The sequence below is a fragment of the Lolium rigidum genome, chromosome 6 (genome assembly GCF_022539505.1).
Source record: "Lolium rigidum isolate FL_2022 chromosome 6, APGP_CSIRO_Lrig_0.1, whole genome shotgun sequence".
In the NCBI taxonomy this organism is placed as follows: Eukaryota; Viridiplantae; Streptophyta; class Magnoliopsida; order Poales; family Poaceae; genus Lolium; species Lolium rigidum.
In genome coordinates, this window is record NC_061513.1 from 2,284,793 (window position 1) to 2,339,333 (window position 54,541).

At 47.5% G+C, this 54,541-nt stretch overlaps 2 protein-coding genes across 2 annotated transcripts; both read left to right on the plus strand.

Moving 5' to 3' along the window:
- The first annotated feature begins 17,660 nt into the window (after positions 1-17,660).
- LOC124660042 (probable NAD kinase 1) lies at positions 17,661-24,144 on the plus strand. The gene is made up of 11 exons (XM_047197839.1): positions 17,661-17,699; positions 17,936-18,046; positions 18,761-18,935; positions 19,056-19,175; positions 19,851-20,143; positions 20,283-20,377; positions 20,659-20,765; positions 21,285-21,358; positions 22,061-22,139; positions 22,347-22,654; positions 23,404-24,144. The coding sequence occupies exons 1-11, from the start codon at positions 17,661-17,663 to the stop codon at positions 23,707-23,709; spliced, it is 1,707 nt and encodes a 568-aa protein (XP_047053795.1). The 3' UTR covers positions 23,710-24,144.
- Positions 24,145-24,879: 735 nt separating this feature from the next.
- LOC124659296 (probably inactive leucine-rich repeat receptor-like protein kinase At3g28040) lies at positions 24,880-28,429 on the plus strand. The gene is made up of 2 exons (XM_047197216.1): positions 24,880-26,518; positions 26,603-28,429. Exons 1-2 carry the CDS (start codon positions 24,984-24,986, stop codon positions 28,173-28,175), a joined length of 3,108 nt encoding a protein of 1,035 aa, XP_047053172.1. The 5' UTR covers positions 24,880-24,983; the 3' UTR covers positions 28,176-28,429.
- The last annotated feature ends 26,112 nt before the right edge of the window (positions 28,430-54,541 follow it).

A 54,541-nucleotide genomic window follows, 5' to 3' on the forward strand; every position in this document is an offset into this window, starting at 1 on the left:
CGAATCATAAAGTAATGACTTTTCATGAATAGCACTTTCAAGACAGGCATCAATAAGTCTTGCATAAGAGTTAACTCATAAAGCAATAATTCAAAGTAGAGGTATTGAAGCAACACATAGGAAGATTAAGTTTCAGCGGTTGCTTTCAACTTATAACATGTATATCTCATGGATATTGTCAACATAAAGTAATATAACAAGTGCAATATGCAAGTATGTAGGAATCAATGCACAGTTCACACAAGTGTTTGCTTCTTAAGGTGGAGGGAGATAGGTAAACTGGCTCAACAATAAAAGTAAAAGAACCGTCCTTCAAAGAGGAAAGCATCGATTGCTATATTTGTGCTAGAGCTTTTATTTTGAAAACATAAAGAGAGCATAAAAATAAAGTTTTGAGGAGCGTTTGTTGTTGTCAACGAATGGTAGCGGGTACTCTAACCCCCTTGCCAAACAAACCTTCAAAGAGCGGCTCCCATTTTATTTTATTTTTGGGTGGCACTCCTTCCAACCTTTCTTTCACAAACCATGGCTAACCGAATCCTCTGGTGCCCGCCAACAATCTCATACCATGAAGGAGTGCCTTTTTATTTTAGTTTTATTATGATGACACTCCTCCCCACCTTTGCTTTCTCAAGCCATGGCTAACCGAATCCTTCGGGTGCCGGTCCAACAATCACATACCATGGAGGAGTGTCTATTTTTGTTAATTAATTTGGGACTGGGAATCCCATTGCCAGCTCTTTTTGCGAAATTATTGGATAAGCGGATGAAGCCACTAGTCCATTGGTGAAAGTTGCCCAACAAGATTGAAAGATAAACACCACATACTTCCTCATGAGCTATAAAACATTGACACAAATTGAGGTAGCATTTTGAATTGTTTAAAGGTAGCACTCAAGCAATTTACTTTGGAATGGCGGAGAAATACCATGTAGTAGGTAGGTATGGTGGACACAAATGGCATGAATATTGGCTCAAGTATTTGGATGCATGAGAAGTATTCCCTCTCTATACAAGGTTTAGGCTAGCAAGGTTATTTGAAGCAAACTCAAGGATGCACCGGTGCAGCAAAACTCACATAAAAGACATATTGTAAACATTATAAGACTCTACACCGTCTTCCTTGTTGTTCAAAACTCAATACTAGAAATTATCTAGACCTTAGAGAGACCAATTATGCAAACCAAATTTTAGCAAGCTCTATGTATTTCTTCATTAATGGGTGCAAAGTATATGATGCAAGAGCTTAAACATGAGCACGACGATTGCCAAGTATCACATTATCCAAGACATTATAGCAATTACTACATGTAACATTTTCCAATTCCAACCATATAACAATTTAACGAAGAGGAAACTTCGCCATGAATATTATGAGCTAAGAACACATATGTTCATACGAACCAGCGGAGCGTGTCTCTCTCCCACACAAGGATGAACTTATTCAGAGAACTAAGATAACAAAACAAAAACAAAAATAAAAGCACACAGACGCTCCAAGTAAAATACATAGGATGTGATGGAATAAAAATATAGTTTCACTAGAAGAAACCTCGATAAGTTGTCGATGAAGAAGGGGATGCCTTGGGCATCCCCAAGCTTAGATGCTTGAGTCTTCTTAAAATATGCAGGGATGAACCACCGGGGCATCCCCAAGCTTAGAGCTTTCACTCCTCTTGATCATAGTATATCATTCTCCTCTCTTGACCCTTGAAAACTTCCTTCACACCAAACTTCAAGCAAACTCATTAGAGGGTTAGTGCATAATCAAAAATTCACATGTTCAGAGGTGACACAATCATTCTTAACACTTCTGGACATTGCACAAAACTTCTGAAAGTTAATGGAACAAAGAAACCCATTCAACAAAGCAAAAGCGGCAATGCGAAATAAAAGGCAGAATCTGTCAAAAACAGAACAGTCCGTAAAGACGAATTTTAAGATGGCACCAGACTTGCTCAAATGGAAAAACTCAAAACTAATGAAAGTTGCGTACATATCTGAGGATCACGCTCGTAAATTGGCAGATTTTTTCGAATTTTCTACAGAGGACTGTGCCCAGATTCGTGACAGACAGCAATGCTGTTTCTGCGCAGCGATCCCAAATATAACATCAACTTTGACATAGAAACTTTACTTGGCACAAAAACATGATAAGGAGAGGTTGCTACAGTAGTAAACAACTTCCAAGACACAAATATAAAACAAAGTACTGTAGCAAAATAACACATGGGTTATCTCCCAAGAAGTTCTTTCTTTATAGCCGTTAAGATGGGCTCAAGCAGCTTTAATGATGCACTCGCAAGAAATAGAAGTTGAAGCAAAAGAGAGCATCAAGAGGCAAATTCAAAACACATTTAAGTCTAACATGCTTCCTATGCATAGGAATCTTGTAAATAAACAAGTTCATGAAGAGCAAAATAACAAGCATAGGAAGATAAAACAAGTGTAGCTTCAAAAATTTCAGCACATAGAGAGGTGTTTTAGTAACATGAAAATTTCTACAACCATATTTTCCTCTCTCATAATAACTTTCAGTAGCATCATGAGCAAACTCAACAATATAACCATCACATAAATCATTCTTATCATGAGTCTCATGCATAAAATAATTACTACTCCCAACATAAGCATAGTCATTCTTATTAATTGTAGTGGGAGCAAATTCAACAAAGTAGCTATCAAATATAGGAGGTATATTGTAATCATAATCAAATTTATCCTCCATAACAGGTGGTAACAAAAGACTACTATCATTATAATCATCATAAATGGGAGGCAAAGTATCATCAAAGTAAATTTTCTCCTCAATGCTTGGGTGATTAAAAATATCATGCTCATCAAAGCCAGCTTCCCCAAGCTTAGAATTTTCCATAGCATTAGCAACAATGGTGTTCAAAGCATTCATAGTAATAACATTCCCATTAGCATGCATGTAAAGTTCCATGGGTTTCTTAATTCTTTCTTCAAACACATCATGTCCTAATTCAAGATAAAGTTCATAAAGATCTCTCATATTTTTGTTGTTTTCCATTATGCCTAACTAGTGTAAACAAGAAACTAAATGTCGCAATTGCAGAGTCTAAAGGAAATAGCTTTGAGTACTTACAACGGCGCCGGAAAATAGCTTAGTAGCCGAGGTCCGGAGTGTGAGTACCTTTTACCTTTCCTCCCCGGCAACGGCACCAAAAAAGTGCTTGATGTCTACGTTCCCCCTCCTTTCCTGTAGACAGTGTTGGGCCTCCAAGTGCGCAGGTTTGTAGAACAAGCAAGCAAGTTTTCCCTTAAGTGGATCACCCAAGGTTTATCGAACTCAGGGAGGAAGAGGTCAAAGATATCCCTCTCATGCAACCCCGCAACCACAAAGCAAGAAGTCTCTTGTGTCCCCAACACACCTAATAGGTGCACTAGTTCGGCGAAGAGATAGTGAAATACAGGTGGTATGAATATATATGAGCAGTAGCAATGGTGCCAGAAAATAGCTTGCTGGCGTGTAGTTGATGGTGGTAGTATTGCAACAGTAGTAACACAGTAAAACAGTAAACAAGCAGTAGTAACTCAGCAGTATTTAGGAACAAGGCCTAGGGATTACACTTTCACTAGTGGACACTCTCAACATTGATCACATAACAGAATAGATAAATGCATACTCTACACTTTTGTTGGATGATGAACACATTGCGTAGGATTACACGAACCCTCAATGCCGGAGTTAACAAGCTCCACAATAATGCTCATGTTTAAGTAACCTTAAGTGTAAGATAGATCAAAACGACTAAACCAAGTACTAGCATAGCATGCACACTGTCACCTTCATGCATATGTAGGAGGAATAGATCACATCAATATTATCATAGCAATAGTTAACTTCGCAATCTACAAGAGATCATGATCATAGCATAAACCAAGTACTAACACGGTGCACGCATCGTCACCTTTGCACACATGCAGGAGGAATAAAACTACTTTAATAACACATCACTAGAGTAGCACATAGATAAATTGTGATACAAACACATTGCAATCATCAAGAGATATAAATAAGCACTTCACTACGCTCTTCAACAGTGAATAAGTACTTCGTGAAATATAGCCTAAGAGACCCACACGGTGCACACACTGTCACCTTTACACACGTGGGACAAGGAGTCTCCGGAGATCACATAAGTAAAACCCACTTGACTAGCATAATGACATCTAGATTACAAGCATCATCATATGAATCTCAATCATGTAAGGCAGCTCATGAGATTATTGTATTGAAGTACATAGGAGAGAGATGAACCACATAGCTACCGGTACAGCCCCGAGCCTCGATGGAGAACTACTCCCTCCTCATGGGAGCAAGCAGCGGTGATGAAGATGGCGGTGGAGATGGCAGCGGTGTCGATGGAGAAGCCTTCCGGGGGCACTTCCCCGCTCCGGCAGGGTGCCGGAACAGAGACTCCTGTCCCCCAGATCTTGGCTTCGCGATGACGGCGGCTCTGGAAGGTTTCGCGTATCGTGGCTTTTTCCGTAAGGGTTTTCGATGCAGGGGCTTTATATAGGCGAAGAGGCGGCGCAGGAGGGTCAAGGGGGCGACCACACCATAGGGTGGCGCGGGCCCAGCCCTGGCCGCGCCACCATGTCATCTGGGGCCCACAGGGCCCCCCCCGGCGGCTCTCGGGTGTTCCGGATGCTTCCGGGCAAAATAGGAACCCGGGCGTTGATTTCGTCCAATTCCGAGAATATTTCGTTACTAGGATTTCTGAAACCAAAAACAGCAGAAAACAGGAACTGGCACTTCGGCATCTTGTTAATAGGTTAGTTCCAGAAAATGCACAAATACGACATATAATGTGTATAAAACATGTAGATATCATCAATAAAGTGGCATGGAACATAAGAAATTATCGATACGTTGGAGACGTATCATTGCTACATGAGGTGAACAACCATGAAGACGGCGCCATGAACCTTGACGCTACGCCGATGATGATGGAGATCATGCCCGTTGATGATGGAGATCATGTTCGTGCTCTGGAGATGAAGATCGAAGGCGCAAAGACAAAAGGGCCATATCATATCACATATGAACTGCATGTGATGTTAATTCTTTATGCATCTTATTTTGCTTAGATCGCGACGGTAGCATTATAAGATGATCCCTCACATTAATATCAAGATAATAAAGTGTTCTCCCCTAGTATGCACCGTTGTACAGTTCGTCGTTTCGAAGCATCTCGTGATGATCGGATGTGATAGATTCAACGTTCACATACAACGGGTGTAAGCCATGTTGCACACGCAGAATACTTGGGTTTGCTTGACGAGCCTAGCATGTACAGACATGGCCTCGGGACAACGGAAACCGAAAGGTTGAACACGAGTCATATGGATGATATGATCAACATGTTGATGTTCACCATTGAAGCTACATCATCTCACGTGATGATCGGTTTTGGTGTAGTGGATCTGGATCGTGTACCACTTAACAACTATGAGGGATGTTGTATTAAGTGGGAGTTCATTAGTAATTAGATTAAAACATGAACTAATTATCATAAACATAGTCCGAGTAGTATTTTGAATTAATTTTGTAGTATTGGCATCCGTTTTTCTACCATGCGCTAGTCTTATTATTGAGATAGAAATACCGTTAAAATCTGATAAGAAACTTTACGGATTGGTACCGTATTGTTAAAGAATCAAGAATTGATTAAGTCCTATTGCAAACTTTTAGTAAACCTCACATTGTTGATTCAAAGAGCTATGGTTTAAATTAGTACCTACAATTATCTTGTCTCCGTGAAACTTGATGTTCAAATTCGTTTGAAAAGTAAGGAGCTGAAAAGTTTGTTTTCAGAAATAAGCGAGGTATGAGATATATGTGATATCTAAGACCTTACTGCAAGATGATAGAATATAATCTAGTGAGACTACATAAACTCATAAGTTTTATGGGAATGTACGAAGGTTGAAGACGCCCGGCGTCCCAATCCTCCAACTATTGGGGCACTAACGATATTCGCATATCCATGAAGTGATCGTCCTTAGTATGCACCGTTGCTAAGACTCGTCGTTTCGAAGCATCTCGTGATAATCGGGTGTTATCGATTCTACGTGTGCATACAACGGGTGCAAGCCAGATTTGCACATGCGAATACTAAGGTTAAACTTTACGAGCCTAGCATGTACAGACATGGTCTCGGAAAGTCGTCATGATATGGTGGATAAAATTATGAGTGAAATTGTTCATCATATTACAAAGTTACTAATAGTAAAATCTGGAACACTTGTCATATGATGATCAACTTCAAAGTAAGAACCTCAAGGTTATTGGTATTTGACCAACAAACCTAGAAGTCAATGATGTTGAAGTGTTTTTCTGAATAATGAGGAAAGCTAAAAGAGAAACTATAAAAGATATTTTGGCGAAAAGAAAAGAAAAGACTAGAAAGTCTAGCTCGGGTGTATATAAATGATATACATGTTATGGATGTATTCCTCGTTTGGTCACACAATAAAATTCTTGGGTATTAGTACCATATTGGTTGGTATGAAGTGTCATACAAAACAACGCAATACAAGAATACAATGGCCTAAGTGACTGACAAGGAATATGATAGAAATGCACTTCTGGAACAAAAATAAAGTGTTATTATGTTCGTCATTGGCATTCTATCTAGCCCTTAGAATTTATAATAAAGAACTTAATAATTGTTATTTTGCTCTGGTCAAATGAAAACAATGAGTTGTCCAAATTATGACATTACTCCATGTATGATGGATAAGTTATTATAAATCTTAATGGTGAAACACACATACATAACACTGACGCTAAAATGCCATAAGGCAAATGATTTGAATTCCACTTATTTGTGGAACCGCCATTTAGGTCATGTTAGAAAGGAACGCATGAAGGAACTCCATGCAAATGGATTTTTGGAGTCACTTGATTTTTGAATCATTTGACGCTTGCAAATATTTTCTAAAAAGAATGACTGAAATACCGTTCATAGGCCAAAAGTTGAACGGGCAACTAACTTAGTGGAAAAATACATGAGGATGTATGTGGTTCACTGGGCATAGTTGTGTGCGGGAGATTCTTCTACTTCATGAAAACTTTCAACAATGAATTGAGTATATATATGTGGATATATTCAGTAAGGAAGAAGTTTAAAACATTTGAATAGATTCAAATAAATTTCAGCATGAAGTGGAAATCATCGTAATAGAAAAGTCAAATATCTATGATTGGATCATGGTAGAAATATTTGAATTACGAGTTTTAGCGAACATCTAAGAGAGTTATGAAATTGTTCTACAACTCACATTTCTTGGAGTATCATAATGATGATATAGTATCCGAGATATGTATCCAAACCTTGTTGGATTAATGATGAGATAAAATATTATGACGCCATTATATTTTTTGGATTATGCTTTAGTGACTACCGCTTTTACACTCGAATAGAGCATCATCATGATCCGTTGAAATGACACCATACGAGTTATGGTATGGGTATAAACCCTAATAGTCTTTCTTTAAATTTTGGTCTAAGAGTTTACAACCAAAATCGGATGAATGTCTTTGTTGGTTATCCCGGAGATTTAATTGGGAATTCTTCCCACGAGACAAAGACAAAAGTGTTTGTCAATGTTTCTTATTTCCGAGAAATTGTTTCTAGTGAAGTTTTTGAGTGGGAGGACAATATAATTTGATAAGGTTTATGAACCTGAGCATAATGATCAGAGTAGCGCAGCATCGGAATTTGTTTCGGAAGCAGCCACGACGATCATGGCTCCCATGACTACAAATTGTTTTAGCCATGGAGATCGAAGTACATATTGAACCTTGTAGGTATGGTTAACTTTGTGATCAAATAAATGATTTGTGAACAAAGGATTGATTTTGAACAATGATAAACCAACTACAAACAAAGAAGTTATGATGGGCCCTGACTCCGTTAAAATGGCTATGCGCCATAAAATCCAAGATAGATGAATACTTTTTGAAAGTAAAAGGATCTATAAAATTGATGGACTTGGATGTAATATCCTTGAAGAAGCTCGACTTGTCGAAAAATTTTTTACGACAAAGTTCAAAGAGTTGACTACGATAAGATTTGATCTTCCGTAGCAATGCTTATAGTCCATGTGGATTATTCTAGTAATCGCTACATATTTCTTTTATGAGATATGCTAGTAGGATGGCAAAATATATTACTTAACAGAAGTGTGTATTAAAGGTGTATACAAGATATAACCAAGAGTTTTGCCAGTCCGTAGAATACTAGAAAGGAATACGAACTTCAATTGGTAGAAGTGAGTATTGCGGAGTTGGAATCTTCACCGGATGAAATAGTCAAAGAGTTTTTGATTTCATCAGATACGATGAAGATGCTTGTATTTGCAAGAAATTAAGTGGGAGCGCTGAGACATATTTATAATACTTTATGTAGGTGACATATAGTTGGTTATAAATGATGTAATTATATACTTGATTAAAAGGTTTCATTGAGAAATTAATTTCAATGAAAGGATATGGACTCGAAACATATTTAGTGTCAAGATCTATGAAGATAGATTGAAACACATAATAAGTTTAAGTCAAAGTACATAGAATGGATATTGAAATAGTTCAATATATAAATATTAAGAAAATGTTCTTGTCATGTTAAGTTTTAACAAGACTTGAGTGTATATGATACTCAATGAGTTGAAACACATGAGTGATTATAGATCACGTATAATATGTACATAATCAGATGTCCTATGCTCTAAAGTGTTATGAGCATATACCAGAATGATTCATGTGATGATCATTGGACAACAGTAAGAATATCCTTGAGTACTTCAGAAGAATCAAGGATATATAAATATATTTTTGTATGTGGTAATGACAAACAAATCGCTGTAAAATGTTGCACCGATATTAGTTTGGTCACATATAAAAATGAATTTCAAATCTCAATTAGGATAAATGTTGTTTAAAAGGTAGCACAATGCTAGATTTAGAAGAGTTCTAAAATATTGTGACGGATTCTACAAAAGAAGGCAGAATATGTCATTGTTTTGACAATGACAAAGGATGTTAAAGTCAAGAGGTTCTTTGAGAACTTGGTGTAGTTCCGACAGAGTCAGAACTTTGAAGCTATATTGTATGTGACAATATTAGTGACATATTTCAGACAGCGGAATTAAGGTTCCACCAGAAGATCAAACATATTTAATGCCGACTCATTTGGAAATGAGTGATGCGATTGAGACGCAAATGAATTGCAAAATACATACGTTTCTGAGTGTGTCAGAACCGTTGACTAAAACCTCTCCCGTGAGCAAAACATGATAAAGCACCAGAAGGCCAAGGTGTTATATCTTTACATATGTAAACTAGATTATTGACTCTAGTGCAAGTGGGAGACTGTTGGAGATATGCCCAAGAGGCAATAATAAAAGTGGTTATTATATATCTTTATGTTTATGATAAATGTTTATATACCATGCTATAATTGTATTAACCGAAACATTGATACATGTGTGATATGTAAACAACAAAGAGTCCCTAGTAAGCCTCTTAACTAGCTTGTTGGTTAATAGATGATTAGTTTCATAATCATGAACATTGGATGTTATTAATAACAAGATTATATCATTATATGAATGATGTAATGGACACACCCAATTAAGCGTAGCATAAGATCACGTCATTAAGTTATTTGCTATAAGCTTTCATTACATAGTTACCTAGTCCTTATGACCATGAGATCATGTAAATCACTTATACCGGAAAGGTACTTTGATTACATCAAACGCCACTGCGTAAATGGGTGGTTATAAAGGTGGGATTAAGTATCCGGAAAGTATGAGTTGAGGCATATGGATCAACGAGTGGGATTTGTCCATCCCGATGACGGATAGATATACTCCGGGCCCTCTCGGTGGAATGTCGTCTAATGTCTTGCAAGCATATGAATAAGTTCATAAGAGACCACATACCACGGTACGAGTAAAGAGTACTTGTCGGAGACGAGGTTGAACAAGGTATAGTGTGATACCGATGATCAAACCTCGGACAAGTAAAATATCGCGTGACAAAGGGAATTGGTATCGTATGTGAATGGTTCATTCGATCACTAAAGTCATCGTTGAATATGTGGGAGCCATTATGGATCTCCAGATCCCGCTATTGGTTATTGGTCGGAGTGAGTACTCAACCATGTCCGCATAGTTCGCGAACCGTAGGGTGACACACTTAAAGTTGGATGTTGAAATGGTAGAACTTGAATATGGAATGGAGTTCGAATATTTGTTCGGAGTCCCGGATGAGATCCCGGACATCACGAGGAGTTCCGGAATGGTCCGGAGAATAAGATTCATATATAGGATGTCATTTTATGTGAATTAAAATGATTCGGAAGGTTCTATGGAAGGTTCTAGAAGGTTCTAGAAAAGTCCGGAAGAACACACCTAGGAAGGTGGAGTCCACATGGGACTCCACCTCCATGGCCGGCCAACCCTAGTGGGGTGGAGTCCCAAGTGGACTCCCCCATAAGGGGCCGGCCACCCCCCCATATGGTAGGTGGAATTCCCACCTCTAGTGGGAAACCTAGCTTGGGAAGGTTTCCCACCATATGGAAGGTTTTGGGTTCGGGTCTTATTCGGAGACTTGTAGTCCAACACTTGGGGCTTCCACCTATATAATGAGGGGCATAGGGGAGGGGGCCGGACACACCAAAGCTACAAGCTTGGCCGCCCCCTATAGTGGCCGGCCACCCCCTCTCCCCAAACCTTAGCGCCCCGCTCCTCCACCATATCCCGCACGCTTAGCGAAGCTTCGCCGGATTTCTCCACCGTCACCGACACCACGCCGTCGTGCTGTCGGATTCAAGAGGAGCTACTACTTCCGCTGCCCGCTGGAACGGGGAGGTGGACGTCGTCTTCATCAACAACCGAACGTGTGACCGAGTACGGAGGTGCTGCCCGTTCGTGGCGCCGTGATCAAGATCTTCTACGCGCTTTTGCAAGCGGCAAGTGATCGTCTACCGCAGCAACAAGAGCCTCATCTTGTAGGCTTTGGAATCTCTTCAAGGGTGAGACTCGATAATCCCCTCGTTGCTACCGTCTTCTAGATTGCATCTTGGCTTGGATTGCGTGTTCGCCGTAGGAAAATTTTTATTTTCTATGCTACGTTATCCTACATTCTTTGCAAACATCTTCCACTCGATACGTTTAATCCTTTGTTACAGCAAGCCGGTGAGATTGACAACCTCACTGTTTCGTTGGGGCAAAGTACTTGGGTTGTGTTGTGCAGGTTCCGCGTTGGCGCCGGAATCCTCGGTGTTGCGCCGCATCACATTTCGCGACCATCAACCTTCAACGTGCTTCTTGGCTCCTACTGGTTCGATTAAACCTTGGTTTCATACTGAGGGAAAACTTGCCACTGTGCGCATCATACCTTCCTCTTGGGGTTCCCAACGGACGTGTACATCTACGCGCATTAGCAGTCCTCGGGGTCGTCGCTGCTGGCGATGAGCCGCTGCTGCCGCTCGTACTCCGCCAACAGCGCCGCCTGCGACGTTTCCTCCGGCTCCTCCTTCACCTCCGGCTTCGGGATGAGGAGGGCGCCGCCGCGCCTCCCTTGCTGACGCCGGCTGCCGCTGCCGGTGCCGCCACACGTCGTGTTGACGGGTGTCGCCGGCTCCTCCTTGACCTCCCGTTTGGGGACAGTGTAGGGCGCCGACCGGTACGATGAGGACGGCGTCGATTGCGCCGGTCCTGAGGAAGAAGAGTGCGAGGAGGACGAGTACGTCGTCCTCCTCGGCTGCCATTGAGGAGACGGCGGCGGTGACGATGGCATCTCCAACCTTGGAGCGCCATTGCGGATGCCGCGGATGACGTTCTCGAGGGTGCGCCCCAGAACGCCCTGCAGCGGGCGCGGCCGTCCTTGTTCCAGCTCGTTGGGGCCGCCGAGGAGGCCGTCGGTGCCGTACATCTCGACGTCGTACTTCGCCTTGAAGTACGTCGTCCACCGAGCGTCGTTGTCGTCGACCGCCCACGTTGGATCCAACCGCTCCTCGGCGGTGAGTTGAGCCCGCCGGGCCTTGATGGCGTCCCTCCATTGGTCCGAGCCCGGCTCGGCGGCGGCGGGACGCCAATGCCGTTCACGGCCATCTTCCGACCCGCCGCCGCTGGCGGCCGCATGTCCGGCGGGACCGGATACCGGGCCTTGTACGGCGCCCACGCCTGCGCCACGGCGAGGCCGCCGCGGCCGGGCCGTTCGCCGCGGCGATCTTGCGGGAGGAAGAGCTCGACATTTTTTTGGAGCGGCGGATGAGAAGATCTGGGAGGGGGGAGGCGGCGGCGACGAGAAGGTTTGTGAGCAGCGAGAACTGCAGGGCGTCTTAAAACAGCGGCGGCAGCGGGTGGTTGCACGCAATAACGCCGGCGCGGACGGCCACGCGGCTTCCACGACGAGACGCGTCCCTGCGTCGCCTGGGAAAACAGGGACGCCATTAACATCGCTTGACCAAAGGTAGGCGACGGAGTTTTAGCCTTCCGAGCCGCTCACGGGTCGGCCCCCGTCGGTTCGCCTCGCTTTTCGTTGTGTCCGGCGTGCCCGGAGCGTCCCCTGTGGGACGGGGACGGGCTCGGGGCGCCGGACACCGTATCGGAGCGGCCGGACAAAAATGAGCTTTGGAGGACGTGGCTGGAACGCATTTTTTTGTTCGGCACGCCCCAAATCCTTTTAAGGACGGTTTGGGGGACGCGACTGGAGACGCTCTGATTTATTGAGTCGGTCGGTGGCCTCCCACACCTCCCGCACGCCGCGTCCTGCTACTTGACGCCTTTTTGACATTCGGAGCGCGTCTCCACTTTTGTTTCGTTCGGTGCCGCGCCACTGCCAACCTCCGGTCCAGGTCCGGCCGCGCGCCAAAGTCAAGCGCCTGCCCTGGCGTGGATGCACGTTGGCTCCATCCCCCACCCCGTTTCCCACCATCCACGCCTCCCTCCCTCCCTCTCGGCACCAACTCTGCTAGCTCCTCCTCCCGCCCGGCGACTCGCGTTGGACCTGGACGACGACCCACTTCCGCGATGCTCCTCGCAACTGGTAAAAAGCTCGTCATCACGTTTCCACCAGTCCAACGCTCAACCGCTGCTGCTCGCAGCAAAACGCTATTCCTCGATCGACTCCATCAATCTATCTACGGAGTACCTTTCTGTCGGAAAGTATCATTTGCTCCTGAGCACCAGTGCTCTCGTCGTTCAAATAAATTTAAAATTATGGTTTACAAGTTTTAAAAAAAAATCTGAAAATAATTCTGCACATAGCTAGTGTTGTATCCCACAAGCATGTAAAATCGTGACTTGAAATTCTTTGTATTGTGGGCTACACAAAAATGACAAATCTAATAAAATTTGGGGATTTGAAACATACTTCTACAGATCTACATTTTTGTTATTTTTTTACAGCTCAGAATACAAAGTATTTGGAATTGATATTTTACACGTTTGTGGGATAATTCATGAACTACATCCAAATATTTTTTTCAATTTTTTTAAGACTCACAGATATGGTTTTGAATTTTTTGAACTAACCAGGAGCACTGGAGCTCGGGAGCACGAAATCTGCGTCCCCTTTCTGTCCTCTAATTTAGCTGCCAACAACCACTTCCACCATACCGTTGTAATATTCGCAGAAGATTTCGTCAGCGCGCGTCGATCTCGTCTCCATCGTCGCGTGCTAGCTCTGTGCGTGCAGCAGCCCATCGGCGACCACCACCTCCAGGAATCGGGAATCCTTTGAAAACTTCTCCGCGTATCGTACGTACGTCGGGCGTACGTGTACGTACAAACAAATGGTTTCGCCTGCTATCGCACGTAGGTGGTGTGGTACCGGGCAAAAACAGGCCGTGTTTCTTTTTCTGAATTTCTTTGGATCGTTTCACAAAAATAGACTTGAACCGGTCAGTCAAGTCTCGAGAACAAGTAACTGACAAGTGGTTGGATCGTTACTATGAGCACGATGACAACATCAACCAACCCATCAAGGATTGAATTGCAGGTTTGACCTTATAACACTGCGAGACCCCAATCTCAATACCCATCCAAAGCGCTCATATGGTGGAAGTATGTACGTGTTTATAGTGTGTTTCTAAAAATAAGAAGCCTTGTGGTCGAGCAATCAAGCTGTTCCTAGCCTCTTGTGGTTAACTTGTCGCCATCATCCAACGATAACTGTTGGAATAACTAGAATTCTTGCCGGTTGACTTGTCCATTATTTTGTTCCTTCTGCTTTCTTCGTACAACAATATATGTGTCGTCCTTTTTATGATATGGTTAAGTAACAACTTAGCATACACGGCACCAGCTTTGTAGATAAGCAACGTCTTTTGGCAGTTCATGGATATACACACCAACTAAACTAAGCTACATTTATATATTACACATGGATTTTCTTACTATTAGGTGCATATGCTTTTTTATTTAAAATGCATTTTAAATATACTAAAAATGTCAAAATATTGCAAGAAACCTATGTCCACATTGCACGTGATCATGGAGTAGTTTCAAGAAAACCGAATTTTCATGTGGCTTGTGCAAAAGGAAAAGGAAAATTTGGTGCTAAAATAAGGCTTTTCAGTTGTATTTTTCTGTTTCTTAAAAAGGCAATACGAGGTTTTTTTTATGAAACTTTAAGCGAGTAACTATAATGTGGACATATATGGGTCAATTTTTTTAACATTTTGAAATGGGTTTTTTGAAGAAAAAAAATAGGTAAAAGGAACATATTGCACATGGATAAAAGTTTCATTTCCGCTATATATCTGGCTTTGAAATACTTGCCTCAGTAGTACCTTACAAATGCAAGTTCACGGACCACGGTACATGGCTATCGCTACTATCATGTTAGTTAGACCCCTAAACTTGACTTCGTTCACAAGGGATTAATCCTAGTTCCTAGAAGCTAGAAGTACCAGCAGTGAGAATATTTAGCAGTTGGCATTGAGTAGTGGTGCAAGATCAAATCACATCATTCTTTTCCCACAACGTGGGATTAATTTAATCATATTTTCCTCCAAGGTTTCCAAAGAAGAATGGACCTACGAGTGCCTTCCTCATGGAGTAACCACGAAGGTTCCCAAAGTCCACTTCGCCTTAAAATAACAACATAGCGTTTACGTTTGTTTCAGATATATTTTTTCAGAATATTTTGCTCGATATTAGTGCTTTCTCGCGGACCTGAAGCCTTCAACTCTTCACTAAAAAAGTTGTTGTCCATTTGTGTTTCTTGTTTACGCTGCGTTTGTTAGCAAAGTATATAATTGTAGAGTATTCTACAAATAGCAAACTTCTTAAAATATTTTGGTTTTAAATAGATTGAGGTGTTTGTCTACAACACAAAACCACAGTTTGGATACTTCAGTATTCCCAAAACTGCAGAATTTTTTCATGGTGTTTGCTCTGGTACAACCCTCTTTTCCTAAACTAAGACACATCAAAAGCTGATATCATCTCGTACCCTTTTGTAATTAAACTTATGAAGTGGTACGGAACGATCTTAGCCCTCCATAGGTTTTAGTTTGGGGGAGAGGAGATCGTATTCTCAGTATTAAGAAATGAAGTTCATACCTCTTTTTTTCTTTTCAACACTAAGATTTGGTAGAAAAACAAACTTCTCACCTCTCTCGCCGTTCACTGCTCTTATGGTTGTCGTTGTATCACATTGTATCTGTGCCGGAGGCTAGCTTGTAACGAGAATTAAACATACTCTGCAACAAGGCATAAAAACAACGATTGAAGTGGACCATGTAGCACTTTCTTAGATGTCTACACAGTTGAAGGATACCGCGAGAGATTTATTATCCAACATTGGTGGCATTGTGGCAACATAATCTCAGGATTCGACCTCCATCATTTTAGGAGACGATACAATTTTATTTGATTCTGTGTATCGTACCTTGTTTTTTTACTCGTACTTTGGATATCGAACGATTCTGTGCATCCTAGCTATGCAGAGATTGAATATAATGCTTAATTTTTGAAGTAATAAAATGCCCTAGGAGTTTCTCAATCGCGGAAAAACAAGAACATAAACCTGGCAAGGCCTTCCTAGTTAGTTAAGGAAATGAAAAGCATGCTCACTAGATTTGAAGGCTTGGAAAGTGAAGGTAGAGAGCTCATTTTCAAACGAAGATGCTTGGCGGGGACGTGCCCATTACTTCACTAATCAGAAGTAGGAGTAACCAAACAAGCGCAAAGTATCTACAATAGTTCAAAATATTATGGAATGTCAAAACCGAAATATCTACTTTCTACATGGTAAAGTACTTTAGTATTAGAGTACTTTGGTTTTTAAATTACTTTGCTACCAAACATAGCCTTATTGAGACATTTCCCTGAAAAAACCTCGGGATGTACATAAGAGGTACAAGCGTACCGGCGGCGTGCGAACCTCTCATCCGTCCAACATATGTCTTGACAAGCAAGCCAGATGAACAACCTCACTCTAGGTGGAACCTACGACTTCCATGACCCCAGCACGAACAACCATTGGAAGAGGGTGTAGTAGCCGGACTTGGAGGAATATTGGTCGTCAGTAGTCCATCGCTAGACAAGCTTATCTGGCTCATCCGCCAACTACACCCTCTATAGCTTGAAGTCTTGAACCATATCTGAACGTACTGCCAGAGTGCAAGCAGGGGGCTCACAACCCCTTAATGTCTCTGATCCAGTTACGTTCAGTAAATCCGGCGCTACTTCCCCTATCGACTTTCCATCTAACCACATGTCTTCCTAGAATAGAGCGGACGATCCATCACCTAGCACCATCACGGTGGAGGCGAAGAAGATGCCGCGCTCGCTCCTAGAGAACTACACATCAAACCCACGCTAAGATCGTAAGGGATATGTACGCATCCTCCACAACCAACGGGTCCTGTGGGTGATGGACGTGCGTGCGAGATCTGGTACATCAAGACCGCCATAGCACAACGGACTGCACACCCTGTCCCAGTTAACATGGCAATACCCACCATTAACATCCTTCCTGCCCACCCATAGGATTTCCCCGCAAAATCTTATACATCTGCTTAAGGGGCTTCTTGTTTAGAGAAATCACCATAAGTTGGTGAAGAGAGATTGCAGCGAGCACCGAGCGAAAGAGAGTAAGGCATCCAGGTTTAGGTATCATGGAAGCATTCGGTAGGGTGCCAATATGTGTTGGTTTAGTTTGGATGCATGGGCACCTACTAGTCAACCGATTACATAAGTTGGGAATATGGATTGAGTATCGATTCCATGGCCAACCGAATAAAAAGAGAGAGAAATGTCGACGATCAACCCCCAACACCAGCGCACGCGTTGAGCTGACTGCTAGGAGGCCCCACCAACCCCCCGACCCGATGAGTCAGTATCCGTCGGCGTCAACCCCCGGCCGGGGAGGCCTGACACCGATAAATACCCCGGAATCGGGGGGAGATGGTGCTCCTCGCCATCGTCCTCGGCACCACCCTTCCTTCGTCGGACCCAACCACCTCCACTCCACCACCCACCCTTCCCTTCCCGACCACGCACGTACACTGCCTCAGCCCAGCAAGCAAAACCCAGCCGCCAACCCAAAGCCAAACCGAAATCGACGAGCACTAGCAGAGGACGCCACGCCGGATCGCGCCGCCATGCCGCTCGGCGACCCCGCCCACGGCCCGGAGCTACAGGTACGCACGCGCGCGCGCGCGCTACTCCAATCCGGCCGCGCTTGTTCGGGGGCGGCGGGTTTCGGCCGCCGGGCGCCCGAATTCCGCCCTGCCCCGCCGCAATTTGCTCACGGGAGCCGGCTGCATGTCTCGCGCCTGCTCCGAATCCGGGCATTCTGTTCGCAAACCGCGATTCGGCAGTTGGCGACACGCTGTGGCAGCTCGGTTCTGACGAATGCCCCGTTTCTCTGTTTCAGGAGCAGCAGCAGTCCCCGGAGTCCGCGCAGCCGGAATCCAGGCTCCGGAGCCTCAACCCGGGGCCGATACCCATCCCGGCAGCCCCGACCTCCAGATCGCTGCTCGACAAGGTACGTTCCTCACTACGTCTTCCCTTAGGCCGCCGTTGGTAGAGATACATGCGTGTCACTTTCTCAGTCATCTCCTAGGCATGTTCGTCCTGCCCCTACCCCCGTTGCGTTGCGTGCCTAATAGTCATGCCCAGCATCTCTAACCGACCGTTACTCTCTCAATAGAATATGTGCCACTGGACATTCGCCCCCCTTTTTCCCCATTCTCCTCTCGATTCACCATTTCTGACCTGACCTGGATCATCACGCGTGTAGTACAGAGTGCAGATCCTAGCCAGGATCATGCATTGATAATCAAACATTTCACCTCACATGCATTTCCAAATTTAACTTGTGATGGCTTTGGGAAGTACTGAACGACTGATCATATGTTTCCCCTACGACTAAACGGAGATTTCCAACAAGTAACAATTGACTTGGTTGTTTACTTGGTCTAGCATTTTGTTATTTTGTTTCAGTTTTCGTTATTCTCAGTGTTGATTATTTCTTCGGTTTAGCTTTAAGGTTAAGCACCCGCTCCATGTAAAAACTGAATCCAATGGCTGATGGAGCTTACCATTCACAAGTTTATATGTCCATATGCCCTTATAAGTTGACTTGATCTGTGGACTGAAAAGGATTCAAGTCCTTTTTAGAAGGAAAAGGAAATACAGGAGACAGTTTGACTTTGCTGCCTCATCAGATTTCCATTGACAGACATTCTTTGCATTGCAGGTTCCAGATCAAAGAGATGTCATAGCCTCACATCAAAGTGAAAATGGCACAATCTCTACAGTTAGCTCTACTGTTAGTTCAGTCGAATCAGAGAGAGCAACTTATGAATTCCTTGCTCAAACGCCTATCAAGTCAACTGATGCGCACCTTGTGGAGTTTTCAGAGGCTATGAGAAGTAAGGACACACAAACTTTTGATGACCCGGCCTGAATCCTATCATATACAGTAACACTTATATGTTCTCCTTTCTACCTGCACTCCAAATAACGAACGGTATAATTCTGTGAATTTGAAGCTGTTGCAAAGGCATTGCGACAAGTTGCCGAAGGGAAAGCTGCTGCTCAAGCAGAGGCGGCAGAATGGAAACGTAAATATGAGTTAGAGACTGCCCAGAAACAGCAAAGTAAAATGAAAGGTTCGATTTATGAATTTGCAGTTGATGCCTTTTAGCTTTAACAGACAATATTATCCGTTGTGCTGAGAGGTAGTGATTGAACTGTCGTACTACTTCAGGTCACAAAACAAATACTTTCCGAATTCTCCGTGATCCAAAATTTTAGCGTTGGTATGTATCATGTGTTTATGGAAGAAAGTTTTGCTTATGGAAATACCATAATATTCGAGATGTTCACGCGTTGATTGATGGCCATAGTTACTTAGATTCAACAGCACAAGGAAGCTGTAACACCCTGGCACAAAATAAGGTGGCTTGTGTGTCCCTGTGCGATAGTGATTGTGGATTTGTCTCACATTAGAGGTTTGAAGGTATAAAATTATTGTACAATGTATAGCAACCATGGTTTGATCATCTAAGGCGTGGCAAGGGTGAAATCCTAAGCATAGTTCTGCATCTGTTCACATGACTACACAAGGAAGGTTTTATGAAGTTTTTGAGTCATGGATCATTACAGCAGGCTTCCCTTGGTCACACTTGTTATTTGTCCAAGGGGAATATCCATATCATTGGATGGATCCTGAAATGGCTAATCCATATATCTTACACAGTTACACTGGAATACGTTCTGATGTGTTCCAATGTATTGGAGCATAACCCCTGAGAAAAATCTAACTGGACTGCTACCTTGTGCAGATTGTGGCAGTTGCACCGATGATAACCTAGAGAAACTGGCCAGACAAATAACACTTGAGACACCTGCATCTGATCAAACAGCATGTTGTGGAAACCATGAGATATGTTCACACGAGGTTCTCCGGGACGAAGTTCCTGGATCTAGCCGAAGATCTAGTCACAAGATGGTGGGAAGAAAAGCATCATTTAAACTTTCATGGGGATGCAATGGCAACAAAAACGGCCAGCACAAGCATGACTTTGTTTCCTTTGAAAAAGGAGACATTACAACAGCAGAGCGCAGTAATAAACAGGTTGAGATTCTCCTTCTGTTTGTTTCATTTTGAAATAATAGGTTGTGCCCATTAAATTAGAGTTCCTGGAATCACTTGACCAAAATACTGTCATTTTTCTCCATGTCTCTTTCCTTAACAACGGATACCTTGGTTTCAGATCTTACTGAAGTGGGAATCCCAGCCGCAAACAGTTCTTTTCATAACCAAACCTAACTCCAACTCAGTTCGTGTTCTTTGTGCTGAAATGGTCAGGTGCGTTCTCTTCTATCTTGGAGTAATGGTTGATAGTCTTACTTCATGTTTATGTGAACCTTCTCTGTGAACATATTCAAGAAGAAAATATTTTCCATATTTCTGTGAACATGCTTCATGTTTATGTGATAACATGAAGAATTTGTCTTCAGTTATACATTTTACTTAACCAAATTATCCTGTTATGACTGATGCAAACACTGCTTACATAGGATACATGCCATCATGCTTGTATATTTATGCTTGCACCACTAAGAAAAGCGCCAATAATTTTGTTGTAGATGGCTTAAAGAGAACAAAAATATTAATGTCTTGGTGGAGCCATGGGTTAGCAAGGAACTCCTAACACAAGATACGGACCGCAACTTGGTGCAAACATGGGATAATGGTAAGCGAATTATTCTATTCATTTAATGTAGCTCATTCATGCTGCTCCAGATTTTTTCATTCCAGAACATTAGTTTATAATTAAGATTTTTACTATTTCATCTATGAACTAGAGTTTTTTCTGTTTCTGAGATTCTTATGAAGGAAGAATGGTCCTGATAAGTGAGTCAACCCAAATAATGTTCCTTTACTAGACATCCAAATAATGTAAATTATTATTGGCTAAAACTGAACACAGTATTAAATCAGTGTTTTTAGATCAAAAGATAAATAATGTTTTGTTTGAGTAATGTGCAACCACATGGGCTGCAGAATAGCGGTACGTTGTAATCACTAATACCTTAATTTTAGTTGTAGATTTAGGACAAACCCACCTTTCCATTCATGACTTTATTTGCCTTTTTTTGTACGTTGGTATGTTCATCTCTTGAGTTATATTAGTCTGACAGATCTTTCTATTAAGTAATTTATTCAGTCAAGCAACCCCCATTCTCTCCAACTAATTAGAAAATTCTGATAGATGAGGAAACAAAGATGTTGCACACAAAGGTGGATCTCGTTGTAACTCTTGGCGGTGATGGAACTGTCTTATGGGTAAGCAAGCCCAGTTATTTGATCCATTTTGTAAAGCTTCCTTGAAGATTTTTTTATAGACCAACCTTTTGTACATTTTTATGTTCTGGCCACCTTTAGGTATACATTTGTCTAGAATGGCTAAACTACTTATTTTGATATTACTACACCAGCTATTAATAGTTCTCTGAGTCTGCTATTGCCTCCCTGGTCAGGCATTACAGAGCTTTAGCCTCCTGTCATCATTTCTTCAATATGCAAAGCCTTAAGGGGATCGTGTGGACTTAGTATTTTCTTGAATGTCGACATGCATATTTGATCAATATGTGTGGTTTATGTGGCAACATTTGCGAACTGCTGAAGTAGAACGTCTATAGATCTCTCCAGTACTAGTTCCGGGAGTTACTGCATCAAAATGGGAAGTAGAACGTCTATAGATCTCTTCAGTACTAGTTCTAATACAATTTGCTGTGAGAACCAACTACGTGATAGGTATTGCTTTGCAGGTTCATAAATTAGATGCTTAGTTCATGTTTGCGTGCTCTTTTGTTCGAGAGAAATATATTTTGCATGCTATTTCAAGTACTGGCATTTTTTGTTCAAGAGGGACCAATTGCTTGCCATATTCTGGTTTTGATTTGTTATTTCACGTAAGACTTAGTTTGGTTCAATTTATGCTGGACTGCTACTGAAACTAGTTATTGATTTAACCTCTCATAACAGGCTGCATCATTGTTCAAAGGACCTGTACCTCCGGTTGTTGCCTTCGCCATGGGGTCACTGGGTTTCATGACACCTTTCCGTATCCTTTATTATCAATGATAGTGTGCTAGATATGCTGCTGATATTTAATGGTTCTTGATGTTTTTGGGTATTCCAACCTACATTTCGGTAATGCTAGATTTTAATTGGTTCAAAATCTTATACTGCTAGCAGACAAATCACACGTGAAGCTTTCTACTGTCCTGTTGGTAGGTTCACATATAAGTTGTCCTTAACCTTTTTTCAGCAAGCGAGCAATACCGTGATTGCTTGGACAATGTTCTGAAGGGACCTTTTAGCATAACACTGAGAAACCGTCTTCAGTGTCATGTAATCCGTGATGCAGCGAAGGATGAACTCGAGACCGAGGAGCCAATCCTAGTATTGAACGAAGTTACAATTGACCGTGGAATATCATCTTACCTTACCTACCTGGAGTGCTACTGTGACAGTTCATTTGTTACATGTGTACAAGGGGATGGGCTCATCATATCAACGACATCAGGAAGCACAGCATATTCACTAGCAGCCGGAGGATCCATGGTTCATCCACAGGTATGCCCTACTTTGTATTTCACACCCTGATTTTCAACCTTGTGTTTGGATTTTTGCAGTTAGTCTTGAGATTATCTTTCTTACCTGGGACTAAAATAATCATGTTATATTATTGTTGAAAGTTCAGATAAGTTGTGGTAGAGGTCAGAGTATTCTCTTGGTCACTGATTCCATATTGATGAATACCTTAAGAAACTTAAGCTGATACCTGTAATTCCACATGTACTGTCTATAGCATAAATCCTTGTCAGATAGACAAGCTCCCTCCTGCATTCAATGTGCTGACAGAAATTCGTCAGCATCGAAGAAGCAAATTCTCAGGTGTAGCCTAATAACTATCCAACCAAACTTTTAATCCGGAGTAGTTAAAGAGATGTTTCCCTTTTTAAATTGATGTTAGTCAGCACAGTAAAGAGGCCTGCAACTTTGTTGTCACGCGTACTCTTCACTGTTAACCTCTCTCCAAAGTGGCTTTCGAGGGCTTGTTGACAAGCAACAAGTGCAGTTACAGTCTTATTTTCCTGGGCTCTGTGTCTTTGCACTGTTAACCGCTCGGTCTTTGAGGGCTTTGTGACAAGCAACAGGTGCAGTTACTATCTTGTTTTCTACCTATCACAGACTTGCTGCACACTGCCCTCAGATCCAGAGCCGCTGTCCCCCCCAACAAGCCTTGCTGTTTTCTCCGTTCCAGCACGATGCCTCCAATGCTATCTTGGTCTCTAACGCCTGATTCTACATGATGCATGCAGGTCCCCGGGATCCTTTTCACGCCGATCTGTCCCCACTCCTTATCGTTCCGGCCGTTGATACTGCCCGAGTATGTGACTCTCCGCATACAAGTGCCATACAACAGCCGGGGGCACGCCTGGGCATCTTTCGACGGGAAGGACCGGAAGCAGCTGGCCCCCGGCGACGCCCTCATCTGCAGCATCTCCCCTTGGCCCGTGCCAACGGCCTGCCTCGTCGACTCGACCACCGATTTCCTCCGCAGCATCCACGAGGGCCTCCACTGGAACCTCAGGAAGACGCAAGGGCCGCTCGACGGCTCCGCGTGATTGGTCCATGGGTGATGATGCGTTTGAGCTTGGCAAAGCAAGGCGACATGGATTTGTTGTCTGAAGAAATGGTTTCCCCCAAGCCCAGCTAACTACACCGAGATGATAAGTGTACCTATGAGAGTCTGTCCTGGATACAGGCCTCCTTTACTGTTGATTCTATACGTATAGAAGTTTGCGCTTAGAAATTGGAGCTAGTGCAGTGCAATAGTGCATAATCCATGTATAGTGGCCATGGGTGAGCACAGGTTTCTTGGACTTGATGCGATGTATAACAGCACAAGTGGCAAGCGATCTGCTGATCTGGGCATAGTGTGGGAGAGCAGACATGGGTGGCAGCAAACTGCCAAGAACTCGAAATTGTAGAGCACACGGCATGTATAGTTGCAGTGCACCCCTATGATTTGAATGAAGTCATATACCTCAGTGAAGAAATAGCACTCATTTCTACTTGGTTACAGTCTGCATTTGTGCGATCAGGCAGTTGAAGGCATACAGGTAAGTAAATCTCAGTCTCTGTAGGTCTTACCAGATATGTCTGCCTTTTGGTTGCATGCATATGAATCTCAATGTTTCAAAATTCAAACCATGAGTCAGTCTAGGACCTGCCAGTATCATCATGATTCTTTTGTAGTATCAGCAGAGTAAAACTGGTAGGAGTGATTAGCAAGGGCATAGGCCAAAGACAGTATGTATAGTATCATGGTCTTCTCAATTTAATAACAACCTAACATAAGAAAGACACGACTAAGATCAGGACTAGCTTTAGCTTACCAATCATGTCAAAACCTTGTACTACTAATATACTCTGAATTATTGTAAAAAAAAAACTCTGAATTGCTCTGCGTGGCACTCTGAGCTACAGTAGTTTATATACAAAGTGAATGTGTAAAAGCTGCCGACCCATGATTTGGTAATTATTCCATCCACCGCTAGCACCGGTAGATAAGTTTGCACTTTGCAGTAGAGAGACAGTAACAGTGCCTCAATTGCCGCGCGGCGATGTCGTCGTGTTCCCGGCTTCAACCCGGGCGGCAGCGAGAACGTGAAGTCTTTTGTTGCTTTCCATGCGTCCAACCTACCCCCCACCCTCGCGCTCACGGGCGCCAATCCATCCACCATGCTCAAACCAAAACCTCCCAGCTCGATACCCCCCCCACTGTACCACTACCGATCTAAGTTAAGATCCATCGCCACCTCCATTATCCATATCAGTCCACCTCCAACCCATCGCGGAGCGGAGCGCAGAGACATTCTGTACGCGGCGGCAGAAAATGGCGCCTCCTACCAGTGTGCTCCTGCTGCTCCTACTGTTCTTACTTGGTCTGCACTCGGCGGCGGCCGAAATGCCGATGCCGGTGAACGAGGAGGTGCTGGGTCTGGTGGTGTTCCGGTCGGCGCTCACCGACCCCTCCGGCGCGCTCTCCACCTGGGCCGAGTCCGACGCCACGCCCTGCGGCTGGGCGCACGTCGAGTGCGACCCGGCCACCTCCCGCGTCCTCCGCCTCGCACTCGACGGTCTTGCCCTCTCCTCCACCTCCGGCCTGCCCCGCGGCCTCGACCGCCTCCCGGCGCTCCAGTCCCTCTCCCTCGCCAACAACAAACTCTCCGGCGCACTCCGCCCGGGCCTCTCCCTCCTCCCATCGCTCCGCTCCCTCGATCTCTCCCACAACGCCCTCTCCGGCGCCCTCCCCGACGACCTCCCCATCCTCCCCTCCCTCCGCTACCTCGATCTTTCATCCAACACATTCTCCGGCAACCTCCCGTCATCCTTCCCGCCCACGCTCCGTTTCCTCATGCTCTCCGGCAACCAGCTCTCCGGCGACATACCAAATGCGCTGCCCAACAGCCCACTCCTGCTCCACCTCAACATGTCCAACAACCAGCTCTCCGGCACGCCGGACTTCGCCACCGCGGTCTGGCCGCTCTCGCGCCTCCGCACGCTCGACCTGTCCAGCAACCGCCTCTCTGGCTCCATCGCAGCCGGCATCAGCGACCTCCACAACCTCAAGGCACTCGACCTCAGCGGCAACCGCTTCACCGGCAACGTCCCCGAGGACATCGGCATGTGCCCGCACCTCAGCGTCCTCGACGTCAGCAACAACGCGTTCGACGGCGAGCTGCCCGCATCCATCGCGCGCCTCGCCTCCCTGGTGCGCCTCTCGGCGTCCAGCAACAGGCTCTCGGGCGAGGTACCCTCCTGGCTCGGCGACCTGGCCGCGCTGCAGCGGCTCGACCTCTCCGACAACGTGCTCACCGGCGCCCTCCCTGACTCGCTCGGCGAGCTCAAGGACCTCAGCTACCTCAGCCTGTCGAGGAACCAGCTCGCCGGCAACATCCCGGCGGCAATGTCCGGCTGCACCAGGCTCGCCGAGCTGCACCTGAGGGGCAACAGGCTCAGCGGCAGCATCCCCGACGCGTTGTTCGACGTCGGGCTGGAGACGGTCGACATGTCCTCGAACGCGCTCACCGGCGTGATGCCGTCCGGGTCGACCAGGCTTGCGGAGACGCTGCAGTGGCTCGATCTCTCCGGCAACCAGCTCACCGGTAGCATCCCGGCTGAGATGGCGCTCTTCTTCAGCCTCCGGTACCTCAACGTCTCACGCAACGCGCTCCACACGCAGCTGCCGCCGGAGCTCGGGCTGCTTCGCAACTTGACGGTGCTTGACCTCCGCAGCAGTGGCCTCTACGGGCCGGTGCCCAGCGACCTGTGCGAGTCCGGCAGCCTCGCCGTGCTCCAGCTCGACGGCAACTCCCTCGATGGCACTATCCCCGACACCATCGCGAACTGCTCCTCTCTCTACCTACTGTGAGTGGGCCCAAAATTTGAACACACTTAGTAGTAAATTAAATTTGACACATTTTGACAAATGGTTTTGCTGTCCTGGGGCAGGAGCTTGGGCCACAACGATCTGACGGGGCCGATACCGGCGAGCATGGCGGAGCTGAAGAAGCTGGAGATCCTGCGGCTGGAGTACAACCATCTCACGGGGGAGATACCGCAGCAGCTGGGCGGGCTGCAGAGCCTCTTGGCGGTGAACATCTCGCACAACCGTCTCGTCGGGCGGCTGCCGGCGTCGGGCGTGTTCCAGAGCCTGGACGCGAGCGCGCTGGAGGGCAACCTGGGCGTGTGCAGCCCGCTGGTAACTGAGCCGTGCCGGATGAACGTGCCCAAGCCGCTGGTGCTCGACCCGAACGAGTACACGCACGGCAACAGCAACAACGGCGACGTCGCGGCAAACGGTGGTGGTGGCCACGGCGGCGAGGATGTGCCGAGGAAACGGCGGTTCCTGAGCGTGTCCGCAATGGTGGCCATCTGCGCGGCGCTGTCCATCGCCCTCGGGGTCTTGGTGATCACCCTGCTCAACGTGTCGTCGCGGCGGAGGAGGTCGGGTGGTGTCGGCGCCGACGAGTTCCAGGAGAAGGAGCTGGTGGAGCTGGAGAGCATCGTGTCCGGCAGCAGCAGCTCGACCAAGTCGAGGAAACTGGCCACCGGGAAGATGGTGACGTTCGGGCCGGGGAGCAGCCTGCGCACGGAGGACTTCGTGGGCGGCGCGGACGCGCTGCTGAGCAAGGCGACGGAGATCGGCCGCAGCGGCGTGTTCGGCACGACGTACCGCGCGTCGGTCGGCGAGGGCCGGGTCGTGGCCGTGAAGAAGCTGTCGACGGCGAGCGTGGTGGAGTCCCGCGACGTGTTCGACCGCGAGGCTCGCGTGCTGGGCAAGGCGCGGCACCCGAACCTGGTGCCGCTCAAGGGGTACTACTGGACGCCGCAGCTGCAGCTGCTCGTCACCGACTACGCGCCGCACGGCAGCCTCGAGGCGCGGCTCCACGGCAGCGGCGAATCGATGCGGCCGCTGACGTGGGAGGAGCGGTTCAGGGTGGTGGCGGGCACGGCGAGCGGGCTGGCGTACCTGCACCAGTCGTTCCGGCCGCCGGTGATCCACTACAACGTGAAGCCGAGCAACATCCTGCTGGACTCGCGGTGCAACCCGCTGATCGCCGACTTCGGGCTGGCGCGGCTGCTCCGGAAGCCGCAGCAGACGGAAGGTGGCGGCGGGAGCAGCCGGTTCATGCATGGCGGTGGTGTCGGGTACGCGGCGCCGGAGCTGGCGTGCAGCAGCCTGCGGGTGAACGAGAAGTGCGACGTGTACGGGTTCGGTGTGCTGGTGCTGGAGCTGGTGACTGGGCGGCGAGCGGTGGAGTACGGCGAGGACGACGTGGCGGTGCTGATCGACCAGGTGCGGGCGGTGCTGGAGCAGGCCGGGGACGGCGGGGTGGAGTGCGTGGACCCGGCGATGGGCGGCGAGTTCCCGGAGGAGGAGGCGCTGCCGGTGCTGAAGCTGGGGATGGTGTGCACGTCGCAGGTGCCGTCGAACCGGCCGTCCATGGCGGAGGTGGTCCAGATCCTGCAGGTCATCAAGGCGCCGTTGCTGACGCCGGGCTGCACAAGGGAACGTTTCTGACACGTGAACCGGCGGACGAGCTCACAGCATACGACCTGGCAGCCAGAGAATCCATTGATTGGCAGCTCGAGGTACCATAGATCCGCGAGTAGTACGTGAGGTACGAGCATTGATGCGCTGGAGCTTCTTCTTGTCCATGTCACGTGTGAGCTCAATAGTTTAAGGTCGATCCCGGCAGTCACGTACGTACAGTACATTGTGTGGTTTCCTACTTCTTCTTTTTCTAGCTTTTTGTTTCGCTTTTGGGTGTCAAAGTGTGAGTGATGAATTATTTTTCTACAGTTCTAGTTGAAAGGAAAGCAATAATAGTGCTCTCTTGTGACTTTTGCAGGTGCACTGTGCGCCCACCACAGCGCACCGTTATCATCAGGGTGTTTGTTTGTTTCTTGTGGTGCTGCCGCGGTCCATGACTTGACATGCGTGACACATGTGAGTGCACAGCGAATGTGTGCGTGAACTACGGGTCCGCCGTTACACAAGAAAGTATCAACAGACTTATGAATGTGTACATGAACCGTTTGTTGTTGGACATGTTGGGCCATGCGCTGTCCTGCACAGAATCTTTGTTACAGATCGCTGGCGATTGGGGACATTGCTAGCTTAGCTTGGACTAGCTTGTGCTCATCCGCAAATGGACATCTTCTTAATTCAAAATACAAATAGACATATGTTGGTGGCTCAAGCCTGCTGCGTGATAATGCAACCAGAACAAGGAGTGCCAACGGGTTTGAATTTGAAGGCCACAAGGAAGACCGGGCCGGAGGTTGTATTTTGTGAAGAAAATGGGCTCCACAAAAGCTTCTCGAAGAAAGGTGTTGGCTTAAACCTCATTCCTAGTGTAGCTAAAAGGGTTTAATAAAAGCCTTTTTTGTCGAAAACCTACCTAGATCCTTGCTACGGTTTGGTTGCTCAATAGTAGTAACAAGAATAGTTCAATAGTAGTAACAAGAATAGTTCGTGGGTCTATGTTGCATTTTGAAATATTATCAAATCGGCTTGGTCAAAAAAAATCAAGTCAAAAACTTTGAATTGTTGTTGTTTGCATCAATCTTTTACAAATACATTTAAAATTAATGCAACTAAGGCTTGAAAATGTTGAGCATAATTATAATGAGTTGACTCATGAAATCACTAAGGATGTATTTGCTCATATCCATGGCTCTATGGCTCCTCTAGAAAAAACAATATGGCTCCTCTAGAAAAAACAATAATAAGACTATCTTTGTGCTTCACTAATTATGACAACCACACAAATGAAGTAGTAATTTGCTAGAACACTTACTCCCTCGAGTTATTGCACTTCACTTCCCTTCATCTCATTGCATCTTATCGAATTGTACTACGGTGATCCTCGGCACTTGGGGGTTACCAAGATACTTTTCTGGCGTCGTTGCCTGGGAGCGTAGCGCTAAGCTTATATTATTTGCTTGCATTGCTAGTTTACTTTTTGTAACTTTATTTTAGAAAATGGAAAATACCAAAAAATACTCATGTTATGAGCACAAGTATAAATATCAATGACACTTTGCTTATGTACTTGAATGCTGCTGAGATTGCTTAGAAACATAGAGAATCAAAAGAAGGTATGAGATTAGAATGTGGCTTGAAAATTCTAAATATTATTGCTATTGAGTCGCTTGACTATTATGATGATAAAAACTGTTGCTATGGACAAAATTTTAGACACTTTAATTTTCAATGTAGATCCCATAGAGAATATGTTATTACATCTTATCATAGATGCGATTATGCTCATTTATGGAACAAGTTGAGCAATGTGTTACTTATATGGCAGCATCTGAATTATACACCTTCCTTTGTGAACAATAAACTTCCCATATATCTTCTAATTCTAAAAAAGCGCTCACTGGCGTCATTTATTATTGTATAACCAACTACCATGAAAATATCTATGTTGTGGAATTTAAGAAGAGGGGCACAGCTGCCCAAGGGAGAACTAATATTTTGCAGGGAGAACATGATGAAATCATAAGCTTGGGGATGCCCATGCATACCCAAGAAAAAACAAAGAAGAACAAAAGAAGAAGGATGAAAAAAACCATAAGCTTGGGGATGCTCATGCAAAGCAACCCCAAGAAGAGCATGAAGAAGAACAAGAGGTGGAAAAATGAAGTAGCTACACATCTGTAACTCCCAACAATGGTAACAATAGAATGAAAGTCTAGGTTTTCAACTCTAATGGGTTTCCATATCAAACCAATTATTTTTATACAAATTATAAAGTATGCATGAATAGCACATTGATTGATTGACCCATAACAACACAAAAAAGAACAATTAAATGAGAAACTCGAAAGTAGGAAAAATATATCTTCATATCCGGTGTCCTATAGATATTTCTGCTTACTTATGCCCACAATAGTCATCATATAATTTATAAAATTATGTATATATACACACACTTACACATATTTCAAAAAGTCAATCAATTCCTCGAGATGTATGTTAGTCTGTATGTGCCAAAACTCTCTGTTAAGATATTTAAATATGCCTAATGGAAAACAACACGTACTTATATATTGTGATTTACCTTGGTCCTATGTTCTAATCAGTAGATCAACTAGGGTTTAATGGGGTTTTTTTTTGCCAAAATGTATCAAAAAAAGTTTCAATGTAAAATCTATAATAACTATAATTAATTTTATATAAATATATTTGTGTTCGTAAATATTATGGATAATAATAGATATCTTAATAATAGAAAGATTTATTTATTTATTTTGTTAAAATGTAATAGAAAACTATATCAGTTAAGATCTTGTCTTAACAAAATGGGGTACGAAAAGTAATAAACTTACAAGCTTACATATGATTGACAAGCATGAAATTTGAAAATACTTGGAAAATATGTTATTAAACAAGCCGAGGATAAAAAAAAACATTGCTAGAGAAGCTGCCATCTGGGCTCTACAGTCCTGGGCGGTGCGGATTTGCGTCGACTTGGCCGACGCACCCGAGAATTCGTCATGCACCACGTCCCGGGCCACCATACGTGATGTTTTCCACGTTTCCGTGGTGCTAGATGGCCTCAAAAATGAGACTTTGTTTTTTGACATGCACCACGGAGAGAGCAGAAATCATCGGAATGGTGCATCAGCAACCAAGGCCCGACTTGAAATTCGTCCGCCATAGCAACTTTTCTTGTAGTGCACTATTCCTATCACATACAACTCAAACATGATATCCATTCTTCTTCCAGCCGAGAGGTTCACACTGTCTAGCAGATGAATGAACTTCCGCTCTTCCTTTGGTTTTTTCTTGTCGGACTATAGGTATTTTTTCAGAGAAAACTTCTTGATCACTTCATGGGTGTGTTCTTCAATGGGTAGTGTTACTTTCATGATTGAACACTTTTTTTGCACCCATATTTTCTTGATAGTTAGTCTATACCGTGATTATTTGGTTCTTCATATTCACATGTTCAGTTTCTTCTTTCTCTGGATTCTTACAGACGTGATGCACACAAACAATTTACTTATCCTTCTACTTGTCCAATCTAGTCCTTTAGCTGCCGCACATGTGTCAAATTTCATCCGTCTGTAAGAGCGTCCCCACTCGTTGACGCTCCCCACGCCCAAATCCGGCGAAATTTTCGTTCGGATTGGACGAAAATTTGGCCTGGGGGGCAGTATATTTCCAGTCGTATGCTCCCCAAGCGGCGTTTCTCGAGGAAAAAGAGGATGGCCCGGGGAGTCCGGACGAAAGAGGAGACACGTGGGCGTGGGCGATTGGTTTTGCTCCATCCGGAGTCCCCGAGCGCTCCCCCGGGGGGCGGGGATGGCGTGGGATCGCCGGATGAATTTAGGCCCAAATCCGGATGAAAACGAGAACCTGAGGGCGCGACTGGGCTATTTTTCGCCGTCCGGATGTAAAAAACGGCTCGTGGGGGGCTTCTCGGGGAGACGAGTGGAGATGCTCTAAGGTTTCCATGGTGCAAACCTTTCTCGCATTGACTGTACCTCGCCATTACTACCGCTATCTACACTAGATATCGAGTGACCTATAGGTGCACCATAAATATTATCATCTAGTGACATGAATCTGGAGTCAGCACCAAAATCAGGTTCAACTTCAGCTGCTATATCTTCTACTCGGGCATCCGGTCAATCTGAAGTCACCATCTCCAGTTGGATTGTCCAGGTTAATGCCATGCAGGTTAAACCAATCCATGGTTTGCAATGAAACAACAAGTTGACCATTTCAGATTACTTTCTCCATGTTCCACAACAATTTAAAACACTAGATTACTTCCTACATAGCAAATATTTTGAACAATTACATTTTCATCAATTTACTTTGTACACAACAACAACGGTTACTTTTCAGATGTACTTGAGAAAACACTGTTCAACAATTCTTTTGATCTACCTTTTGTTCATTGATGTTACATGTTCCATCTTGTTCTTGTTATTTCCAACATCAATCTTCAAGATTTTAAAGGTCACACATTTACAAAAGAGATTACTTTCTATTTTCTACAAGATCAACACTAGCATGTATTTAGTTTGCTATTGAGGGCTACTCATGTGGGTACATGGTGAAAGGATCGTATGTCGCACCTAGAGGGGGGTGAATAGGTGCTAACCAATTTTTAGTTCTTTTTTAACTTAGGCTTGATACAAAGGTAAATTCTCTAGATATGCAACTAAGTGAATTTACCTATATGACAAGGATATCAACTAAGCAAGATATAGCTACACAATAGGAGATAGAATGGGATAGAGGTAACCGAGAGTGGAGCACGCGATGACACGGAGATGATTCCCGTAGTTCCCTTCCTTTGCAAGAAGGTACGTCTACGTTTGGAGGAGTGTGGTTGCTACGCAAGCCAAACCAACAGCCACGAAGGCTTCACTCAGATCTCCCGTGAGCAACGCCACAAAGGCCTAGCCCACTTCCACTAAGGGATTTCCTCGAGGCGGAAACCGGGCCTTTACAAAGTTCTTGGGGCACACATCCACAACCAAATTGGAGGCTCCCAAATCTGTAACAATACAACAATTAACAACAACACATCAACAACAAATCAACTAGGGAACCAAATAGGAACACTAGCATAAGATCCCTCAAACAAATGAGGGGGAAATGAAAAACGCTTCGGTGAGGATGTAGATCGGTGGCTTCTTGAGGTGGGGGAGGAAGGAGATCTTGCAAATCTTGAGTTTCTTGAGGTGGCTCTAATGGAGGTGAAGCTTGGCAGATTTCCAGGTACAAAACCATGACAATGTCCGGGCAAATGTCCGGCCCCTATCCAGAGAGGCAATTCTTCAAGTCCTTAGCCATTTTCGAGGGGGCCGGATATTCTTGAAATATCCGGCCCGGATAATCCGGCCCTGGTACAAAACCGGGACAATATCCGGGCAAATGTCCGGCCCCTATACTGAGCTGCAATTCCCAAAGTCCTTAGCCGAAATTTTGGGGGCCGGATATTTTGGAAATATCTGGCCCGGATTATCCGGCCTGGTGAGTTTTCTGCTGAAACTTTTTGACAGCACTGACCACATCCAACACACATACACATGTATCTATGTAATCCCTGTACCACTTAAACAACCATTAGTGTATCACATACATTGACATCAAACACACAAAACATAATATGAGATATGTTCTTTCAATCTCCCCCTTTTTGGTGTTTGATGACAATATACGGATTTGCAAGAGAATAACTATAGAGGCAAGCATGATGACAAAAACATAGAGGCACTCCCCTACATGTGTGCATATAAGTAATTTGCATTTGAATACAAATACACAACACATAGGGTTGAGGTGCCTCAACACTAGAGGTATCCATCATGAGCTCTAACAAGAGACATATACATATATGAAGTTGAGATAGGATGCTAGAAGTCATACCCATGTGTAGATATATGATACGGAGATATAGCATCACACATGATATAATAGTCTTGATCTCAACATATAGAAATCCGAAAACCATAACAATGTCTCACACCACATAGCACATAGTTTTAAACGAACACAACCAAAGCAAATAGTTCAAATAAGAGGGAACACAAGCAATAAAGGAATGATAAACGCATATGCTTGTGCCCAAACCATGCAAATCCCCGAGAGAGTTCCTAATAGAACGCTTCTCCCCCTTTGGCATCGAGACGCCAAAAAGGGGACAAGCGCGATGCTACTCGCCCCATGGGGATCACTCGGAGGCATCATCATCGGAATCTTGCGCCTCTTCTTCTTCTTCTTCTTCTTCTTCTTCTTCTTCTTCTTCATCATCAGTGTCAGGTGCATCTGGAGAGCGGCGAGTGAGGCTGGACCTTTGAATGCAACTATCAAGATCACTCCACGGTAACCTCGTGCGGAATGCCACCCACCGTAACTCGGGTGAACTGGAGGCCGAGGAGGGGGTCCTTGCTCACCACCGAGCTTGTGCAGAATAACCGCCCGAGTATGCTTAATCTCGAACGCTCCCGGCTGGCCGCATAGTTCTCCTTATGGATCTCAATGTTCATGCAAAGGATGTAACGCTGAAACCAACTGAGCCTGTTCACTTGTTTCTTCATAGCAGGGAGGTCGGAATGGCGAGCAGGAGCAAAACCACTGGAACGAGCATCACCCATGAAGGAGTCAGGTGGAGGAACAACAAAAGAGACAGGCTTAAGCTTGTAGGCCTTCTTGACAGAGTGCTTCAAATAAGAGTACCCGCTCAAGTCTTCACCACGCACGCCCGCAGTGTTGTTGATGAGGAGCTGAATGTAAGGCGCATAAGGTATGGTGGTCCGGGAGATCATGGCATCACGAATCTCATGGAAGATGTAGTCCATGATATCAACAGTGAAGTTCCGTTCCTCATTCTCATCACGAGCACACCGAAAGTTGAGGTACATGAGGTCCACAAGAGTTCCCCGGAGAGCATCATTGTTACCACCACTAGGAGCGATGGTGGCTCGAAAGAACCTAAGCAACTGACCATAGATGGTAAGCAGCCCCTTGGACTCTCCCACTTTTTCCAGCAGATGTATAGAGATCATGCAGCTGATTCTTATCTGTCATCTGAGGTCCATGGAGACGACGGCCACCTTCTGCAGGAATTCCAAGAATAGCAGCAAAACGGTGCAAGGGGGCACTACAGTGAGTGGAGCCAGACATCCATTCCATAGTATGGTCCTCATCAGTCTTGATGGCCAACGTAGCAAAGAACTGCTTCAACAAATCTGGACTATAGTCACATTGAATCTTCATCAAGTCCTTCAAGCCCAACCTTCCAGCCACCCAAATGGCATCCTCAAAGTGATTGTTGACTGCCGAACATCCACATCGATAGCTTGCATGGGACGAACTTTCCTCATGGGCTCATAGATATCTTTATAGATGAACTCCTGCTCCATGCACCAATATTTTCTGCCCTCTCGTCTCTTCATCCCTTGGGAGGTCTTCATACCAGTTCTTCATACGGATGGCTTGATAAGAGATAATGTCCATAGACTTGTAATTTTCCCTTGAAGCCTTGTTCTTGTGCCTAGATGAGGTTGACTTGCGAGGAGCATTGGACACGAACTCGTCACTTGAACGATCAGCTCTTGCGCGTCTCCGAGAGGTACCCCGAGAAGAACGACCTGTGAATAGCAAAGATGGATAGCAAAGAGAAAATAATGCTCATGCGTCATGTATGATACAGTAATGCACTCTAGAAACATACTATAAGCTGGTACAAGTCTAAAACAAGATAGATTGAATCAAAACTGCAGTGGCGATGAAGCTCCAGGCCGGATAATTCGGTCGGACCGGATAATCCGGTCCTCGCGGGGGCCGGATAATCCGGCCCTACGATTCTAGCAGATTTTGCAATCAACAACTTGTCTTGGAACAAATCGGCCTAATAGCATGCAAGAGGAGTACACTACAAGCGATTTGGAACAACTAGACACCAAATCCACCAAGAAAATAGCACATATAAAACACAACACCTAGGGTTAGGGATTGTGAATCATACCCGCATCCATTGCGAGAGCCGCTTGGAGGAGAAGGTAGCTAGGAGGGAGGAGCACCCGATCCACCCAAAAACTCCGGGAGGGAGTGGACGGGGCAACTCCGGCGAGGAGGAGAGTCTCCGGCGACCTTGAGAGGAGAGAGAGGAGAGAGAGGCGCGTGGGGGTGGAATAAACCGTTTCCCCCGTGTCCTCGTCCTCAGCCCTTTCAAGATCCGCCCAGGCCGGATAATCCGGCCCTAGTTTAGGGCGGATAATCCGGCCGGGCCGGATTTTCCGGTCGCTGTGGGGCGGATTATCCGGTGTTCCGGAGAATTTCGTAACACCGTCAATCCCGCCTATCTTTAGTTGGTTATTTGCGTACCCATATGTGGTGCAATAAACTATCACCTCACATATAAGATGCATATTTACCAATAAGATGGGGCAACCTAGATCATCCGTCCGAGAAACCTCAAACTCCAAGTTTTTTACCAAACATGACAAATGAGCAAGATGGAAATGGCTTATAGATGAGTGTAGGCTTGGGTTTAGAAGACTCAAACCGTTAATGGTACATGATCACTCAAGTTTGCAAGATATGAGCAAATAAGGCCAAACTAGAGTGATTTCCCATAAGAACAAGGAGTTGTCAAATAAAATGCAATAAGATCCAAATAACTCCAACTCTTCACAAAGAAGAGTGTGGTGGCCTAGGCCACCATATATGAGTGTTGTGGCATGGCACCGCGAAGATATATCTTGGGTCCAAGCCACTACTCATCATTGACGCTCACATATCAACATATGATATAAAGAGAATGATTTCTTAATGTTGGCATTATGGGGGGAGGATAGCTCAATAATTTAAACCGCACTCCCCCAATTTCCATGCCCACATCTAAACCAAATAAAGTTTTGAGACAAAGGTGTGTTTGCAAGATGGTCAAGCTATACTCCTTGAATCAATGATATTTAGCTCATTCCTCAAATAAGAGAACCTTGCTTCATCAAGAGGCTTCGTGAATATATCGGCAAGTTGATCTTTGGTTGGAACATATATAAGCTCAATATCACCACGGGCAACATGATCCCTAATGAAATGATTCCGGATCTCAATATGCTTCGTTCTTGAATGTTGCACCGGATTATAGGCAATCTTGATGGCACTTTCACTGTCACACAATAGAGGCACTTTGTCACAAATGACACCGTATTCCTTTAAAGTTTGCCTCATCCATAACAATTGAGTGCATCCACTTGCGGCGGCAACATATTAGGCTTCGGCGGTGGAGAGAGATATACAATTTTGCTTCTTAGAAGACCAACACACCAAGGACCTACCAAGGAATTGGCAAGCCCCGGAAGTTGATTTCCTATCATCCTTGTCACCCGCCCAATCCGCATCGGTATAACCATTGAGAATAAAGCTTGAGCCTTTGGGGTACCAAATACCATATCTTGGGGTATCAACCAAATATCGAAAGATTCTTTTGAGAGCTATCATGTGGCTCTCCTTAGGAGAAGCTTGATACCTTGCACACACACCAACACTCAACACTATGTCCGGTCTAGATGCACAAAGGTAAAGCAAGGATCCAATCATGGAGCGATATACCTTTTGATCCACCTCTTTACCATTGGGATCTAGTGCAAGATGACATTTGGTAACCATAGGAGTGGCCACTCCCTTCATCTCGGTCATCTTGAACCTCTTGAGCATGTCTTGGAGATATTTTGCTTGGTTGATGAAGGTTCCTTCCCTCAATTGCTTGATCTCAAAACCAAGGAAGAACTTCATCTCTCCCATCATAAACATCTCAAACCTATCGGTCATAAGCTTTGAGAATTCATCATTGAAAGCTTGTTAGTAGAGCCAAATATAATATCATCAACATATAATTGGCAAACGAAAAGCTCCCCATTGACCCTCTTAGTAAAAAGAGTGGGGTCGATTAGCCCAACATCAAACCCACGGTCTACCAACAATTCCTTAAGGTGCTCGTACCAAGCTCTAGGAGCTTGTTTGAGACCATAAAGTGCTTTATCAAGCTTGTAGACATGGTTAGGAAAGTTGAGATCCTCGAACCCCGGGGTTGCTTAACATAAACCTCTTCATGCAAAGGACCATTAAGAAAAGCACTTTTCACATCCATTTGTTGTAACTTAAAGTTATGATGCGAAGCATAAGCAAGAAGGATACGGATGGACTCAAGGCGAGCCACGGGAGCATAGGTTTCTCCAAAGTCAATTCCCTCAACTTGAGAGAACACTTGAGCCACCAATCTTGCCTTGTTCCTCACAACATTTCCAAACTCATCTTGCTTGTTCTTGAAAATCCATTTAGTGCCTATAACATTGCGGCACTCCTTTGGCTTCTTAACTAAAGTCCACACTTTGTTGCGCTTGAAGTTGTTGAGTTCTTCATGCATAGCTTCCAACCAATCCGAATCTTCAAGGGCTTCAAATACTTTCTTGGGTTCCACTAAGGAGATATAAGCATGATGATGGCTAAAGTTCGCCAATTGCCTTCTTGTGGAAACCTTTGCCCTTACATCACCAAGAACCTTGTCATGAGTGTGTCCACGAAGTTCGAGGTTCCTTTCTCTTCTTGCTAGACGACGGGCCTCGATCTCCTCCTTGGTCTTTCTAGGCCTTGGAGGTGTCACTTGATCAACTTGATCATTTGGGTCCCCGTCTTGACCTTGAACTTGAGCTTCCTCAATTGCTTGGGGTTGCTCAATCTCATGTGCTTGATCTTGAACAATATTCGGAGAAGGGCAAGAGTTGATTGGATCCTCATTGGAGCCATTATGAATGCTTGGTTGATCTTGACCTTGATCTTGCACACAAGAGGGAGGGTCTTGTTCTTGTTCTTGGGTTGGTGCATCATTTGCTTCACTAGGTAGGGTTTGTTGATGTTGAGAAGATGAGGGCTCCACCGTGGTTGTTGTGGGTATACTTCATGGGTGTACCATCGACAGTGCCTAGATCCGGCAAGCCCGGGTGGCCCACAGATGGTGATGAGGCGTGTGGCCCATCGGGCGGCCCGACTCTGTCGTTGATCATGAAGGAAGAAGTTCGGCCCAGGATCAGTGAGCCGGATCCGTACCGACATTGGGAGGAACCCGGATCCGTGGAGGCCCATGAGGAACCCGGATCCAGTACGACGTATATGGAAGGCGGATCCGTGACGTACACGGCAAGACATTGTACCGTAGTTAGGCAATATGTAATCCGGCTAGGACTCTCCATGTAAACCCTAGATCTGTGCGCCTTTATAAGCCGGATCCTGGGAGCCCTAGAGGCACAACCACAACTCATTGTAACGACGCGAAAGCGCCTAGATAATTCCAGACAAGCAGCAGTAGGCCCTGTCATCGTGCAGGTGTTCCGAAGCTGGGTAACTCGCGTACCACCGTCCCGTGTGCACTCCGCCCTATGGCCCCTACTTCTTCTCCCCTCGTGAGGATCCCTCCTCCGAGGTACCGTCGATCAGGCAACGACAGCTTGGCGCCCACCGTGGGGCCTGCGGCGTCCGGAGGCCGGAACCGGGAGGGTTCCGCCATGGGAAGCTACGACGACACCATCGCCGTGGGGCGTGTCCTTTACGCCGGAAATCTGCCGATCGTCCCTCCGGATGAGTGTTGGATTCCGGCTAAAACCGACCCCGTCAAGCTCTCCATCGTCCCAGTTGGCGGCATACACATCTTCATCGGGGAAACCGTCGATTCCGACGGAAACCCACTGGTAAGTAGCGCTGACGCGACCGCCGCTGAGCAGGACGCAGTCGCGAAGATCCGATCTGAGACGCAGGAACTTCCTGGCGAAGATTTTGCCTTAGATCTGAAAAAATCAAATCCCACCCAATCCGCCCCTGAGCAGGAAATAACGGTGGAAGACCAATGCAGATCCGCATGGGTCTCCCAGGTGTTAGAAAAGCAAAGGTGTCACTTCGTGCACTTCTTGGCCCATACCGCCGGAACCGCCCCTCAAGAAGCCGGAGCCGGTCCCGAGCAGGTCGAGGCCCCGGAAAACAACGCTGCTCCGGATCAGCAAGAGGCTGTCGGAGAAAGCGGAACTCCGGCTGAAGAGTCAATTTTGGGAAACCTAAGCCAATTTCCGGAGACACCCAATCCATGGACACTGAAGAGTTCGATCGCAAGGTGAGGGAATATGGATACGGTGATCAGCCTGAAGTTGATTCCGCCCAACCAAAGCAGGTACTTGCAACTGTAGCGGCACTGGGAGAACACGGATCAGAAGAGGCAGGGCACCCAATCCGACCCCCAGCCATCCCATCAGGGATCTCCAATGTCGCGGGAGCGACCCCGTAGGGATTCTTCCTCGGAGAGCCTCCTGTCGCCTGAAGAGATGGTCACACAAGCAGGCATGGATGCGGTTTATCGCTCGGATATTCTTAACAAACCCATCACTCCCGAAGACGTAGAAGCATTAGAAGCTAAGAGAGTGGAGCCGCTGGCCACAGCCAAGAAGTTTAAGGACACCGCAGCCGCCATGCTGGAGGAAAGGAAGCACGCCGCAGTTTTTGTGGAAGACTTCATCCAGCGTGAGCAGGAGGTGGACGAAGGACTGGCGAAAGTCAAGGAACTCCGAAAGCATTGGGAGGACAAGATCGTTGAAGCTCATCAGGAGGTCGAAAAGGTCCGGCGTGAGTTGATAGCTCCCCGCAAGATCACATTCGCGACTCCAACGGAGCAGCAGCCGTTCGCAACCCCAAAGGACAATATGACGAAAGTTGCAGAGATCTTGAAGAAAAGTAACGAGGAGATTGACATCGACTACGTTCGCACGCTCGTCGCTTCAGCGGTCAAGCAGCGAGCAAGGCGGACACTTCGCGCAAGTTGGAATCTAACCCGCAGCATTGCGTCTCCACTGCGCAGAAGGACGCCCACGACAATCGCCATCGAGATGACGAATCGCGAACCGGATCCTCGGAACAAAGAAGGAAAGCCAGGGAACACCCAAATCCGATCCCCGTACCATCAAAGACGCCCCCGTCAGATCCAAGAAAGGGAAAGGATGCAATGTACTCTGGACGGGACAAGTACCGCAACCCCTCTCCTCCGCCCAATGGTTACCCGCGTCCCCTCGCCGCCGTAGTCCAGCCGGAAACACCAGGCCTCAGGGGCATGGTGGAATTGTTATCCGCGACAACGTGCTGCCCTCAAGAAACAGAAACAGGGAGCGCACGCCGGAACCTCGCCGGAATCAGAACAACGATCGTGAGCCCGAGCTTAGGAGGAGTCGGAATGAGGAGCGCGACCCGGAGCCCCGCCGGAGCCGGAACGACCAGGGCAGCCAGCGCCACGGCAAAGGCAGCCGCAGGAGCCGGAGCCAGCACCGGGAAGGCCGGGGAGAATCTGAAGGCGGAAGCAGGAAGTCGGATCGACCACCTCGCAGGTCTCCCTCACCACCACCTGGCGGTGGCGGCGGAGGTGGAGGCGGAGGCGGTGGCCGGAGATCTCGCTCTCGCTCACAGTCCCCTCGCCACGGCTCGCGCGACGCGCGGGAACGCCTCAATGAATACAGAACCGACTACATCGGTCTGAAGTGCTTTGGCAGGATGATTCGAGAGGAACCAATGCCAAGGATGAACCTCAAGCTACCCGGAAACCTGAAGCATTATGATGGCACCGAAAGGCCGGATACCTGGATTGAGGATTACTATAATGCAGTAACCTTTGCCGGAGGAACCCCTAATATCGCTCGCCGCATGCTCCAGCTTGTACCTTGTAGGTCCAGCCCGGATCTGGCTCAGGCGACCTCGAGAAGAACTCCATCTTTTGCTGGTTTGACCTGAAGACCGCTTTCGAGAAACACTTCAGAGGCACCTACAAAAGACCTGCCACGGCAAGCGACTTACAAGCTTGTATCCAGAAGAAGGGAGAATCCTCAAGAAACTTCCTCACACGATGGTTGGCATGCAGGAACGAGTGCGAAAACATCGACCACACCACTGCCATGTACGCCTTCATTGGTGGACTGCAGAGAGGAGGATTGCTGAGGCATAAGCTCACTTGTTTGGCCAACGCAAATAAACTGACTTTGGATGAGATGATCTCCATTGCCAGCGACCATACTGCCGCCGATGATGACGCGGGCGGTGATATCGCAGCTACAACAATCCCCCTACACCAACAAAAGAAGAACCGTGATAACGGCAACAACAGCAGCCATAAACGCAAAAACCCTGATGACCAGAGGAGTGGCGGATCCGACATGGTCGCCATGGCGTTCCAACGCGGAGGTTCGTGAGGCGGAAGAGGACGCGGCCGTGGAGGCGGAGCCGGCAGGGGTCGACAGCATGGCACCGAGGTCACAGCCGGCGGATCCCGCGCCCCGCAAACCTACGAGGAGTATAGAGACATGCCCTCGCCCGGCCCACTTGGATCCGGTTACGGGGAAGTCCACTCACACCAACCGCAACTGCAAGTGGGTCAACGACCTAAAGAACGACCCGGAGGCAGGACACAAGCGAGCCCGGAAGCACCGCCCACGCGGCAAAGGAGGCAAGGGCAAGAACAAGGATAAAGAGGAGGACGGTTACGAGGCGATGGACGAGGATGATAACTCGCCGGATCCCAAAGCCGGATCCGCAGGTAAATCCAACCCCTTCGAGAAAAAGAGCGTGGGGGCTTACCACACCTTCCTCGGAACCCCAACAGTCCGCGCTACAAAGTCAGCTACCCGGATCCTGAACGCCACAGTTCCGGCTGTGCCGCAGTATGTTAGGTGGTCGGAAGTTCCGTGCACATTTGACAGGGAGGCTCATCCCGCCATTGTGCCAAAAGAATACTACGCCTTGGTTGTAAGTCCCCGCATAGACGGGTATGACCTCTCCAAGTGCCTCATGGATGGTGGAGCCACCTTGAACATCATGTACCTGGAGACTCTGGAGCGGATGAACCTCACCAAGGAAAAGCTCAAACACAGCAACACTGAGTTTCACGGCGTGGTTCCGGGTAAGAAGGCGAACTCCCTCGGCAGCATCACACTTCCCGTGGCTTTCGGCGATGTTCACAATTTCTGCGAAGAGAAGATCACGTTTGAAGTTGTGCCCTTCAAGAGCTCCTACCACGTCATCTTCGGCAGGCCCACCTACCACAAGTTCCACGCAAGAGCATGCTATATATACAACAAGCTCAAGATTCCGGGTCCTAACGGTATGATCACCATAACCGGAGACTACAAAAAGGCTCATGAGTGCGAGTTGGGCGAAGCCGCCTTCGCGAGTCCGTGATATCCGGAGAAGAGGCTGAAAGGCTACGAGCCGCGGTGGATCCGACCGAAATGCAGACCACCAAGAAGCAGATCTCCGAACAGTAAAAACTCCTTCAGTGGCCGCGATAGAGACCAAGAAAGTCAACTTCAAGGAAGGCGACGATTCCAAGCAGGTCTCGATCGGAGCCAACATGGACCCCAAATAGGAAGACGCGCTCGTCGAGTTCCTCCGCGCTAACATGGATATCTTCGCATGGCAACCTTCTCGACATGTCCGGAGTACCAAGGGAACTCGCCGAGCACTACCTCAACATAAACCCGGGGCTAAACCGGTGAAGCAAGCTATGCGACGCTTTGGAGATAAGAAGCGCCGCGCCATAGGAATGGAATTAGCAAAGTTACTAGAGGCAGGTTTTGTAATAGAAGTAATCCACACCGATTGGGTCGCAAATCCCGTCCTTGTACCCAAAAAGAATACTCGAAATACTAAGAATGTGCATCGATTACTCCGGCTTGAACAAACATTGCCCGAAAGATCCGTTTCCCCTGCCGCGCATTGACCAAGTCATTGATTCGACGGCAGGGGCGGAACTTCTGTGTTTTCTTGATGCATATTCCGGGTATCACCAGATCCGGATGAAGGAGTCTGACCAAAAGGCGACCGCATTCATCACCCCATTTGGCACTTACTGCTATGTTACTATGCTTTTTGGCTTGAAAAACGCAGGTGCCACCTACCAACGTACGATGCAACGGTGCTTGAAGGACCAGATCGGCCGGAACGTACACGCCTACGTCGACGACATCGCGGTCATGACTCGGAAAGGATCCGACTTGATCAGCAACCTCACAGAAACCTTTGAGAATCTCCGTCGGTACAAGATGATGTTGAATCCGCTGAAATGCATCTTTGGCGTACCAGCCGGAAAACTCCTTGGCTTCATTGTCTCTAACAGGGGCATTGAAGTAAACCCGGAAAAAATCAAGGCAATTTTGTGCATAAAAATGCCAACTTGTCTCAAAGATGTGCAACGGCTCACTGGTTGTGTCGCAGCAATCAGCAGGTTTGTTAGCCGTCTTGGCGAGAAGGCACTTCCCCGTACAAGCTATTGAAGAAAACGGACAAGTTTGTCCGGGACGAGGCAACGGATGCAGCACTACAAGGGTTGAAAGAGATACTTACCTCCCCACCTATCCTAGCAGCTCCAGGAGAGTCAGAGCCTATGCTCCTTTACCTGGCAGCCACCAATAGGGTCATCAGCCTCGTCATCGTGGTGGAACGACAGGAAGAAGGTCACGAATATGGAGTCCAAAGGCCAGTCTACTATATTAGCGAGGTCCTTATGGAATCCAAACAGCGCTACCCTCACTTTCAGAAGTTAGCCTACGGAGTATTCCTGGGCAGCAGGAAGCTGAGACATTACTTCCAAGAACATCCAGTAACAGTCGTGAGCAAGGCTCCGCTGTCAACGATTCTCAACAACGCTGACGCAACAGGACGCACAGCAAAATGGGGCATTGAATTATCCGCCTTCGACATCAGCTACAAAGCCAGGACCGCGGTCAAATCCTAGGTCTTGGCAGATTTCGTCGCAGATTGGACAGAAGCTCCGGATGAAAAAATGGAGCCGGAACCAGAGACATGGGTTATGCACTTCGATGGATCCAAGCAGCATCAAGGCTCGGGAGCTAGAGTCACCCCCGAAGTCCCCTACCGGAGAAGAACCGCAATACGTTTTGCGGATCCACTTCGAAGCTACGAACAACATGGCGGAGTACGAGGCTCTACTACACGGATCGCGCATCGCTAAGGAGATAGGGATCAAGCACATTATCTGCTGCGGAGATTCCGACTTGGTGGCACAGCAAGTAGCCGGAACCTGGAACGCCAGAAATTCCGTCATGGCGGCTTACCGAGACGAAGTTGACGAGATCGCCAAATGCTTTCTAGGATACGAAGTCAAGTACGTCCGGAGAGACGACAACGCAGCGGCAGACATGCTATCCAAGCTCGGATCCGGCAGGAAACCAATTCCGCCCGGCATTTTCCTGGAGCACCTACGGATACCCTCGGTAAAGGGCGCTAACCCGGAAAACCCAGACGTGGCAGTATCTCCGGCTAGAGAAGTGATGGCTATCATTCCGGCTTGGACGCAGCCTTTCCTGGACTACCTCATCGATCAGAAGTTGCCAGAGGACGAGGTCCTCGCGCGACAGATCATCAGACGAGCAAGATCCTACACAATTGTTGATGGACAGCTCTACAAACGAAGCGCAACAGGGGTATTTCTCAAATGCGTCTCTAATCAAGATTGGCATTGAAATCCTTAGAGAGATCCATGCAGGGATTGCGGGCATCATGCCGCTCCCAGGTCACTCGTTGCAAAAGCTTTTCGGCTAGGCTTTTATTGGCTCACAGCTAAAGAAGACGCTGACAAAATAGTCAAGACCTGCCGAGGTTGTCAGTACTACGCTACTCAACCAAACGCTCCAGCCCAAGAGCTGAAGACCATACCTATCACCTGGCCATTCGCGGTCTGGGGGCTCGATATGGTTGGTAAGTTAAAAAGATCATCTCCTGGCGGTTTTGAATACCTCCTGGTCGCCGTTGACAAATTCAGCAAATGGATCGAGGCAAAGCCAGTGAGAAAAGCCGACGGTGCTACGGCACTAAAATTTGTCTGCAGCCTCGTGATGAGATTCGGCATCCCACACAGCATAATCACAGATAATGGCACAAACTTCGCTCAGGGTGAATTGAAGGATTATTGCGAGACAATGGGGATTCGATTGGACCTTGCATCTGTGGCTCACCCACAATCCAATGGTCAAGTTGAAAGGGCTAACGGACTAATATTATCAGGAATCAAGCCACGCCTTGAAGAACCGCTGCGACGAGCAGCTGGAGCTTGGGCTGACGAGCTGGACGCTGTCTTGTGGAGTTTGCGAACTACCCCTAACAGGTCAACAGGGTTTACCCCATTTTTTCTGGTATACGGATCCGAAGCTGTGATCCCCTCCGACATCATCCACGATTCACCGCGAGTTTCCACCTACAATGAAGAAACAGATCGACGAGGCCGGACAGCTATCTCGTGGACCTCGATCGAGGAAGCTCGGAATTTAGCCGACCAGCGCTCCGCCATCTATCGGCGAAGCTCCGACGCTATCACAGTCGTCGAGTACGGAATCGCTCTTTCATGACAGGAGACCTGGTCCTCCGCCTTCGGCAAGTGAAAGACCATAAGTTGCAGTCCCCATGGGAAGGACCCTTCGTCGTTAGCAAAGTGCTTCATAACGGATCGTACTACCTTGTTGATTTCCGAGAGCTGAGGGACAGACCTGCTAATTGGCACCGGAAACGCAAGCGTGAGGATCCGGATGACATCTACGACGAGACAGATCGCCCCTGGAACATCGCACAGCTACGTCCTTTCCACACTTAGCGTATTCTTTCCGAGTTATAAACTCTGTAATAGTTATACATGATCAATGAAATAAAGCTTATGGTTCACTCTTCGAGTCTTTTACCTTCTTTACTTGTTCATTTTAGATCATGTGTGTTTTCCGACTAAAACCGCTGAGCTGGATATTTCCGCCTAGGCGTGTATAAAAAGTTGTGATTTTCAAAAATCGTCCTTTAGGACGTAAGCTTAAGTTTTCTGATTAAATTGTTATCTGTTGCGAACTCGTGGATTCCTAGTAGCGATTTCCGGCACCTATGCTTGGGGCTTGTTTCCGCGGTTATTGACGGATTACCATTGGGTTTCGTCGCCGCTGGCGAGCGTTTCCGGCTAAGGTTTTCCGGCTCGCGGAAGGTCAAGCGAGCAAGCCGGAAAACAACGAAATCAGCACTTGCTTTCCGACACAAAACGAAACATGCACATAATATTAATGGATAGCAGGATAAGTGTTTCCGCCCCATGCATAGTCGTTTCGTCCCTAGCTACTTAAGAATTTAAGTTATTCATTACAAACCCACTCCGGGGCCAAAAGTGATGCATCACTGTTCATTGTTTCACAGGGTTCTCGGAGGAACGCTCTTCATCAGAAGCCGTGTAGGCGGAGCCGTCATCTGAGCTGTCGCCTGAGCCGTCGCCGTCGGAGTCGGAGACTTCCTCGTCATAGTCAGCGCTTGACCCGGAGCCTTCCTCGTCACCTTCCTCGGCAGCCTCTTCTCCCTCTTCCTCCGGGTCGGAAAAGCCCTCGGGAATATCATGCTTGTTGTACCAGAACGAGTGGTTAACTCGTCCAGCAAACAGACGATCAAATCCCATAGCTTCCACGAGGAGATGTCTCATGCTGGTACCCTTGGGGGCTCCGCGTGCGACGTCTGCATATTTCATGGTGGGGAAGTGCGCTTTGCAGGTGGCTAACACGAGGGCAGCAACTCCGCGAGACGAAGACTCCTGCCAATCTTTGATGAGCTCCGGCACGTTCTTCATGAGATGTGTCATGCGGTCAATCACCGTTGTCTTGGCTTTCTTCAGGTTAAGGGACTTGGCGATTCCGCGACATGCTTCCATGAGATACTCGATTGAAGTTCGCGCTTCCTCATATGCCTCAGTCCTCTTGAGGGTTGACTCTTTGGTCCATTCGAAGCCAAGACTTGCTGCAAAGTAAAATGGATCAGTTTCTTCCGCGGACAGAGACAATTTTTAGGAAGTCGGAATCAAAACAATAACAAAAAGGGTACTTACGGAAAATCATCTTGTCAATGGCCTCCGCCTCCGCCTCCTGGCTCTTGTTTTTGGCCGTCAGGGTGGTCACCCTGTGATGGCTCTTCTTGAGTTTTTCAGCTAGCTCCGCCATTTCGCGGGAATTTTTCTCCGAGAGCTCCTTCTTCTCTTTGGTTTCCTTCTCGGAGGATTCTTTCAAGAAGCTCTTCAGAGTTTCATTCTCCGCCTCCAATACTTGGACCTTGGCGGATAAGGCGTCGATGGTGGGGCGCTTGTCAGTTTCTTCTAAGGACAGAAAATCCCACAAGATATGTGTTATGATTGTCCATAAAGTACAAGTTTAAGCAACTCGGATTTCTCACCTTTCAAGCGGGTCTCCAGGCGGAGCACAGCTTGTTGACTATTCTCAGCAGCCTGGCGCAGCCCTTCTATTTCCGTCATCTGCTCCAGCACATGAACGCGCAGATCTTCGTGCAGCTTCCGCGTGCTGCGAGACACAAAGAGGATTTAGCCGGAAATTCAAAATTCTGGGGGCTGGCGAGGAGTTCAAAGTTTTGGATCGAGAAAATTTTAAATTTCCGTCTAAGACAATTGTTGAGAGAAGCATCGGCTAATACATGTTACACGGAAAAAAGTCTGAACCAATGCTTGGGGGCTAGTGTTACCTGCCGCACCTCCTTATGCTTAGCAAAGAAGATCTTGAGATCACTCTCAAGGTCGGAGAGCTCCTTCATCTCCGTGTCCGCAGGCCCCCACACCTTTTCCATCATATCGGAAACTTTCGCATGGCGTTGGGAAAGGGTGAGCTTTTGCGGAGACGGAGTAGGTTGAGGGTCAGCTTGGAGCGTGCCGGCAGCACGAATCGCCGTACTCTTCGCTCATACTCGCTCGGCTATAGGTTCGGCGGAGGTGGCGAGTTGGTTGCTCGAGCGGAGGCGTAGATGAAGATGCGCCTTTCCCGGAACCACCGTGACCAATCGGATCTTCAGGAAGGTCGTCGATGTTAATGACGTCCTTGGGATCCGGCTTGGTGGCAGAGGAAGCCTTGGGTGGAACTTCGACTTCTGGTGTGACTGGTATGGAAGCCGGAGACGGCTTCGTCCTCTTCTTGGGGGCCTTAGGGGCCTTGGGGGGCTGGCTTCCGGAACTTCTGTCACGAAAATAACGGAGCATTATGATTAAGTATATGCTGATTCACGATGGCGGAATATCTTCACTTCGGAAATCTAGCACTTACCCGGAAGGTTTGAAAACTCGGTGGATTTCTCGGTTGTGCTCGGTTGCTCGTGTCGATGAGTTTGAGGCGCTTTTTCTCCGCCTCCGCCTTGCGAGTTGCCGCGGTGCTGAGCATGTCGCGGGCACGTTTTGCTGAAGGGCTGGAGGGGGCAGGCCTCTTCCTCTTTGTGGGGCGCGGAGCCTCGGGAGCTTCCGCCTCCGATGCGGCTTCCGGATCTGTGTTGCCGGTGGAAGGAACCCGGAGGATAGTTCCGAGTTCACTTTCTTCGAGCGCCTCAAGCTAATACAGAGTTAAACACTTAGACAAAAGTTTGAATGCGAAGAGAAACAACAGACTACAGTCAAACCGACGTACCGCGGTTCCGGAACCGTTCATGTGGATGTCTTTGTTGCACACGTGAACGTGAAGTTCACGTGGGATCTTGATGAGGAGCTGGATCCTCTTGTCGATGGCGTCGGCGGAGAGATTGTCTTTTGTGGCGCGCATCGGGTCGTCGCGCCCTGTGTACTGAAACATCAACCGGTCCCTGTGTTGGAGCGGCTGGATCCGCTTGGTGAACCAGGAAAGGGTCAGGTCCTTCCCCGTCAGCCCCTCCTCCGTCAGCTTACAGATCTGCCTAACGGCGCGCGTGAGCTGGAGTGACTCGGAGAGGTGGGGGCAATGCGACCATGCCGGAAGCTCGGTGGCGGGGCAGTTCTTGAACGGTGACAGCTTTCTTGCGCTCGCGGGGTCGGAGACGTCCTTCAAGTAGAAGAAACCTCCGGACCAATACCGCGCGGATTCGTGGCGGTCGGTGTGGGGATAGACGCGGCCCGGGCGGATTATGAAGGTGATAGATCCGCATGTCGCCAGCTCGGTGGACTGCCGGATCCTCTCCTTCTTGACAGTGAAATAGTATTGAAACAGGGAGAGCTCGGGAGTTACCCGGAGATGGCCCTCGCAGAGGGTAACGTGATTGCTGATTGCAAGCACGCTGTTCGGAGAGATGTTGTGGGGCTGGAGCCCATAAGTCTTCAGGATCTCTAGAAAGAAGTACGAAGGAGGAAATGAGAAACCCCGCTCCACTAGTGCTTTCGTCAGCACCATCTCGTTGTCTTGGGGGGCTGGAGCTAAGGCATTCGGCGTTGTCCTCCAGCTTCCGGGTTGCAAGAAGCCTTCCCCCTCCAAGTTCTGCAGCTCAGTCTCTGTGGTGGTTCAGGGCCACCATTTCCCTTTGGCTTCCGAATCCCGCTGGCGGGCTTTGGATTTCTTGGCAGCAGTCTCTTCCGCCTTCTTCTCCGCCTCGGAGGTTTTCTCCGGGACAGCTGAGGTGCCCTCGGTGTCCTTGCCGGAATCCTTAGTGGGATCCAGCTGGACTGGGACGAAGGGAGTGTTATCACCAGATTTTGGCTAAGTCAGGAGGTGGGCCGCGATCAAGATGGGCTTGAAAGATTACACATGAAAGATCTATGAAGCGGCCTTGCACGGAGAATCTGGGCTAAGTTGCCCGTGTATCTTTAATTATGGTAGATTGTATCTAGGTTAAAAGTTAGAGTTTATCTCGTGCACGGTTTAGTGCACGCCCACATTAGAAAGTCCGCTGGACTATAAATATGTACCTAGGGTTTATGGAATAAACAACAACTCACGTTCAACCCCAAACAAACCAATCTCGGCGCATCGCCAACTCCTTCGTCTCGAGGGTTTCTATCGGGTAGCGACATGCTGCCTAGATCGCATCTTGCGATCTAGGCAGCACAAAGCCCCACGTTGTTCATGCGTTGCTCGTACTGAAGCGCTTTTGATGGCGAGCAACGTAGTTATCATTAGATGTGTTAGGGTTAGCATTGTTCTTCGTTTAAGCATGCTTACGTAGTGCAACCCTTGCATATCTAGCCGCCCTCACACCTATCTCGGGTGTGGGGCGGCACCCCGCTTGATCATTATTTAGTAGATCTGATCCGTTACAATTGCTCCTTGTTCTACAAGGATTAGTTTAATATCTGCAATAGTTAGGCCTTACAAAGGGGGGAGGATCCAGTGGCACGTAGGGTGGCGTTCGCAAGTCCTAAACAGGATGTTCCGAGGATCAACTTCATGTTGGTTTTTAGGCCTTGTTTAGGATCGGCTTACGAGCACCGTGCGTGGCCGCGAGGCCCAACCGGGAGTAGGATGATCCGATTATGCGGTGAAAACCCTAAATCGTCGTAGATCTAATTAGCTTTATCTTGATCAAGCAGGACCACCAAGTATTCGTGCACCCCGTACGAATCATGGGTGGATCGGCTCTTTGAGCCGATTCACAGGATAACCTCGAGAGCCGATCGAGGCTCGTATTTAACGTTTACATGTATGCCCTGCAGGAAACTAAGCGAGGCATCCCCATCACCTTCCCGACCGGGTATAGGTCGGGTGGCACGCCCTGCACCTCGCATCGCCGCGTGTGACCGGAAGAGCATTGCGGGCCGTCGCTCGGAGGGGTCTCAGCCAGCCGCAGCTCTAGGCTCTTCCCGGCTCTACGGTGTTGACAAGGCCGCCGCCCGCCGGTGGGTTTTGGCAGTCAACACATCTCGGCACGCCCGGTGGGACTAACGTCTACATCAACCACATCGCCATCTACATCCGAGATGGCGGACGGCACGCCGATCACCTACGAGGAGCTGCTCGACGAGCTCAAGAAGCAATACAACGAGATCAAGGCCACCCTCGAAGCCGACCTCATCGGCTCCTTTCGCAGAACCCGTTCCCATGGCATCGGATGGAAGGGATTCTCACCGCAAGGTGCACTCGATGGGATAGATCTCTCCGCCCGTCGGAGGAACGCACCGTGGGCTCGCGGCAGGAGATCAACTACTTGGTGGCTCACTCGCTACATCGCCATTCGAAAACTTGGTCAACGTGTTGGAGCGTGTCGCTCCGCGCGTAATCCGAGAGATCATGAGCCACCAGTACTCGCCGTCGAGACCAGCTCTCGGGACTCATCAAGGAGAGTTGCCATTCCGGTCCCCGTCCACCGCTGCCATATGCGTTGGCAGCACTCTGCCGAAGTGCCGACTACACCGGCATTCCTCGTCTACAAGATTGGTGGTGACCCTAGTGACTACCGGTTCTTGACCGAGGCGCCTAAGGAGGTCCCTCAAGGATACGCGTGCACGTATGTGCCGGATTGTGGTAACTCGGGCACTCACAAACCAGGCCACAACATCGGGGACTCCGGCGTTGACAGGAGGAACGTCGCCAACGAGCTTGAGAAGCGGACGTGGCTAACTAAGTACGCCACACCGACGAAACTCCCGAGCCCGGCTCTCGCGGCTGGCTCGTAGCTGGAAAAGCAAACATGGCTGGCTAAGTACGCCACCCCGGCGAATCTTCGCAGTGCAACTCCTACAGCCAGCACAGACGGATCAGATCAGTACCATACCGAGAGACCGGTTCGGCATGGTGCCGAAAAGAAGGGCGATCGGCTATTCCAAGCCGTACCCCGACGATTACGAGATGATCCCGCTGCCACCTAAATATCGGCTCCCTGACTTCTCCAAATTCAGTGGATCAGATGGCTCCAGCTCCATCGAGCACGTCGGCCGATATTTGGCTCAACTAGGACCGGCTTCGGTGTCGGATCAGCTACGCGTGAGGCTCTTTTCACGGTCCCTCACGGGATCGGCTTTTGGATGGTACACCTCTTTGCCGCAAACTCCATCCAGCTCTTGGAAGCAATTGGAAGAACAGTTCCATATGCAATACCATTCAGAAGCTTCCGAGTCTAGCATTGCCGATCTAGCACAACTACGTCGAAGCGCGGGGAAACGGTGACAGAGTACATCCGAGCGCTTCAGGAATCTTAGGAACCGATGTTATTCGGTTCGTATAACCGAAAAGGAAGCAGTCGAGTTGGCAGTAGCAGGCCTTGCAACACAGCTCAAGGACATGGCCTCCCAAGCAGTATTATCCTCGCCGGCGCACATGGTTCGAAACTATCAGCATATGAACAGCGCCACCCGGACTCGTACCAAGACAAGTTCAAGCGTGCGGTAGTCATGGTCGATACAGAGGAAGATGAAGTGCTCGCGGGAGACCAAGAAGTAGCGAGTGGCTGAGTGGACTCGGGGAGGAACCCCCGTGTCCCGCAAATGGGTAAAGCCACCAGGACCGCCTGTGGGATTTGATTTTGACGTGACCAAGACCGAACAAATCTTCGACCTCCCGCTCAAGGAGAAACAGCTTGACGATTCCTGAAGGTCTCAAGTTCCCCACGGCGAAAGAGCTGAACGGAAAGCCGTACCGCAAATTCCACAACTCACTCTCCCATGCCACCAACGACCGCGGGTGTGGCGTCAGCACATCCAAGCGGCGATAGAGAAGGGGCGGCTAATTTTCAACCAGTACGCCATGAAGGTCGACACCCAACCCTTCCCCGCCGTTAACATGGTGGAAGTCACCTACCCTGAGGGTTGCCAGCCAGGTCCCTCATTCAGCATCAACATGGTAGGACCTGGGAACCACTCTGGCAAAAATGAAGATAAGGGCAGCTGCTCTCATAGCAAGGATACAGAGGAGGCCGCTCCACGCGATCGGCTCCGTCATGATGGCAAGCGCTACGTCACAGAGGGAGAGGTGAAGAACATAAGATATCAACGGCCTCTCTCTGATCACCTCCTCAACAAATATGTGAGTCAGTATGACCAACGCCGACGGTCCAATTATGATGATGGAGGAGATCGTCTGGCTAGAGAGGCCAGAAGACATCGTCGGCAGGATCGCGATGAGGAGGAGCACGAGCGCTGTGCCACGGAAACATCAAGGGAGCAAGATGACAACGCCGTACACCGGGACTGCCCCTTCTTCGACACTGCTGGGATTCAGGAATGAGCCGATTGCCCACAATCGGAAATTGCCCAGAATGCAACAAGAAGAAGAAGGAGGCAGCCAACGTGTCTGTGTTCGAGCGCCTAGGGCCTCTCCCGCCACAAAGCAAACGCGCTGAGTCACCTCGTTGGGCAGATCTTGAGGATTCAGAAGACGAGGGAGAAGTAGAAGAAGACAGTACCACCGGCCAAGGTGGTGCCCCGACGGACTCAGCCCGTTCCCAAAAGCGCAGGGTTCAGCGATTGCGCGGCCTCGGAGGAAGCCGAGAGGTTGTACCCGCATACGCTAAGGAAGGCACGACCTGATCCGGCTGCAAAGGTTCAGCGAACCCTGGATGAAGAGGGTCGTCCACGGAAAATGGAGTGGCGCCCCAAACAGAGGAAAGCCGATGATGAGACATCGGCC

What these genes read in the sequence shown, in the direction of transcription:
- LOC124660042 (XM_047197839.1), top strand. Translation starts at nt 17,661, where the DNA reads ATGCCGCTCGGCGACCCCGCCCACGGCCCGGAGCTACAG. An exon ending in GGGTTTCATGACACCTTTCC is followed by an intron (nt 22,140 to 22,346) that starts GTATCCTTTATT and finishes ACCTTTTTTCAG; the next exon opens with CAAGCGAGCAATACCGTGAT. An exon ending in GATCCATGGTTCATCCACAG is followed by an intron (nt 22,655 to 23,403) that starts GTATGCCCTACT and finishes TGATGCATGCAG; the next exon opens with GTCCCCGGGATCCTTTTCAC.
- LOC124659296 (XM_047197216.1), top strand. Translation starts at nt 24,984, where the DNA reads ATGGCGCCTCCTACCAGTGTGCTCCTGCTGCTCCTACTGTTCTTACTT. An exon ending in TGCTCCTCTCTCTACCTACT is followed by an intron (nt 26,519 to 26,602) that starts GTGAGTGGGCCC and finishes GTCCTGGGGCAG; the next exon opens with GAGCTTGGGCCACAACGATC.